The sequence below is a fragment of the Zingiber officinale genome, chromosome 6A, assembly GCF_018446385.1.
Source record: "Zingiber officinale cultivar Zhangliang chromosome 6A, Zo_v1.1, whole genome shotgun sequence".
Taxonomy (NCBI): Eukaryota; Viridiplantae; Streptophyta; class Magnoliopsida; order Zingiberales; family Zingiberaceae; genus Zingiber; species Zingiber officinale.
In genome coordinates, this window is record NC_055997.1 from 116,034,327 (window position 1) to 116,106,415 (window position 72,089).

The 72,089-nt window shown below is 34.4% G+C and overlaps 2 protein-coding genes and 1 long non-coding RNA gene across 7 annotated transcripts; 1 reads left to right on the plus strand and 2 right to left on the minus strand.

Moving 5' to 3' along the window:
* Nucleotides 1–20,162: 20,162 nt before the first annotated feature.
* LOC121997616 (translation factor GUF1 homolog, chloroplastic-like) lies at nt 20,163–37,173 on the minus strand. 4 transcript variants are annotated; one of them, XM_042552123.1, is made up of 22 exons: nt 36,842–37,173; nt 35,559–35,651; nt 34,814–34,900; nt 34,465–34,521; nt 34,166–34,231; nt 32,896–32,958; nt 32,712–32,756; nt 32,478–32,578; nt 30,020–30,116; nt 28,761–28,832; nt 26,806–26,960; nt 26,666–26,723; nt 26,413–26,493; nt 26,207–26,293; nt 24,318–24,389; nt 24,077–24,211; nt 23,654–23,727; nt 22,990–23,077; nt 22,252–22,329; nt 21,487–21,562; nt 21,269–21,309; nt 20,163–20,623 (listed from the first exon to the last, which is right to left on the minus strand). In XM_042552123.1, the coding sequence occupies exons 1-22, from the start codon at nt 37,112–37,114 to the stop codon at nt 20,528–20,530; spliced, it is 1,995 nt and encodes a 664-aa protein (XP_042408057.1). In that variant the 5' UTR covers nt 37,115–37,173; the 3' UTR covers nt 20,163–20,527. The 4 variants fall into 4 exon arrangements, with proteins under 4 accessions (XP_042408057.1, XP_042408056.1, XP_042408059.1 ...); XM_042552122.1 differs by having other exon boundaries at nt 35,559–35,735; XM_042552125.1 differs by lacking the exon at nt 30,020–30,116 and having other exon boundaries at nt 28,766–28,832; nt 35,559–35,735.
* Nucleotides 37,174–39,173: 2,000 nt separating this feature from the next.
* Nucleotides 39,174–49,930, minus strand: LOC121997618. The gene is made up of 3 exons (XR_006116313.1): nt 49,821–49,930; nt 44,436–44,497; nt 39,174–40,824 (listed from the first exon to the last, which is right to left on the minus strand). It is a non-coding gene; the product is annotated as an uncharacterized LOC121997618 (long non-coding RNA).
* On the plus strand, nt 39,571–43,072 carry LOC121997617 (MADS-box transcription factor 27-like). Of its 2 annotated transcripts, XM_042552127.1 has the most exons (8): nt 39,571–39,752; nt 39,958–40,036; nt 40,754–40,815; nt 42,124–42,223; nt 42,298–42,339; nt 42,417–42,458; nt 42,585–42,736; nt 42,808–43,072. In XM_042552127.1, exons 1-8 carry the CDS (start codon nt 39,571–39,573, stop codon nt 42,857–42,859), a joined length of 711 nt encoding a protein of 236 aa, XP_042408061.1. In that variant the 3' UTR covers nt 42,860–43,072. The 2 variants fall into 2 exon arrangements, with proteins under 2 accessions (XP_042408061.1, XP_042408062.1); XM_042552128.1 differs by lacking the exon at nt 42,808–43,072 and having other exon boundaries at nt 42,298–42,334; nt 42,585–42,656.
* Nucleotides 49,931–72,089: the final 22,159 nt, after the last annotated feature.

Here is a 72,089-nt window from a genome sequence, read left to right on the forward strand (position 1 = left end):
GGAAAAGCCCAAGGAGACAGCTACCACAACAAAGAAGAGCAAGGAGCACATTGTGTACTTTTCGTGCAATAAAAAGGGCATTACCGAAGTCAATGTCCTAAGGAGAAGAAAGCGGTCAAAACTAAAGGAGGAAACACAAGTCAAGGGGGAGCTTCCGAGGTAAAACCCAAGGTATCATTTATTGAGTCTATCCCTTTTAATTATGGTAAAAAGCATGCTAATTCTAATTTATTTCATTTTAATGCTATTTACCATAAAAATAGAAAGCATGATAGCATTAAGGAAAAACATGTAGCTCTTCATGCTAAAACTACCACACCTAAGGTTAGGAAGGTAGATAAAAATTTAGGCAAAACTCTAAGGATTTTAGTTATAAGCCTAAAAATAAAAATGCTCAAGGACACAATGAAAGACCAAAATCTAGGGATTTATGAGAAAAAAAATCAAGTCTTGAGGTCAAGGCTTGATATAATGGAAAAGACCCTCAAAAGGATGGAAAATATCCTAAAAGGGCAAAATGAGTATAAACTAGGTCTAGGAAAACAACAAGGGTCATCCAATGGTCATAGAGGTTTGGGATACAAACCTAAAATCAAAAAGGATGTGCCTTCTTACCATAGGATTCCATATAGCTATGGAACCAAGTCTAGTTCTAGTGGTCAAGTCAAAAATACTATGGAAGTTATCCCTAAGAGTATTTTTGCGACAAATGTGACTAAGACTTCAAAGAAGTCTAAGAAAGGCACTAAGAATGTCACAAGGGAAGATATCCCTAGAGTTAACCTAGAAAAGGTGACCAAGACTTCTAAGAAGCCTAACAAGGTCATTAGGAAGGTATCTAGGGAAGTTATCCCTAATGAGTACCTAGAGCATCCAAGGAGCACCAATAGGTGTTGAGTTCCTAGGAGCATCTTCTCTACCCCTTAGATGGGTTAGAGAGTGTCAACTCTAATTGGAAAGGTAGTTAACCCAACTTTGATGAAGTTGACACTCGAAGAGCATTTTCAAGGTTATTATTAACCTTTGAAAATGAAGTGGATTTTCATTTACTCTTTAAAAGAGTAAAATGTGCCTTAATTTGGAAATATTGATTTTATTTTTAAATTGTCACAAATTGGAAAAATGTAAGAAATACCAAGTTAGGGTTTTGGTATTTTCTTAGGGATTTAAAGGCAAATCTAAGCCTAAATTTAAAGTTATTACTCTTTGAAAGAGTAAAATGTGCCAAAGATTTGAGGAATGCACGTAATTTTAAATTGGCACAATTTAATCACGGGATAAAGAAATACCAATTTGGATTTTGACATTTTCATGAGTAGATAAGGGGCAATCTAGATTAATTTTAGGTTTAGCTAAGGATTTAAGGACACTTAGATAGATAATCTAGATACTTTATTTAAGCTAAACTACCATGCTTTGTTTGCCCATCACATGCCATGACATAATTTTTACATTCATGTTTTATTATGAAAAATATAAAAATATCATGTCATGTCATGCATACATCATGTAGTTATAGGAAATTTTCTTTTGAAAATTATGTATTTTGGTGTATGCCATAGCATATCATGCATTATTTTTAATTCCTTGCAATTAAGGACAAATGTCATTTATTAACAAGTAACATCCTTGGTGGATGTTCAAAATTCTTAAAATGCTTAGATAGAAATGCATAATCCCTAGTTTAGGGCAAAACCAAACTTACATCTCACAAAAACTTATAAGGTGACTTGTATATGTTTTAGTGTACATTAGATACAAGTGAGATGTTAGGATGATGAACGAAATTCAAGATGTTGATTTAGTGCATCTAGTTGAGTTTTAGGTTCATCAAAACACATAGTTATGTGTTTTCCAATCATTAGAAAAGCTAATGTACAAGTCATGTGTATTGAGCCCAAAGAACATGGTTGGATATTGGTTTTGAAAATGATTTCAAATACACTTTGGAAAACCTTGGTGAACACTATCTTTTGATAGTAATAATCATTGAAAAGTTAGACACAAACTTGAAGAAAATACTAAAGTTTTTACAAGTTTTCAAGTTTGTGTCAATTTTTGAAAATAGGAAGTATTTTCATAGAAAAATATTTTTCCTTGATAGTGTATACCCTAAGAAATGTCCACGAATTTTCATGATTTTTAGAATTTTATAGAATTTTTGGAAAGTTTCTAAAATTCATTGAAATGGAATTTCAGAATTTCAGTACTTCAATTGATCACCTGATCGATTAAAGTGCCTCAATCGATCGGGCGATCGATTGAGAGGGGTTTTCTCGCGAGCAAAAACTAGCTGGATCGATCCACCGATCGATCCACACCGTATGAATCGATCCATTGATCGATTGACATGGTAGTTTTGGCAAGGAAAGTCTATTTTCAGCTGTTTAAACCCTTTTCGTCCATGTAACCATTCCTAACCCCTCAAAACATATTTGTTTACATTTAGGGGGAGTTTTCATGATGAAAACAAGATTGGATTAGTTAAGAAAGACTAAGTAGAAGTTTATGTTTGGTTTCATTATTAAAATTTTTTGAACCTCAAAACTTCTAAATTTTAGGTTTTCTAAGGATTTAGGGATTTCAAGTCATTGTTGGTGCAATGACAGAAGTTTGAAGCATGTCGTTAGGGGGAATTACTCTTTAAGGACATATAACTAATTTTCCGACACCATTGAAGGTGGTTAAACCTTCGTTTAGAAAAGCATTGCTCAAGGTTGAGTATTGAAAAATAATAGAGAGTGGATATTTTCATTGAGGGGTTATGAATGCTCTAGGATGAGCATCATAACGTAGAGTATTGTTCCAGGGTGAGCAGTTAATACAGTGAAGGGTATGAGACCTTCATTGTTGGATTGGTTAACACTCAAGGATGAGCGTTGAAGATAATGAAGGGTATGAGACTTTCATTATAGTGTTGTGAACAACGAGTGAAGTTGTGAACAACGGTGAGTAACTCTTCAGGGGGAGAGTTCTTTTTTATGTGTGTCAATAGAGGGAGAATGTAGGGTTTAAGTTAGACCTTCATTACCTAAAGAGGAAGTTTACCCTCTAGGAAAGGGGGAGAATGAAGTAAACCCTCATTCATGTCTTGGCATGAAGGAAGTTGAGGCTATGGGATTAGCTTAATTTAAAGATATTGTCAAACATCAAAAAGGGAGAGATTGTTGGTGTAATATTCTCTAGGTTAAGGTTGACCTGGTTAACTAAGCTTAAGATGGCTCAAGCTTGAGTCTTGATGTTTGAGTTTCGATGTTTGACAATACAGTGAAAACTGATAATACATGAAGATTGCATGTGCAATCGTTCATTTGGAGAGATTGTTGGTATAATTCTCCTCTGGTCAAGGTTGGTCAGTTAGATGTGAAGAAGAGTCAAGTAGGTTGAGACTGACTAGATACTTGACTGAGAAGTCTTGATGAATGAAGCCAGGCAGTTGGAAAATCCTGGTGAGTGAAGCCACGTGAAAGACCTAGTGAGTGAAGCTAGGCAGAGGAGAAGTCTTAGTGAGTGAAGCCAGGCAGTTGGGAAATCCTGGTGAGTGAAGCCAAGTGAAAGACCTAGTGAGTGAAGCTAGGCAGTATGAAATCCTAGTGAGTGAAGCTAGGCGAAAGTCCTGGTGAGTGAAGCCAGGCAGATGGGAAACCCTAGTGAGTGAAGCTAGGTGAAAGTCCTGGTGAGTGAAGCTAGGCAGATGGGAAGTCCTAGTGGCTGAAGCTAAGCAGAAGGAAAGTCCTGGTGAGTGAAATCAGGCTCGTGGAAATCAAGGTAGGTCAAGGTTGACCGGACACCTAGTATTGAGAAGTCCAAGTAGGTCAAAGGTCTGACTGGATACTTGGCACGAGGAGAAAAAGTTCAAGTGGGTCAAAGGGATTGACCAGATACTTGGTAAGGAAGTCCTAGCAGGTCGAGGGTGACCGGATGCTAGGCATGATGTCCCAACAGGTCATGGTTGACCATATGTTGGGTTTTAGGGGCTTGGGACTTGATTAGGGCAATTCAAGCCGATTCAATCGATCAACCGATTGATTGGCTCATGCCCAATCGATCGATTGATCGATTGGGTGTGTCCCGCGACAAACTCTCCTCCCAATCGATCAGGTGATCGATTGGGAAGCTGGGTTGTCGCACAGAAGCCCTCCTAATCGATCACCCGATCGATTGGGAGCCTCCAATCGATCGAGCGATCGATTAGGAACCTCCAATCGATCGGGCGATCGATTGGAGCGCAGGAAATCGCACGAGAACCTTGAATCGATCGAGCGATCGATTCAGGCGATTTCCAGAGAGCATAGAGGCGCTCTAGATCGATCGACCGATCGATCCAAAGCCTCCCCAATCGATTGGGAGATCCGACCATTGGCGTAGATTATATCCATTGGCGAGCGTTCTTCTTCTTAGAGCTTACACGGCTACAACCCGATTCTTCTCCGACGCATAGTGATCTCTCCACAGAGCTCACTGCTAGTTCTTGAAGCGTCTTGGAGCAAGGTGTTCTTGCACTTCCAAGGTCAAGAGGCATTCCAAACAAGAAGGGAAAAGAAAGCTAGGGTTTTATGCTGTAAAATCTTGTAAGATTTACTTGTATTTGCTTCTTCTTTTCTTCTTGTTGTGTGTGAGTCTTGTACAGGCTTCTCCACCTTCGGTAGTTACCGTAGATGAGTGTTTTCATAGTGGAGAGTGTGTGTCATGTGCGGATTCTTGGATTAGTCACCTCTTCTTGAGTTGAATACCAAGTAAATTCTTATGTTAGCGTTGTAATTGTGTTTCTTATATTTTCTGCTACATATCATCACCAAGAAGCAAGCAACGACAAGTACGATGAGCTATTCATCCCCCTCCCCCTCTAGCACATTTCAACCCTAACATAAATTTTGTAGTGATTATCAATAAATCGAGTAATGTACTCAATGTATGTAGAATTGTACTTTAGGATATGAATGGGTAAATTGTTATAATTATTGATGCTATCCATTCCACTGCTTGAATAAAATTAGTTTTAATGTTTGAATTGCATTTTATGGGTATATTTGTGTTTTATTTTCTTCAATTAAAGAATTGAAAGATATATATGTTAGTTTTGGGTATTGATTATCAATAAACTGAATAATATACTTAATTTAAGCGCTTTAATGCTCAAAATATTTAGGGTTTGTATTTTAGGGTATGAATCGATAAATAGTTCAAATTTTTTATGTTGTCCAATCTCCTAGTTAGAATAAAATTAGTTTTGATGTTTGAATTGTAATTTTATGACTGTGTTTGTGTTTTATCTTCTTCAATTGAAGAATTAAAAGATATATGTTACTTTTATATATTGATTAGCAAAAAGATGAATAATATACTTAATTTAAATGCTTTAATGCCCATATTTTTCATGACTTGTACCTTATGATATGAATCATAAATTGTTCTTGTTGTTTGAGTATGGTTGATTTGGGTAGTTTGAATAAAAAATGGGTTATGGATTATTCTAATTGCAACCTGTTTTATTAATGTATTCGTGTTTTATCTTCTTCAATTAAATGATTGAATAAAATATGTGGTTGTTGTGTAGTGATTATCAATAAATTGAATAATATACTCAATTTAAGTGCTTTGATGCATATATTTTCTATGGATTATAGTTTATGGTATGAATTGTTAAATCATTTATTTTTATGCAGCAATGGGAAAGAAAACTAGAGCTATTAAAATAAAGGAGGTTAAGGGAAAATATATGGAGAAGACCAAGAGCAAAAGCAACAAAAATCATGTTCGCATTGTTCACCAACATATTTCAAAGCTGTGTTGGATGAAGTGCTACCCAATTTGGGTAATAAGCAAAAAGAGAGGATCAAAGCACTCGACTTGTTCCATGGCTCAAGATTCCTGAGATGTCAATTACTAATACTAGAATACTTTTAGTATTAAATAGATTCCAATTGTCTTCACGTTTTTGCTTGTTTGGTGATAACATTGTAGTTCCATTCACATCGATCGAATTTTGCATCATTCTTGGTTTGGCCCATGTGGGGCAACCTACTGATTTAGATGTCATCATGGAGTCCAAATTTGTGACTTAGTTATTTAGAGGGAAAGTCGGCAACGTAAATAGGGCTACAATTCATGATAAAATGCTTGTATTGGCTGGATTATAGAAGGATTTTGAAATGGATGATTTTGTTAGGCTATTTATTTGTCTTCTATTTAACAGTGTTATTTTCTTGTTGGTAACTATTCTACTCCTCGATTTATTATGTCTTACATAGATAACCTGACAAGATTCTTTGATTACTCACACGGAGATGTAGCATATAGATTTTTGTGTCACCAACTTATTTTACATACTGTTGGTAATGACAATAGGTTGGAAGGAAACAAAAAGTATTTAGATGGTTGTGTTGTTGGCCTAATAGTGAGTTTTTAATTTTTGAAGTGTGATTGTGATATATTTCATATTATTTTAATAATATCTTTGTGTATTCAGGCCTAGGTATATGAAAGAATACCTTCAATTGGGCATGCACGGTCTTTATGGTGTTTACCCTTGTTGTTTCATTGGGAAAGGAGTAAGATTTCCATCCAACATGATGCTGTCGAGAGATTATTTATTAGCATTAACTTCAGCAGAGTAAGTTGCTACGTTTTTAGTATGTTTTTTTTTTCTAAATATGATTATAGAATTGATGTTTTATTTATAATTATGAAAATGTATTAGATATAGTATCATTTATGGATGAGGAGATTCTATTAAGCGGCAAACAAGGAAGTTCTTTGGTAAATATAGAAATAATGAAATTATTTATATTAAATAATGATGATAAGACATTTTTTGACTACATTACTCTTATTTTGATAATAAAAGCATTGTGTGAGATGTCATGGTAAGTTGCTATATTTTTAGTATGTTTTTTTTTTTCTAAATATGATTGTAGAATTGATGTTTTATTTATAATTATGAAAATGTATTAGATATAGTATCATTTCTAGATGAGGAGAATCTGTTAAGCGGCAAACAAGGAAGTTCTTTGGTAAATATAGAAATAATGACATTATTTATTTAAATGATGATGATAAAACATTTTTTGACTACATTACTCTTATTTTGATAATAAAAGTATTGTGTGAAATGTCATATATTAGCTAATAAGAGGATGATAACTGAACCAAGCAGTGAAGAAAAGAGTAATGATGATATGGAGGCAGACCAATTAGTGAAAAAATAGGTAGTGAGAAAGAAAATTTTAATTTTGAAGAGAAAAATAATGTTGAAGTTGAAGTCGGTGGTGTGACTGAACTTGCTGGGTTATTTGAGTTGAATGTGAAATTGAATGAAGATCTAACTCCTAACTTAGATGATAATATTGATTTGATTATGAAAGATGTTATTTCACAATTGAATAAAGAAAACACTGGATTGATAGGATCTGATGGTGATGGATTGGAAGTAGAAAAAAATAGTAGTTCAAGTGAAGAACGTGTTTCAGGTAGTGACGTTGCTACTTCAAAAACAAAGCAGATCAGTCTTTTTCAATCTTCTATTGTGAATACTGTATAGGAATAGGGTTGATCGTGTGGCAAAAAGAAAGGTGCCAATGTTTGTGACTCCCCCTAGCTCAACACCAAAATGCAGGAGAAAGGGCATAAAACAGATAGATGGAGCATAACCTAGAATGATTATTTTGAAGTCTAATAATTTTTGTGTGTTATTATATATTATCGCTAAACATATATGGATTTTAACTTATATTATTAAATATGTTACCACATATATAAAATTCATCGTAGATGTTGAGAAGAATGGCAAGAGTCCTACCTGTAGGATCGAAAAGAATTTATATATCTCCACAATGGTATGATATTATCCACTTTGGGCCTAAGCCCTCATGGTTTTGCTCTTGGATAGAGAACTTTACCCAAAAGGGTTCATGCCAATGGAGATATCTTTTCTCTTATAAACCCATGATCTTTCCCATGTGTTTTCAATGTAGGACTATTTTTGTAACCTTGCAACCCCAACAATCCCCCCTTAAACAAAGGACCACAGGCTTCCCACGTCCGATCCTCAACCCATCAGGTCTTCCTGCCCCTCGGTCCACCCAACCTACTAGGACTTCCTTGTCTAACCGCTACTAGGACTTCCTGCCTGGTGTCTAGTCCTCTTGATTCAAACATAGGAGCCCCCACTTTCTTTGTTCGAGGGTAATATTATACTCACATGGCTCAATCAGACCATAGCTCTTGTGTACAGTCAACGGTTAAACTTTCTAGCAGTTCGGTCTTTGATACCAATTGTTGGATCGAAAAAAATTTAGATATCTCTATAATAGTATGATATTATCCACTTTGGGTCTAAGCCCTCATGGTTTTGCACTTGGGTTCTACCCAAAGGCCTCATGCCAATGGAGATACCTTTTCTCTTATAAACTCATGATCTTTCCCATATGTATTTCAATGTGGGACTATTTTTGCAACCTTGCAACCCCAACATTGCCAAGAGTAAAATGGATGCTTATAAAGGGAGAGGTGATTTATGTAGCCATGAAGAAGGATCGGAAGAAGAGAGAATTGGAGTAAGTTTAATTTGAATATGTTAAATTTTGTCTTAACACTTCTTTCTCAATATTTGTAATGGAAATAATTTTTCTCTCCATGTAGTGTTGGCATTTGGCAAGATGACTTTCTGAGCCTGATTGGACCTATATTCTGTCCTTTTTTATTTGGTAAGTCTGTTGATAGTCAAATCATAAACATTTACATAAGGATTATGAAAAAGATAGAGTCCGACTTATGGATTTGAGATATACTATATGAGCACTACTGTACAGGTTCGTAGCATAGTTGATATTTGATTATACTTCTTATTAGATTAAGATAGATTAAGATAACATTTATACTCTTATTTTAAATATCTAGCAAGAAGTGTTACTATATTTGGAGCTATATGGTAAATATAAGCAGTTACAGAACATGGAATATGAACCTTTTCTTACCAGGTTGATATCGACCACCAGGGGAAGACTACAGGATCTAAATGAAGATATATTTACAAGATGCAGATATATAATTTTCCCTATTAATGACAGGTGACATTGGTATCTGTTGGTTTTTGAAGTATCTGAAGGAAAATTTAAACTATAGAATTCAAACATGATTCTTTTCAGCTGGGACATCTAGAGTATATGTGAGTTTGACAATATTCTACTTTAATAAGTCTTAAGATCGAGTATTAAAACACTCCCTATTTTGTAGGCACAGTTTTTCGCTGATTGCATTACTCATCTTCCAAGTTTCACCATAGGCAGTCAGGAGGTGATCAGAGTAGATTGTTGTCATCAAGGTGCCACTCTTGATTGTGGTATCTATTCCTGCATGTGGGTCGAGTGTTTTTCCTGTGACACTGATGATCTCTAGAGGTTTGCCAATAACGTGAAGATAAACAATTATCAGGTATGTGTTGTATTAACGATATTATCATATGATAATGGATTGTTGAAAAAAATATTTGACTAATTTTTCTCGTCCTCTGGGTTGTTTATGGAAAAATAGATGTGATGGCTAATTTTTATCGTACTATTGGTTGTTATACTTAATGATGATAGACATATGATTTTTATTTTGTAGAAATTATGTTGAGCGATAACAACCTGAGTACACAATTTATAGGTACAAAAGATCAAAAATTACGTATACCTCATCTAAAATTCAAGATAAATTATACTTCAATCTACTATATTTTGTAGCTAATTTAGCACTAACTACAATAGGTCGATCAATAACTTGGGGCACTATTTCTCGAAATATTTTTAAGAGACATCATTGATCATAATGGTTGATAATGGTCAATGATAACGTTATTACTTAGGTACGAAAACATAGGTATAAAAGTCTAAAATCATGTATACTTCACTCTAATTTAGCACAATGGTTACTAAATCTAGTATAATTCATATTAAAATGAACACTATCTATAATAGGACTATTAAAACTTGTTAGAGCCATGTGACAAAATATAGGTACAAAAAGTACCAAATCAGGTATACTTCTCTCTAAATCCAGCACAATGTTTACTAAATCTAGTATAATTTCTATCAAAATAAACACTATCTATAATAGGTAAAATCAAATCTTGTTAGAACCGTGTGATAAAATATAGGTATAAAAGTCTAAAAGTGTGTATACTTCCCTTTAAATTCAACACAATGTTTACTAAATCTTATATAATTCTTATCAAAATGAGCATTATCTATAATAGTATTATGAAAATTTGTTATAGCCGTGTGAAAAAATATAGGTACAAAAGTCTAAAATCATGTATACTTCCCTCTAAAGTCAACACAATATTTATTAAATCTAGTATAATTCCTATCAAAATGAGCACTATCTACAATAGTACTATCAAAACTTATTAGAGTCAATTTATATCAAAATGAGCACTATATACTACTTAATTCTGGTAGAAATTTATGTATAAATCCACTTTATTAGTATAAAGTATGTATAAATTTATAAAATATCTAAATTCATGTATACATATAGTATTATATACATAATCCACTTTATTAGGTACAATTTAACCAAAATAAGGTATATATGTACACAATTGTAGTACAATTTGTAAAATATCGATTACAATTGGATGCGACATAGGCATTAATAAGATCTTATGGAACCTATTACTTCGCATTTAGTGTGGTAAATAACATCGCTAGGGATGATTATTTCCATCAGTAGGGCAAAAGTCATATTAATATAAATATGGACGAACCAATATGAGAGTCAATACTTCATAAGTAGAAGAGGAAAATATATGTGATATTCACATGATGAAATGTACACTCATAACCAAATTCTAGAAAAGGATAATGTTTGTGAGTTGTCTTGGTCATATTACCTTGTATACATACTTGATCATATAATATGGATTCAACTTATTTCTTATAGAAATTCATGTATAAATCCACTTTATTAGCATAATGTGTGTATAAATCCACAAAATATCTAAATTTATGTATAAATGTAGTATAAAGTACATAATCCACTTTATTAGATACAATTTAACCATAATAAAGTATATATGTACACAATTGTAGTGCAATTTGTAAAATATCGGTTACAATTGGATGCAATATAGACATTAATTAAGATGTTATGGAACCTACTACTTCGCATTTAGTGTGGTCAATAGCATCACTAGGGATGATTATTTCCATCAGTAGGGCAAAAGTCATATTAATATAAATATGGATGAACCAATATGAGAGTCAATACTTCATAAGTAGAAGTGGAAAATGTATGTAATATTCACATGATGTGATATATACCCATTATCAAATTCTAGAGAGATTAATGTTTGTGAGTTGTTTGGGCCATATCACCTTGTGTACATACTTGATTATATAATGTGGATTAGGGTCAACGATACTATTGCTCCGCTTTATTAGGTACAAAATTTTTAAAATTAAGTATAATTGTATGTTAATTTGGTATAATTAAATGTCCAAATTTATATGTCATTGGTCATATAAATTTAGTTTAATTAGGTATATAATAGGTTGATCAATCATCAATATGTAAAAATTAGGTACAGTTAATTAGGTACAAATTATCCTAAATAAAGTATAAATATAGTTTAATTGTGTATAAATATAGTTTAATCGAGTATAATTATATAAGATTTGACTATCCAGGTACAAAGCCCCCTCATCTGAAATATGTCCCTACCACGTTGTTAAAACAAAATACTTAACAAATATTGTGCATGTGATCCTCAGGTGCGTGGGTAAAAAATCTTAAAAGTCGAAGCAGAGGCAGTAAAATCCTACCAAACCCTAATCATCTCTCATCTCCACCCAACTCCCTAAAATTGATCCTCTCCCTCCCAACTCCATCTTGCAAACTTCGATGTATATCCTAGAATCGGAGATGACGCCAAGAGAGTCGGCGACAGCAAGATAGGTGACAAAAAGAGAGATTTGAGTGCTAAAATGGTGAGCCCTAAGATTTTATTTCAACATATTGTTTTAGAAAAGATTTATAGTTGAAATGTTTGTTTATTGTAAATATAGGGAAAAACATATGTTGTTTTTGTTGGAAGGAATCCTAGTGTTTATGATAGTTGGGAAGAAAGTCATGCTCAAGTTAACAAATATAGCGACACGTTGCACAAATCATATTTGAATAAAGAGGAAGCATTGACATCTTTTAATTCATACAAGGAGAGATAATGTGCTTCCTTCACCCCTAATTCCAAAAAAGGTTCAAGCTCAACTTCGGCATCAACTTCAACTGCCTCTTTAATTTCTAGTAAAAAAAAAAGCAAAATGAAGAATTATCAAAGTTAATCAATATTCAGCTAGAGTTAGTTGATGAGTATCGTAAAAATGCATCTAAGATCACTAACATGCATGAAGAGTTAATAAACAAATTGGATTCTCTGCATGTTAGTGATTAATTAATATACTTGTTTAAGTTGGATGAATGTATCTCTTATAAAAAATAATTGGATGAATGTACCCATTGTTAGGATGTATACTAAAAGCCTAGCTTTTGGTATAAACATTTATCTAGAAATAAAAATCACATTGGTCAAATGTCTACATTTACGATAAATGTAGTTGCTCAATTAATTTATATTGTAGATAACATGGTGTGTGGTGTCACACACAGAAGATTATGTTATCGGTTCCTTATAAATTATAAACAGTAGCTCACGACCAAGATGGAAAGGAACAAACCATTGGAAGGTCGTAGTGTAATTAGATATTAGTTTATCTTAACTATATAATTACACTAGTACACTTAGAGTGTATTGAGTAGGACCATTTGAGGTCGTTCCTTTTATACTGACTTTATGAAGGAACAAAGACCTAAGTTATTATGGAAGTGTGTGCTCTTAATCCTAATATAATAACAAGCACATATATTTTATATTTTTTTCTTTAATTTATCAATGGGTGAGATTTAGTTCGATAAATCAATAAGCCCGATAAGTTGGGAAATAATATCACTTATAGTGTGTGTTGTTGATTATAGAAGGAAACTGTGTCCTAGTGATCTAGGTTGAGAATGTCCCTAAGAGGAGCTCATAAGGATTGTCATGTTAAACCCTGCAGGTGGACTTAGTCCGACATGACGATGAAGTTGAGTGGTACTACTCTTGGAGCTAGATATTAATTAAGTGAGTTGTCAGTAACTTACTTAATTAGTGGACATTTGTTATCTTAAACACAGGGAGACTAACACACTTATAATAAGAAGGAGCCCAAAATATAATTTGGGATTGGTGCGGTAGTTCAATAATAGTTCTCTAGTGGAATGAATTATTATTGATAAAATTAAGTTGTGTGTTCGGGGCGAACACGGGATGCTTAATTTTATCGGGAGATCAAAACCAATTCCTCCTCTCGGTCCCTATCGTAGCCTCTTAATTATAGAGTACTATACCCACCTATACCCACCTTCTTACCCATCTCATAGGGGCCGGCCAAGCTAGCTTGGAGACCAAGCTAGGGTCGGCCAAAGTTTGGTTTATGGGTGCTTCAAGGTGGCCGGCCCTAGCTTGGGTTTAAGCTTGGTGTGGCCGGCCCAAATTAAAATAAAAGGATTTTTATTTTTTAAAATTTTCTTATGTGGATAACATGATTTAAAAGAGAGTTTAAAAATTTAAATCTTTCCTTTTATAAGATTCTACAAAAGATTAAGAGAAGGGCTAAATCTCTTTCCTTATTTGTAGATTAAAAGGTTGATTTTAATTTTGGTAAAAACTTTTCTTTTAACCATGTTCATGATTTAAAAGTTTAAAAAATTAATAATTCTCTTTTATTAGTTTCTACAAAAGATTAAGAAAAGATTTGATATATTTCCTTATTTGTAGATTGAAAGGATATTTTAATTTTTAGAGATAACTTTCCGGAAATTATCCACATGTTTAAAGAAAGATTTAATTTATAAAATTTCCTTTTAACCAATCATGAAGGGATAAAAATTATTATAGAAATTTTTTATAAAATTTCCGGAAGCAAATAAGGAAATTTTAATTTGTGTTTAAAATTTTTATTTGCTTGGAGTTTTGGTTTGGCCGGCCATTATAATAATGAGAAGAAAAATTATTTTTAATTAAATAAATTTTTCCTTTTCATGGCAAAAGAATTAAGGAAGTTTTTATTAAAATTTCTTTATTTGCCAAGACCAAGGATTATAAAAGAGGTGGAGGAGCCTTCATGGGTGAACAACCTCTATTCTTTTCCTCCCTCTCTTCCTTGGTTTTGGTGGCCGGCCCTATTTCTCTCCTCTCCTCTTGTTGGCTGAAACCTATCTTCTTGGTGGAGCTCTTGTTTGTGGCCGGATCAAGAAAGGAGAAGAAGAAGAGAAAGCAAGCCTCGTCTCTAGCATCCCTTAGAGCATTGGTGGTGGCCGAAATTCTTCATCCTTGAAGAAATTTATTGTGGCCGAAATCTAGAAGAAAGAAGGAAGGTGGAAAGGTGGTTCTTATCTCGGAAGATCGTTGCCCACACAACGTCCGAGGTTAGAAGAGGAATACGGTAGAAGATCAAGAGGTCTTTGTCTTCAAAAAAAAGGTATAACTAGTAATGTTTTTCCGCATCATGCTAGTTTTATTTCTTTGTAAAAATACCAAATACAAGAGGTATGCGATTCTAGTATTTCGAATTTATTTTCGATATTGTGTTCTTTTATTTTTCTTTTTCCTTGTGATTTGATTGTTTTTTTTTGTTGACCTAAAGTTATTTAAGGAAATTAAATATTAGCTTTCCTTAAAAGGCTTTGTCTAGTCGGTGGTAGTTGCTCCCATATCCAAGAAGGTCATGTGCCTCGCCACGTCAGTACTGGAAGTCAATTTTGGAAATTAATATTTAATAGAATTAATAACCTATGTGATTTGGATCAAACGTGTTAAGTTCCGCAGGAGATCCAAGTTTAAACCTAAAAGAACAAATAAATTAAACTTTGGATCAAACGTGTTAAGTTCCGCAGGCGATCCAAGTTTAATTTAAAAGAACACATGGTAGCTAGGAAAAGGTTCAGACCTTTGTACAAAATTTTTGTACAGTGGAACCATTAGGCTTTCCGAGTAGCAACCAACACCCGTAACTGTTTTCTACATGAACTTGCTTCTTGTTCCTTTCTTGCTTGTGGAAGCTAAATATGACCATCTCATTTGCGTATGAAGATTTGTCATACTTAATAAGCTCATTTAAAATTCATTATACAAAAAAATTCTAGTGCAATTGACTCTAATTTAGGTATATATTTACACGATGTCAGTACAATTTGTAAACTATCGAGTATATTTGGACGAAGTTTAGGCACTCTTGTGGCACCCCACTAAAAATACTATTTGATTCGGTATAATATATCCAAATTCAAGTTGATTGAGAGATTGTGCATTGTATACCACACATTCCTGGATGTTTACTGAGGAAACATCATTACATATCATATATCCAACTTGTCAATACCAAACATGCCTATGGTACCATTAGTTAATTGGTCATTATCATCATATACCTAATTTCTCAATATTTGTACTCATCCTTGGACATCATATATCCAATTTATCAACATTTGTACTCAAGTTTCTATCGAAATTAGGCATGGTCATTTCATAATCCCACCACTTGAACCAAAGTATACAAAATAGCACATATCAAATATCAAAACACAAACACATATTATTCATGCTCCTCACATCGTCTACAAACACAATAATAATTATTACATGATACAAAGTCAACATAAACTGCAAGCACAACTCATACATATTTACATATAAAATCATCATAGATCATAGTATACTACATAAACAGACAAAGCAAGTCTTGCACAAGGTTTTCAAAAACAGAACCATCATACAATGCATAAATCACCAATGCTATTACTTGGTGTAGGCCTTATAGTATGTAAGACCATGCTCAATTCCCCTTCTAGCAATCTCTTTTTCCTATGGAAGTGTAAAAAAAATATTAGTCAAGTTACCCACAAATAAGCTAAGTGTCATATATTTACTAACAAATGACAAATCAAATACTTAAACATCATTTTAATGAAACAATAACTAGTTTATAGCTTCTTTGCAGCTGCATCTGTTGTGGCCTTTCTGATGACAACAACTACACTTTGACACACGTATTTCAACTTGAGATGGTATCCTCTTAGTCCTCTTACGACCTGGCTGACTACGCACATCAAGAGCGTTGATTACATTTCATTCATCAAGATTTGACTCGTTAATGTCAAAAGTCGGGATTTGATTAATAATTCCTTTGTATGCTTAATGATACATTTCAGTCTTGAAATACGTACTTGTCGCAAAAATCATACAACGACAATTACCTCGACCCAATAGTAGCACAAGTGTGCTTGCATGGAAGCTTATTGATATGCTAAGCTCTGAATGAACAATTCTTATCCATTAAATTAACAGCAAAGGATTTTTCACCATCAACTACCTCAAACCTCCAATTACATGACCAATGCACTCTCAAAGTTCGGGATTCAAGATATACTCTAGCAATAGCCTTCTCCTTTCTCAGACTTAATTCCTTTACGATCGCCAATATTGATTCACGTCGTCGGTGCATTATGTTCATGATCTGCATCGTATGTGGTCCACCATAGTCACAATAGGGAGATAACGAGATGGTTTAACCCAATTATTCCAACACTCGGCTATATTATTATTCATAACACTTCATCTATCACCAAGAAATAAAGCATTTGCCTAACTTTGAAAATGAGATTGTACAATAAACCCTTTGGCAAGTGGCATGGAGTCAATGATATTATTTATATGTTGTTCATGCTCTTGCAAAGATAGAGCATATGCAGCTTTCTTGAATACCGAAAACCAATATTTTTTGTTATGTTTGGGATAACTTTGCAGCACCTAGAATGAGGCAAATAAATCATTTTGAATTCAAAACATATATTTGGGAAAAGTAAGTAACTATTTACATGCTTCACAAAATTATCCACTAAATACCTCAAACAATAAGAATAGTGACTACCCACAAATATTGCTCAACTGCTTTTATAATCTCAGGATGTTTGTTGGAGAAAAAAGAGAACTCGTTGAATGAAATGCTTTGACATGAAATTAGGACACTTCTCAAATGATAACAAAATCATTCCCAATTAGCATCATTCTCTACATCAACTACAGAATAACCAATTATGAAAAGATCATCGTTGGCATCCTTCGACACAGTAACCAGGATACAACCTTTATACTTATTCTTTATGGTAGCACAACAATACCATCTTAGCAAGATGGTAGTCTAACTCTACCCTATAATCTCTTTGCAAGTCTTTTTAAATTATACGACAATGCCATCTTGCTAATATGGTGAAAGATAAATTGAGAGGAGAGCCCTTTTATCGCCCTTGTACAATCTCAAAAAGACTTGCAACAAAATGTTTCTCGAATAGCACGACAATACCATCTTAGCCTATCCCTTCTCTATGCCACAAATATCATACATCGTTAACTCTTTGCCTTTCCATACTTTGTGGTAGTCTAACTTTACCCTATAATCTCTTTGCGAATCTTTTTGAATTGTACAAGGGTGATAAAAGGGCTCTCCTCTCAATTTATCTTTCACCATATTAGCAATCCAAGTTGCATCGGCTTTAGGATGTCCTCTACTGCGCAGATTGTTTTCACCACATGTATATCGCAGGTTGCATTTTCGGATCACAATATACTATCTGATTTACATTTTGAAGCATAAATTCTCCATCCACAACTCCTTTCATTACAAATAGCAATTACCTTCTCGCGATTATTTTTTCTAAGGGTGTAAATGAACCAAGTCGCTCATGATATATTTGAAGCTTGATTCGAGAAAAGCTCATTTGAGCTCGTTTAATGAAACTTGTTAAGATAAACAAACCAAGCTTAAGCTTCACAATACTTGGCTCGTTAGCTCGTAAACATGTTCGTTAGTAAGCTCATGAATCAACTTTTAAATGAAAAAAATAATAGTTTTGATATTAAATTTATAGATTTTACACTCTACTTATGAAAAATATAGACAAATATATTAAATTTATTTATTATAATAAAATTATAAATTTTAATAAGAATATTATCATTTTTTCTAAATATATAATTTAGTTTTTAATTAATATTTAAATTTATAATTTATATTTATTAAGCTCGTTTAGGCTCGATAAAAGCTCAATTAAACTCGTAAACCATGAATATATTCATTAAATAAAGCTCGAGCTCGGTTAGATTATAAACGAGTCAAACTCAAATATCCAAGAATTTGACTCGGCTCGGTTCGATTACACCCCTAATTTTTTCTATAAACAAATGAACGTCTTATTGCAACAACATAATTTTTAACACATCTTCTAAAATCAGTAGCATCCTTGAAATTTTGTCCTTCGCCATGGATGCAGTTAATCCAAGCATCTATAGTATTCAGCAATAGGGCCTATTCAATCTCCTCATCACTCCTTAACAATGTCTGTTCCTCCTCAACCCTTACCAGTATAATACAATTAATATTGTCAATTTAACTATATCATATGCACTTGTGCTAGATGTAACATATAATATTATCAAAACTACAACATGAAGAGAGATATAATATATGTTACCTCTTCAAATTTAGGCTGCCATTGACATGTTCATTTATGCTCTCTACCCTCAAATCAATTATGCTCAGTTTCATACACATAAAAATATATCATATTGAGCACATCATCATTGTCGTTCAAAGTCACATACATCTTATGTTCCGAATCATACATTCGGAAGTAATCTTCACACATTTTTTTGCCAAGACTTGTATATATATCCATCAAACTACAACCACTAAAAATTGAATTCACAAACAACTAGTTCTTGTACTTACAACTACCCAAAAATACAAGGTTGCAAGGCCCACTTCCAGAATCCATTTGAACCTAATCCACAAAAACATAACATTTGATTCAATTATATAAAAACTAGATCAAAGCTTCATTCATATACAATTCAAGAAATTTTTTTCCAAATATTTTCTAATGATTTAAGAATTTTTATATTCATGAACTAAACAATAAAAAATTACCATCAATTCGTCTCTAAATAACACAAACCCAATCAGAAAATTAAATCTCAAATCTTATCTTGTTCACAAACTCAATTTTATTCAACCTCATAAATTTTGAGTATTATACTGTTTAAATTGGGTATAATACTCTGTTTATTGATAATCACTACAAAATATCTACATATCTCATTTTTTTTCCTTCAATTAAAGAAGATGTAATACAAACGCATTCATAAATTTGCAATTCCAAGACAAAAACTGAATTTTATTCAATCTCAACCTCACATAATCGAAAACACCATGAACTAAAACACTCATGACCTAAAGCTTCGACTTTTCGCATAAGAATAGCAAATTAGTCAAAATCTATGGCAGAAAATTATAACTTACCAATAATTTTTAAATTAAAGGTAAAAGTAGGATTCCACTGGTTCTCCGATTTCTACCTTCAACGTCGTTGTAGATGCTTTAAGGCCGAAGTAAGAAAAGGTCAAGTCGTTACCGATGGTTTGGGGGGGGGAAGTTAGGGACTGCGCCGTTGATAGCTTGGAATCACAGAAGGAAGGGAGTGCACCGACAGTTGGAAGATAAATAAGCAATACTTGAAGGTTTTAATTTAATACAAAGGTAAGTTAATAATTTCACATGGATTAGGGAATTGAAATAAATAAACTAGTTTGGTCTGTTATTAGGAAAAAAGAAAAATCTGACCCAAGAACTAAAGGTAAATGTTTAGGTTTGCATAGAATTTTTAGAGCAATTCTCCCAATCTAATTTGGGTAGTGTAAATAAAACAATAAATTTTAAAATTTAAAAGACAATAAAATTTATCATAAATTCACTTAAAACAATAATACTACCAACACCACCAATGAATTCTTAGAATTCTCTTGATTGAAAAAATATCAAACTTTTAATGACTTTGAAATCACGAATTCAAGTCTCCTGATTCAAAAAAACTATCAAACTTTTAAAGACTTTGAGACGAGTTCAAGGCGCGAACAGCAAAAAAGACTATGATAGACCCAATATAATTTGATCCTTATTTTGATTGGAGCTTCTTCTATCCCTTTATTTAGATATAGTTTATGAACATAGATTAACTAAATTACAAAAGTAAAAGAACATCATGTTCATTATGAGGCGGGTTTACTATAAAACCAAATTGCATGAGGAGCCATTACAATTTTTTGCTTCTTGAAAGCTGAAGTTAACAGCAAAAAAGACAACAATCTAAACATGGATTGCTTTACAGCAACTCTACTCAATTGGCATAAACCGAAGTTGCATTCAGCCAAACGACCTTCACCTTTAAGCTCTACTCGGTGCTTAGACGAAATTGTGCTGAAGGAGAAAGACACTAAACGAGAGTTCTACACGGGTTCCATGGTCATTCGATGATTCTGTGCTCTTGGATAGAAGTTGCCAAACATGTAGGGAAGTTGTGATTTGAATCTCCGAAAATGGAATGATGAGACGTGTTACAACACCTCTTTTTCTAATCTCAGAACTGCCATGAAGGCCTCTTGCGGCACATCAACCTTCCCAACTGCTTTCATTCTTTTCTTCCCCTCGGCCTGAAATATAAATAAAAAAGAAACAGTTCGTTAGCTATAAAACTGACTCATTAAAGGTAACTAATATGGGTGAAGTTCACCACAAGCTAAAAGGACTCAGGATCACAGTCACTCGTACAACCCTCGACTGGCGCAACATAAAATAGACAGAACCAACCAGAGTCTATCTTTTCCAACAACATTTCACAGTTCGCAGATCCCATTAAGAGCTTTGTGCCAACTTTTGTAAAATAGGGCAACTTTAGCAACTTCTAGAGAACGAGAGAGACAAAAGAACCCACGAGCCCTTGACTCTCCTACTCGAACTGAAGTAAGCATCTTGGTCAAGCTATGCCCACTTCAAGCGAGCTCATCTTCAGTCAAGTCATACTTCAGCCAAAACTGTGGTGACTTCAAGCGAACTTCAACTGGTACTCACATAGCTATGTTCTTGTGGTTTGAGCCGAATCAATATATTTGGTAATTACTTTTAATTTGTTATAAAAACAACCATGACAATACCCAAAGTCCTAAATTTAGTAAGTTTTAGTAAAGGATTAAGGTCTATCAAAGCATGGGAATAGTGATAAAATCACTCCTGCAGTACCACAACTGATACATATTTAAGAATGCTTAAACGTAAACAAAAGAAGAAAAAATGATCACCTGCTTCTTAAGCAATTTCTTTTTTCTTGATATATCACCACCTAAAACAAAAATTGAAATTAGTTTTGAAGCAAATACATAGTGAAATCGAGTTTGATTATTCAACAAGAAGATGGATGTTAGATTGTCAGATAGTTATGAAACTGAGATGGTCAAGTTCAAGAATGATAATCAAAGGGATGAAGCTTACAAATTAAGTTCACTGTTTCTTTACATACCATAACATTTTGAAAGTACATCCTTCCGAATGGCAGATAAAGATTCACTGGCGATCACTTTCGTCCCAATGCATGCCTAGCCATAAAGGATATTTTTTTGTGCAAGTTAGCAGCAGCAGAAAACAAGATGAAAGTGAAATGTCCAAAGGTAGTCCATGTTAAAAGCTTGTAGAATATATCTGCAGCTGTCATGTTAGATCATACGTTGTACTAGGATTTTTTTTCTAATCGAAAAGAATATTTTTCTTAAGTTAAAAATATTCATCAAAGAGTAACTCAAAACAACTCATTTTAGATTTTTTTTTTAAAAAAAAAAAAGGCAACAGGAGCATCCTAGAATCTCAAAAAGAATATTTTTTTAAAGTTAAAATAACAAAAAAAAATTGTTAAAAGAGACAATTTGAGTTTCTTTAAAACAACCATCTTTCATCAACCCAGTTCAACTCAAATAATAATACAGGAGTAATAAATCTTTGTATAGAATTGGTTCTTAGGAATCTGTTGATAGTTCTTTTTATAAAAATGATTTAAGTTTTAGCCACCACAAGAATTTTAAAAGAAAAAAAAAGGTAGATTTCACCAAAGAGAAGATACTTTGAAAATAAAAATTAAAAAAAAAAAAAACTACATGATCCGAAAAAAAGGTGCGCCCATTCAGAAATTTGCCAAATTAAATCACAATCAGCAACATTGGGAACCAAGACAGCCAAACACTTCAATTTAAACATGAAGTAGCGATGGCATGCAGAGTTTGGTATATAATACCTGAATCGGAATTTTGAACATTTGTCTTGGTATCAGTTCCTTCAATTTCTGAGTTAGAGCCCTCCCAACAGCATAAGCCTGGAGATTTAGAACTTACTCTAGATTGGTAAGAGATGATGCAAAGTTAAAAAACAAAAAAATAATATTGATGAAAATAAAAATGAATAATTTTTAACAGGGCGAATTCAGAAGTGCAGAAATGTCTACAGCAAATTCAAGCTTTACTTAATTGTACACATTACAAAATAATAAATTGTAATCTCAAAAATTTTAATGTAGGTTAATGAAGTATCTATGATTAGACAAAATTATGATTACAGTGAAATGCCAATTATACAAAAAAAACATGTTTTAAATGACCAATAATTCTCTCATTATAAATCAAAGCTCATAACAGATTTCATGAATGCATTGCTTGAGTGGATGCAGCTATATTGGATTCTCAAAACCAGTTAATCAGATAAACGTGATCCAGAGTGTCATTTAAATTTATAATTGATGAAATTAACATAAAAGTTGAGGTTATGTGGTTGACTTCCCTTACTTGATTCCAATACAAAGAAACTTATAAATATGATTTTTGACAAACAAGCCTTCTGTTTAATGAACATATTATTGTATAAATAATTTGCCTGAAGATTGATTAGCCTAAATTCCAAAAGAGAAAATTGAGAACATGTAAGAAACGAAAGTGAGCATTTACCAACAATAAGTGGAAACATAAAAACCTCATATCACCTTATCTTTATGCACAATCGTTGATAATGGTTCCACAGGCTCACCATTAATCTGGACATCAAGCTTTACTAAGTCACTTTCCCTGTACCTGCAAATTGAATGTTTACCATGCAGAAATATTTTCCTTTAGTCGGCTGAAATGCCGTGAGTATATGTACATAATAGAATTTGATATGTGGACAAAACTTCAAGATTTGTGCTCCTTATATGCTCTTCTCACACAACTTTCGCCATCAAACAATGATCTATGCAACCAATTGGGTTGTGCAGGTTTCCCAATCTGGGATTTCTAGGGAATGAGTGGACAATTTCAATCAAGAACAGTGTCAACAGAGCATTAAGACCCAACTATTTGTATTAAATGAGATACTTTCCCATCAACACTAATTGAAAATCATAGTTTTAACTATAAAGAACACAGATTTAAGAATGTCAATTAATTATGTGAACATGATGTTACTCATCAAACTGAGTATGTCATTAATAAATATTTCTAAAGTATTCCAAGAGCTTGACCATAACAAACTTTGTTCTTTGATTTTAGCTATATAATTCCTCTTTCTTATGGCAATGAAAGAAGATATGGACTAGACATATCTGCTTTTAGTCACAGCAAAAAGATATCCTGAAAGGATAAATAAATCAGCACCATAGAGATGCATACCCTACAAAAGAGTATTCCATGCTAGCATATCCCTTGGTTCTCGACTTCAGTTGATCAAAGAAATCACCAACCATCTGTAAATGAAACAAAAATGGTGAATTTAGCAAAATCAGCCAACAATATGATACGTCAAAGTACAAAATTTAGATACTAGTGCAGGACATCAAAAAATGCAGCGCCAAAGCAAATTAGAATCTTCTACAATATTAAATACATGTTACATCACAAAGTTTACACCCTATTGATAAAAAAGCTTCTATTAACTATTGATAAACTATTTTAATGGTCTATGTGAAAAGGCACAGGTCGGTTCCAGATCCAGAAAAGGTAAACAAATAGTAAACAACTTAAAGTACATAGAAAAAAACAGAAATATTACTATGAAGAGAGCATGTTAGAGTGGTAAACTTATAAATCAAATACCTCAGCAAGTGGTAAATGATAAACGAGTGAGGCTCTATTCTGTGTGATATAGTTCATTTCTTTGAATTCACCCCTTCTTTCTTGACCAAGTTCCATAAGAGACCCAATATATTCCTTTGGAGTAAGCATTTCAATCTAGAAACACAACCTTGGATTGATGACATGATTTGGTATATAAAATGAATTATTTTGTTCAAAAGATTGAGTAGAAAATAATGAAAGCAATGGGTAAAGGAAGAACCTTAACAAATGGTTCTTCAATGGATTTTCTCTTTCCAGGTTCTGGAAGTAAAGAAGGATTCGAGCACTCAATCTATACCCAAAAATAATAATAATAAAAAACATTAAATTTTGCTTACTCATGATATGAAGAATTTATAAGAGAACAAGCCATAATAGCACAACAAATTCAGAATGAAGATACACAAAATCAAGACATCTTGTGGACAAGTAGAAAAACATAGCCTTGTTCTTCCTTTATAGGGAGTTGACTAAAAGAAAAACTTCACCAGAACCCATTTATTCTTCCCTCATTGAGTTTGGCTACAAATTATTTAGATCAAATTAACATTCTAACCAAAATGATGTAGATAAGTCAATTGTGTCATATTTGGCGAATATTTGTATTATCTAACCAGTAACCTCACGGTTCCATAGTTGCAGTTCCACTGTACCATGAAAATAAGATCTCATTGTTCCACTACCAATCATCAGATTCTAGATGTTCAAAACATAGGTTTGAAACAAATATTTCATTCTGTATTTTCAAATATGAGAATAATAGTGCATTTCTAGCCTCAGGCTCCTACAATTTATAGTTGAAGGACCAGAAAGCTTTGTCCAAGAAGTCTTCAAAACACTAATTATGATAAGATCTGAAATTAACAGCACATTCCTTTTCTAGAAGAAAGCCAAAACGGCTGTAATGACAAGATCATTACTTACCGTCCCTTGAAGCTTCCAGAGAAGCTAAAATGTATTATATATAACCATCCTGAATCCACTAATTTTCTAAAAAGGCAAAGATACACCAAAAATTACAAAATCAACCCCCCATTCTGAAACCCACTTTCTACCATCATATGCCAGTAGTAAAGTAAAAAAGTTTTAGCAAGACCGCTTATATGAAGGACCAAGCATTAACTTTTATAATATGCTGGTAGTAAAGTAAAAAAGTTTTAGCAAGACCAATTATGAAGAGGACCAAGAATGAACTTTTATAATATAAGGTCATTCCCTATTCTTCTCCTGACATCAACAATTTGGTTACTAGTACTGCAAGGTATATAAATGTGGACTAGAACTGGACTATGGGGTTTATGGAAGATAGCCAATCATTTTCAGAGTATTTGGTTCTCTACCATTTGCCAGCATAGATGTTTATAAATGAAGCATCATCCTAGGAAAAACAAATTTTAGAGTCTCCAACATGTGACAACATTAGTCTAGATACAAATTTTGACAGGTTCATGCCAAATAATACAACCAATACTCCATTCGATATCACAGAAAGAAAAAAAAAAAAAAAAAAAAGCAATATTATCACTATCACAAAGGATTGACAGATATCTTAAACCATGGATAGAAGACTAAGAATTTTGCCACCCCTGTCCAATGGCCCAAGCAAACTCTCTACATATTTTTTTTCACATTAAGTAATTTGTGTATGTCCTTCATGTTCACTATGGGTACCTTTTTCAGCATTTGTTCTTGGTTGAATTTCCTTTTAAGCTAATCTATAGTCAAGAAACTGAATAACACATACAATTAAGTTGTTTACTAATATGAAAGGTTATCTTATAATTTGACTATTTCAGAGGATTTGAATTATTTTTCTCATAGACAAGAAGTTCAAGCTTAAAACCGTAGAAAATGTTATCATGAAACCACATGTTTATATTAAACAACCTTGAAGATTATAGTCTAAACTTTTTTGAAGTTTTTATATTCAACTAAATATCTGATGGCAAAAAAAGTAGGTTAAAAATTTTGAAAAAAAAAAACAAGTTCAGGGAAGAGAATGGAAGACAGTTCTAGACAAAAAAATGTACAAAAGAAATTTAAATAGAAAAAAAAACTAAATGTGTCAGAATATTTTCTATGACATAGAGAAAGGATCAGGAAACGTACAGTTTTTCCATCCATACAATTGACTCTGTAAACAACACTAGGGGCAGTTGTTATCAAGGTAAGGTTATACTCCCTCTCAAGTCTTTCCTACAATATGTAATATATTTCATCCTATAAGTGATGACAATTTGCATAGGGAGAAAAGTCATACTGTTAAATACTCATGGAATTAGAAAAGGATGTAATGACAAGAAGTTTGGCCGAACCTGAACAATTTCCATGTGGAGTAAACCGAGAAAACCACAACGAAAACCAAAGCCCATAGCACTTGAAGTTTCAGGTTCAAACTACAGTGATGCAAGTATAAACAGGCAATAAACTGAAAGGTCTGATGATAAATTTTACCACAATGCATATTGAACAACTAGGGAAGAAAGGGGACATATTTAATAGGAGCTAGAAATCTAAAAGAAGATTCAAAGTAATATCATAAACTTCTGCCAACAGGAAGCTATGCACCTTCAGTGCTGCATCATTTAGTTGAAGTTTTTCCAATGCATCACGCAACTCAGGGAACCTATTGAAAAATCATTGAAGCCAAGACTAACTCAAAATTTGAAGTCAAGAAAGGAAGCTTGAACGGTAGTAAAGGGTCATACTGATCAGCATCAACAGGAAACAGACCACAGAACACCATTGGTGTAGCTTCCTCGTAACCTGGCAAAGAACTTTCAGCTCTTCTTCCAAATTGAGTGATTGTATCACCAACCCTGGCATCTGCAACTGATCTTATTGAAGCAGAAAGGTATCCCACCTATGAAAGCATAATCATTAAATAGAATCTTTCAGTGTGCACACATTTAGCTGCTAGTCAAGAAACATTCAGGAAAAGTGACTGCCAAGATAATTCAGTTAGCAATCAGAGGGCAAATATAATCAAAGAAATCTACTGCAAGCTCAAAAAATCCTTGAAGGCCAAACCCACACTGTTGAATGAGAGACCTAAGCCTACCCTAGATAATGAAAATTGAAGCCACAGAGATGAGAATATCTGTGGGGCCGCAAACATGACACCAATATGGAAGCAGAGACCATATTTGATAGAGACACAACAGAAACTCCAGAAGTATCAGAGGAGCATCAGTAAGACATGCAAACCAGCCTTCAAGAAGCACTTGCAAGGCGAGGCTGAGGCATGACGATAGAAACAAGGATGACAACATTAAAGAAGCAGCAGAGAACATAAAGTGTCAAAATGGCAGATGAAAGATGAACATGATGGTTGTGAGTAAACACAAAATGCAGAGTCCAGAACTGAGAAAAAAACACATGAGAGAAGCAGGCATGGGGCAGATGGTTCAAGTTGCAGCTGGCCCAAAACTATCCACAGGGTTAAATTCAAAGAGGTACACAGTACAGACAAATAAAAAGGTCAGTCACTGGGTTCTCCGAAGTCCAACCTAGAATATCTCCTGTTGCAACATCTGAAGAGACAATATAACATGAAGGAAAGTTTCCAAGGGAACATAATCAAGTAATTTAAACCAAAAGGTGTAGTATTGTCACAGAATTATTGTTTCCAATTGTCAATGCAACTCCTTGTGCAGGTATATTTGCTGACAACAATCATTTTCCTGGTCATGCATGTCATAGCAAAATCACAGTGGAAAACAATAAAAAGGCAACTCCCTGTATTATTCTTACGAGTCGTACTCACATGCAATGTGAAAGGGAAGGGGTTTCCAAGTGATAGATGAAATTTTCATACAACTTGCTGTTCACGAGATGGGTATGAATTTCATTAGTTGTGACAGTGGAATGTATGCATCTCTGCCGGAAACTATTTGCAATTCCATAACTGGCCAATGACTCAAGTGGTAAAACTAGGCACCAAAAACTTGTAAAATGCATTGAGGGTCAGACCAATTGCTTTCAATTGAAAAATGTCTTCTCATGCAAGAAAGGATGATATATGAAAATAAATGAGGATATTTCTGATATGTACACTTAGAAGGATCATACTTGACATGTTTCACTCCTTACAAAATTGATGATTGACTAGCTACTTCCCCACTTGATTGTGTCAAAGTCCTTGTCGATGTAAGCAACTACTTTCTTTATTCAAGAGGAACCCTATATTTGCATGTAAAGTCTCCACCAATCATTACTATGACAGAGTGGCTATAGTTCACAACCCGATATTTGTAGTTCCATTGAGATCACACACGAGACAATTTTTCCTTGCCACTGCCACATTGAGTTCACCCTCACTAAATCTTTCCTTCAACTGCAACATCTGCATTGCACTTTCTGTTGCCCCTCTACATCTTTCTAGCCTCCAATGTTTCAGTCTCACATATCTTTTATCATCTTTACAAAGTCAGTTATCATTTCCTAAAATTCACTGCCATAAATTCAATAAAGATACTAAGATACTATATAAGGTTGTCTTCAAAAGTTCAAATCACCTATTCATGGAACTTAAAGTCAAATTGAATCAGCACCATCTATGATGTTATAAACACTTAAGGGAAATGCTTAGTGCATAAACAGAAACTTTGATGGATACAAAAGCAGATACTATCTTGAAACACATTCCATAAGTGAAAATTACCTCACCGGCATATAGTTCATTGACTTGCATTTGATTGGGTGAGAGGACACCAATTTCATCAGCATAATAATCCTGAAATTTCATGGAAAACGGACTACAAAAAGTTCCAAAAGTAAAAAACTAGTAGCCTAATAGCATGCACAGAAAAGAATTGCATACATCTGAGTAGGTAATAATCCAGCAAATAGTCTTTTGAAAGATAACAAGGCAGATAATTCAATACCTGCAACTTTCTAATTTCTCCATCTTACAAACAAGAAATAACTGGCAATGAGAATTATGTTTCGGAAGTATAAGGAATTTTCTAATTCCTTTCTAGAAATTCTTTTTCTTTGATATTTTTAATATTAGAATTCTGTCAACTTGTAAGTCGATGATAGAAACAGACCTCACCATGGTTTAAAATCTCAAGTTGTGCCGAGATTTTGGTACCATATTGTGTCGTGTAAATATAATTTCGATATTTTTTTAATATAAAATATATTAACTAAATATTTTAAAATATAAGATATAAAATAAAATATTATATATATATATATATATATATATATATTAAATTAATGGGATAATTTTATTAAGTTTTAATTAAGCCTATTTAAATTATTTCAATCAGAGATAGGAGTTGATTAAAATTATTAACCTAAGTTAACTAATTAAAGCCTAAGTTAAAAATCACTTGTTCACCTGTTTCACAACGACCGCTGGCGTGCCGGTGTTGTGCAAGTGGGTGAAACGAGATGTTTTACCCGTATTGGTTGAAATGACTTGAGTTTTTAATCCAACACTATGAGTCTATGACTTCTGATTTTTTTTTTTCAAGTCAAACTTGAATACATACTTGACTATCCTTTTTTTGAATATGAAACACCCCAAAGACAAGTGAAAATAAAACCTTGTGAACAACTTGCTACAATGTTCAGTACAACTTTGCTATACTGATCTGAATCCAGACAGATACTAATGGATGTTAAACCACGAGAACATGAAAAGAACATAACAAGTAAAATTAGATCATAAAGGCTTTCTTTTTTTACAATTTACTACTTAAAATCAAGTAAAATCTAGGAATTCAATTAGTTTAGTAGGAAGTAACCTCTTTAATATTCATCTTCACACCAAAAAGAAAGTCTAATGTTTACGCATGAACAATATCCCACTATAACTTGCAATTGATGGCAATGTGTCCATTTATTGAGGCCAACTAATATATCCCTACATAAGCCATTTCAGTAATAGAAGAATGCAACATTGAATTTTACCTTCCCACTGGCAATGAAATATATTCTGTCACCTTTCTTTATATTTCCATCAACAACACGAAAATATACAATCACTCCTCTGTAGGGATCGTAATAACTGGAAAGGAACAAGGGAATGGTATTGGAATTAGCCATGTGAATTTGTAAATGACAAAAATTATACATCTTGCCACTTTATCAATAGTCAAGACCATTACCCAATAGAATGACTTAATGGCATCAGCAACTCAAGGAAGACAAGGTATTTTAAAATCATTTTTCACTGAATGAGGAATATGCAGCCTCCATATGCAGTTTAATTATTAAAAAACATTTAATTCATTTGAGCAAGGGGAGCCTTGATGCAACGGTAAAATTGCTGCCATGTGACGTAGAGGTCACGGGTTCGAGTCTTGTAAACAGCCTCTTACAAAGTAGTGTAAACCCCACATTGGCGGGAGCTTCGTGCACCTGACTGCCCTTTATTTAATTCATTTGAGCCTATTTAAATTGAACTAAATTGACTTTGAATTCTGAGCTATGCTACTTGGTAGCTTTCAACTTGTATGTGATAATTTGAACACTTGTTTGCAAGTGATAAACACTTCAGAAGTTAAATATTTTTTAAATTCATACATGATCTATTAATATCAAGTTCCAAAGGCATCATACGTGCAAAGATCAATGCAGGTCGATGTATCTAGATATGTTTTTCTGGTACACTATGGTATGTTTACCTTTGTTGGGGCAAGCTGCTCAAACCATATGAAGTTAAACAAATGAGGCAAGGACCGCAAGGTACAAGGTTGTCAAGGAATATTTAGTAGCCTCGGATGAGAAATCATCCTCCTCGCTCCAATAACATTCACATGTTATTGCATGTGGCAAATAATCTCATAGAATTTTAGCATTTGGTGGATTTGACTAGAAATTAACTCTTAGGCCAAAATTAACGACTATGAGATCAAAGTTGAACAATCATAATGCTCTATTTCTGAGATGTTTTGAAGTGATTGCCAAAGCTATCAAGTATACAATCCACTAGTCTTCGCTTAATCAAACTCAATCTTGTTACTAGCATCCATCTTCACATTAGTTTAAGTACCATCCCTTGTGTGGTAGAAAGCTCACCATGAATGTATTTAGGTGCAAGGTGCAGCATCCAACTAATTATTATGGATGAATTTGGGTATTGCATAGAAATGTGCTGAAGACAGCACTGAGAAGAAGGGCAAGAAGGAACTGGAAATGTAAGAGGAGAGCAGCATGAATGCACAAAACAAAGGTTGGGTAAGTAGAAGGTAGACAAACCTGAGGAAGTACAACTCAAGGTACTATAGTACAACAACAAATCATACAGAGTTGAAGCCCCTAAACAGAGATAGCAAGTGTAAGTAGGAAAAGACATCGATTCAATTAATGAAGGGGGAGTGTTTATGACAGAAGGTATGGAGTAGGTAGATGAGTTGGAGGATGGATTAAGATGATGGGGAAGAAGAGGAGGGTGAGAAGAGGAACAAAATGATGTTGAGAGAGGTGCACACTGGAACCACCTCCTACTTCCAAGCTTCCCTGGATTGGAAAAGGGCAACCTTCCACAACAGAAATGTTATCTAGTTTTAATATTCAATCAAAATATTTTCAAGAAGTAAGTTTTTTTCTAGGGTTCTAATACTGATCCTGTTGGTATTGTCATTTTGTCAGATAGTGAAACAAGACATATTACCTGGCATTAAATGACAGAGTAATGGAATATGAATATAAGTTCACACCTGATTATTTCGTCCAATAATGGTTCCTATTTGAACCAGTACCTTAAACCATGATTTATTCTCCTTATTGAAGTAGAACTAAACAACTTGATTTAGACATTTAGCTCATCCATCACTAAGATTAACAAAATGGAAGTACATAGATACATTTATGTAATTTTATTTTGATACTAAATCATAAGTTGGAGGAATGGTTCATTCACAATGTAAATGAGGTCAGTAATGAAATTCCAAGCTCAAATGGCCATTAACTTGGTGCGAGCACCAGAGTAGAGAAATAGCTTTTATCTACAAAAAAAATGTTTTATTAACTAGAAAAGGAAAAGGTATAGGGTTATGTCATTTGCAAGTTCCCCTAGAGCAAGCAGCAATCTCTCTGTTGCTCAGAAGACAAGCAAAAGAAAATAGAAGCATATTACATAATCTCTAACAATTGGACTCTTCAACCATGTCCGACATGGACACTCCAAGTCCAAACTCAACATTCCTCTTGATAATGTGTAACAAACTATAGAAATACCATGTCAAACACTCAAATCGACACCCATATTGAATAATCATACTCGAGTCCTAGTAACATAGTTACATTTTATATCTTAATAGCAAGGAAACAAAGGGGTCAACCACAAACAACAAAAATATCGGAAAAAGTTAACAAACATAAATTAAAAAAATAAAAAGTAATTATGTTCAAAATCTGTAGTCACCTATCAAATATAAGAGCTCTCATAGGGCTTTCTGAGGTATCCTTTGGAGGAGGAATCCTTGTTATAATAGCATTTAAAATTTCAGTTATACCAATACCCTCCTATAAACAGATCAACACGAGGTTAAGTGATCTACATTTCTCATTGAAGAAAACATGGGACATCCTACTATGTCCAACAAATAATTATGACTTTTTATGATCAAATAATCAGTTCAGACACAAACAAACAAACCTTTGCTGAACAGTGAATCGCATTACTGCAGTCTAGCCCAATAATCTGCAAAAGGAGAATATCAGAGATCATAGGTAAAGGGTAGAGAAGGTTGTATTAGAGTAGTATCTGGAAAGTTCATTACAGGTAACAAACTTACTGAGGACAAGATTTAAGTATGAGAAACAAGCATTCCTTCACAAACCTCTTCAATCTCCTGTGCAATGCGATCAGGTTCAGCACCTGGTAGATCTATTTTATTCAAAACCTACATCAAGACAAATACATTTTTTTCTGATTATGAATCTCAAATCAAGTGCATGTAAAACGATAATCAACAGAAAATTCAATTAAAACTGAAAATTAATTATCTCTAAGGATAACTTCTTTTTTAAAGGAAAAAGAAAAATCAATCTTGAAGGATAATTTGTTGTTGCCTGATCTTAGAGATTTGACAAGCATCCAAGAAAGTCACAATTTCAAACATTTGTTGATCATTCTTGAATAGATGCTGAATACAGAAGTTTGAAGGAGTCCACTTGCCCAAGAACTTAGTTCTTATCATCAGAGGCACAGCTAATCGCTTTAACTAGTTAGTACCTCTTTTATCTATTATATGAAGTCAAAATAATATAAGCAGAGTTGTCTACTGGGAAACGAGAATAACAAGAAGGGAAATTATAAGAAAAAATTTTCGAGAGAAACCATGTTCTTTTTTAGAGCTTATTGATGATATGAAACACTTAAAAAGATAGCCTAAGTGTCTACATGGGATGACAGTTGGAAACTGGTCTAAAAGATGTGTTAGAAAGTTGAGAGGACCAATGACGAACTAAGTTGCTTAAGCCAGATTAAGATGTTCCTAAGATGGCCTTCACAAGATTGGTGTTACACTACTACGTAGCAGTACAGGATCCCAAATTACAAGTTCTCGTATCCTGCATGAAAGAATACCTCAGAAGGTTCTCAAAATTCCTCCTCCAATGCGGAAGTCAATCTAACTTAGTGGGGAGAAGTCAACCTAATTAAAACAAGTATAAAAAAGAATGAAAGTTATAAGCTTAGGGAGTATGTTCTTGCAAGGGCATATATGGAAAACTCCTCATCGATTTGATTGATGGATTGACAATCAAAGAGCTTCCAGTTGCAAGCTAGAAAAAAACAGCAATGTAGTGAATGGGTTTAATGAGAAATTACAGTTGGAAGATTTAAGAGATTTAGTAATGCTGACTTCCAATCTATGTAGTAATGCCAAACTATGACCGTATAGAATTATTCTACTGCCTGAAAAATACACCACTTTGGCAACGTTTAGCTTCGGTGGTCCTCCAAAAGATGAGGGTGATATTCGAGAAGTTATGCATTCACTTATTTTTCAAATTGGTGATTCAAGATCAATGGTGACTTCCCTAGCAAACAGCTAATAGATGATCAATGGTGAAGCAAACATAAAGAGCTGAATGAGGTGATCTTACAGGAATTATCTCAAGATTGTTCTCCAAAGCCAGATAAACATTTGCTAAAGTCTGAGCTTCCACTCCCTAAAATGGAAATTATAAATTAGAAATCAAGTTCATAAACAAAAACTTTTACCTGATACAGAAACTGTTAAGCTTTTGTGGAATTGATTAATGATAAATTGACAACAGCATAGAGAAGGAATTTTTAGGTCTAATTAAAAGCTTAGTCCAACTCTTATCGTCATTCAAGAAATTCAATTCTTGTCGGTTGACTATGTACTCTGAAATCTATAATCTGAAAAAGGAAAATGAACCTGTGAAGCATCTACAACCAAAAGGGCTCCTTCACAAGCTGCAAGGGAGCGAGAAACCTAGACACCAGAAAAGAAAACTGTATTAGTGAACCTTGCTACATGAATAGAATCAACATACTTTTCCTGCATAGAAGTCAACTCTCTCTGAAGAAAAAAAATTGTCAAGAATCATGAACAAGTTGAAAGACTGATCCATTTTGTTTCAATAGTCAGAAGTAGATGCATGATTTACAGATGCAGCTCTAAATAGCGAAACTTCAAAGTAAAATTGCATGCTGTTATGAGCATAAATGAATCAAAACATAAATGTTAAACAAAAAATAATGAAAGGTATTTGACTTCAACATACCTCATAAGAGAAGTCAACATGCCCTGGGGTATCAATCAGATTAAGGCAGTAGGGCTCATTGTCTAATACATAACGCATTCGAGCTGCCTACAAAATGAATCATAGAATTTCGTAACAATATGAAGATTATTAGTTTTGTTTGAAAGGAAAAAAAAGGCTGAGATTTTTTGGTTCTTGCAATTTTCATTGAACTTTTCAAAAGAATATTTACATATCAGTAGATGGCTACTAGTGGAGCATCACAATTTGAAGTTGTCATAGAATTTCTTTTTTGATTGTAACAAGATAAGAAAAGATTAACAGATCCAAAGCAGTGACAAGCCATGTCGTGGCAATAGTTGTATTGTATGTGCTGACAAATGCAACCCCTCGTGGTTAACTCTAAGAAACATTTTACACAAAGAGGGAGAATAAGGAAATTTCAGATATCTCACAATTTATACCAATATAAGAATTGGCACAACATTACTGTTCATAGACATCAATTATGTGAAGCAATAGTGGAGGCTTATAAGAAGAAAACATTCAGATATTGAATTGATAATTCACATTAGCAACAAGAAAGCGACAATGCAAAATAATATCAGTAATTCTTCAAAACATTTCAAAATCAAACATCTGAAATTTAACAATTCAAGGATTTGATTTAAGTATCAGCCACGAATAAAAAGTACAATGAATTAACATCATGTTTTTCTTTGTTTGGTTCATTTATGTCTAATCAAGATGATCATACAAAGTGTACCTGTAATTTGATAGTAATTCCTCTTTCTCTTTCTAAATCCATATTATCTAAGAATTGTTCTTTCATCTCCCTCATTTGTACTGTACCAGTCAACTGCAATAGTTTATCCGCCAAGGTTGATTTTCCATGGTCAATGTGTGCAATTATACAAAAGTTTCTAATATTTGATATAGGAACCTGACCACATTGAAAAGAATAAAACTGGCATCAAATAGAAATTTCACAATTCTTTTTTTTTTAAATGAAAAAAGTATAATCCAGTAAAGTAGTTCTGAAGATTAAAACTGGTCAAGTAGGCAATCATTATCTCAGAAGTAAAGCAAACATCAACAACTGCATGGTAAGTTTTGCAATAAGGGAATAGAAAGCATAGATAAAAGCTTCTGGTTGCAGCTTATACGCAGAAAGCATGATAGTCTCAGTTAATATGTTAATTTGGAAGGATAGTTTATGGGTTAGCAAAATTCTAGAATGTACAGAACCATAGGTTAGCAAAATTCTGCAGTAAAACTATGCAATACTAGAATGTTTTCAGCCTTTATGTTATAAAAGATGAGCAATTAGAATAAATTAAAAAAATTAAACTGTGGATGTAAGTATTAGAATTACAAGGGATTTAAACTAAATAAAATAAAAATTTATATTTGAAATGCAATTTCACCAATATTAAAGGAAAAAAGTAAGGACTAAAAAAAATTCAAAAACTAGTCTGTCAATTTGTTTCCATGCAACGCATGCCCAATTGATATGGGAGAATTAGCATGTAGAAACTGTTCTGATTTTGGAAGTGCAAAATGATGTATTCTGCCAAGAATTGACAGAGGGTTCCTTCTCCTTAGTAAGGCTTCAGTCTTTGTCATGTGGAAGTCGGCATTTACGTTTTGCCAATGCATAAGAAAATTAAGTTTACCGGTTGAATATAATCCCTTCTAACCTTGCAAGTAGCATATTCAGAAAATTTGGGTTTTTTCTAATAGTCATTGGGGGGTTATCTTGTGGTCGTTTTGTTTTATTCAAATGTAATTTAATGGAGAAGCACATATAATCACCTTTGCAGTCAGTCTTCAGTGAAATTTGTTATAAGAAGAAAAATGAATTCATCAAGAGCCGTAATTACATCCTTGTTGCTCCTAAGGAATCCAAATTATTATCGTCCAAAAAACACATCTAAACGTAAAAAAAAATGTCAGGGCAAAGACTTAACAAATCAAGGTCATGTCGAATTAGGCGTCCAGCAGAGAATCCCAACAATACAAATGCAAAACCACTCGTCGGAACCGTACCTTCAGCAGACGGTCTCGGCCAGGGTCGTCGACGTTGGGACTAGGAGCATCGGCGGATGTCTTCGATTCCGTTCCAGCGGCACGGCAAAGGACGCGGAGCCTCGGCCGAGGGCCCGAAGAGCCGGCGGAGGGCGAGAAGCTGAGTGAGCAGGAGCAAGAAACGAGGCCAACGGGTAGAAGGGAATCGGAGGCCAGAGAGCGCCTCCTGCGCTGCCGAGGAGCGGAAGAACGGGGGACGAGGGCGACCGGGCGGCAAAGGGTAGCGGCGGACATGGATTCGTAGAAAAGGAAGCGTTATCCACCGCTGCAGTGAAATTGAAGGGATGTTGTTGTATAAATACTCGTTTTTCTTTAGGCCGCACGAAATGGAGATGAGCCGAAGTGGTTATTACTGATATTACATTGTTAATTTTTTCTTCGACTCAAAAACATATGTTTTTATTATTGTTTTTTAATTATAATTATTTCGACCAAAAAAACATGTTATTATTATTATTAGTCTAATTTAAATAATAATAATAAGCTAGAAAAAAGTGGGGAAAACTAAATATATATTAAAAATAATATTTAATTACAATTCTTTGAATGGTGAGTTTTGACACAACGGCAAACAAAATTTCCTAATTTAGTTTGTGCCAACATATGTTTGGCGTACATGCAACAAAGTAGGCTCTTCGATCTGCAGTCTCCGAAAGCCCAGTTGTTTGAGTATAGAATGACGAATGAGTGCTCTTATGAACATACGTGAGTTGATATTCATATTCGGAGGGTAGAATTATAACAGACACAAGATTTGAATCCTCTAAGATTCATTTCCTTAGGAAATAAGTTCCTCCTATCTAGAACGCCGTTTAATACCGTAATTTATCACACTTACATAAACCATGGGGCTGACAATGGAGGGCCGTCTGAGGTGAACATTATTAACTTTTTGCAACACATAATGAGGAATGAGCCTTCTTTATAACCTAGATAAGCACATTAAATTGATACTGAACAATCAGATATCATGGATGAGTTTGTAAAACTCTTACTGGTCCGTCTAGCGTCAACCCTAGCCAAATCTTGGTCTCCACTGACTCGGCCACAGCTACCTACGTCTCTTCTCAGAACTCCGTGTTTGTATACAGCCGCCTCGAGTTATAACCAGAGCTGTATCATCATCCTGATCCGTTGCAAAAACATTGGCATTATCACTGTTTGGAGGATGATCGTCTCTTTGAAGTTCATGAAACTTGCACTCTCGCAAGAAAAAGTACAGGATGCTCCTACTAATTCCCCGATTTTTTTTTCCAGAATCAAAAGAAGAGTTTTTAGGAAAGAAGAACAGAATTATAATTTGTTCAGTAGGGTTAAGTAAGCACAGAATGAAAACCCAACTAATCACTGGAATCCTTGGCGCTCGGATCAGCGAACAGAGGTTCACCGGATCTCCCAGTACCCTAAAAGCTTAGATCAAGATCGCCTAGCACTTTCGATCCTAGCAGCAAAACCATAAAATGAATCAGATAAGAGGGGTGAGGAGTCACCGGCTGCATATGGCACAGCAGCAATGCAGCCGAGAGAGGGCAAATGCTGATCAGCAGAACTGTCTGCGGTGGAGAAGAACAGGAAGAAGTCTGATCAGCAGAACTGTCTGCGGTGGAGAAGAACAGGAAGAAGTGAGAGATGTAAATGATCCAAACAGTTCAAACTTGATTCAATAAAAATTAACCCATTTAATAAGACTCGTTAAGATATATAAATTAAACTCAAATTTTATAATACTCGACTTATTAATTCGTGAACATGTTCATTAGTAAATTTATGAATTAATTTTTAAATAAAAAAATAATTATAATATTAAATTTATATATTTTATATTCTATTATATAAAAATATAGATAAATTTATTTATTAAAAGAAATTATAAATTTTAATAAAAATATTATAATTTTTTAAAAATATATAATTTAATTTTTAATAAATATTTAAATTTATAATTTATATTTATTAAATTTGTAAGTCATAAATACATTCATTAATTAAAGCTCGTATTTGATTCAATTATTGACAAATCAAATTTAAATATTCAAAAATTTGACTCGATTATACCCCTATCTGTGGTGAATGAAAAAGAAGATATCGAGAGAAGAGCAAGAAAAGAAGCGCTGAATGAGAAAAAAAAAAAGCATAATTTAAAAGCAATTAATACAAAATACACTAAAACTTTCGTAGAGTGCCGGTCACCATAGATCGTAAAATTATGCATATATAAGGCAGCAGGCGTGGGAAGGAGCCGTTATTTTTTGTTTTTGTTTTTTAGGTCACAACTATAACTTTTGTGGTGGAATTTCATTGAACTCCAGGGTTTATTCGCTGTTTTCAAAATGCTCCTTAAACTCTTAAAATTAGCAAAAATAAAAAGTTCACGAATAAACAAATTCCCCAAGCGGTCGAACATTTAGCTCGAGAGGTGGAAGAGCAGAAGCCCCCGCCTCCACTTTTCCATGCCCCTCGTCGATTGATCAAGCCCATTGACCGCATAGCCAGGGCTCGCTGAGTGTTAACCGATCGATAAACATCAGGTACGCGATCGAGTCGCCGACGCTTCTGACTTCTACTACTAGGGTTTCGATCACCTCAATCTCTCGTTGCCCTTCTCCCCAGATCTGAACGATCGAGGAGTCTGCTTTTTTCCATCGGCTTTTCCGTAGTTTCATTGCCGGATCAGGTGTGTTCTGCAGATCATGGGAAGAGGGAAGATAGTGATCCGAAGGATCGACGACGCGACGAGCCGACAGGTGACCTTCTCGAAGAGGAGGAACGGATTGCTGAAGAAGGCTAAGGAGCTCGCCATCCTCTGCGACGCCCAGGTTGGTGTCGCTGTCTTCTCCAGCACCGGCCGGCTCTATGAGTTCTCAAACACCAGGTTCTTCCCCATCTTCTCCTCACTCTTTTTCTCCTTACCAGTTAGAGCAGCTCTTTTATGCAAGTAATCATGTGGCTAATGAATCATGATCTATGACATCCCTAACGTAGTAACTCACTGAAAAATTTTATCTTGCAGATCTTGGTCAGTAAATAAATTATGTTCATTCTAATTTTTTATTTTGGGTTACTTCTGAATATATCAGCATGAAATCTGTGATCGACCGATACACCGCATCAAAAGAGGAACAACATTTGATTACGTCTTCGTCTGCGGAAGTGAAGGTATTTTTGTTTTGGATGAATAAATGGTCTGATCCTGCAAGCTGATTTGTAAGTCATTTTACGGGATGAAAATCACAATATTTACTATCAACGCGCGAGCAAAACTTTTGTTTCAGGAAAATTCAGTTTTTCTGTCTTAGAAAATGTTTTATAGAAAAATAAGAAAATTTATGTCAAATTATTCAATTATTCCTCATAATTGTTGTGAGAAAACTTAGTAAAATTAACCATAGTAGATTGATAGTGTATTCAATTATTGGTGTATCTCATGAATATATAGCACCACATAAGATATATAGCTGCTTAATTGTATCAAGCGCAAAGGTTGAGTTCTGATAGAATTGCATGCACATAAATACATGCAATTTACCAAAGCGCGAAAACAAAATTCATTCAGTTTGAAGTGAGATTCATAAAAACAAAAAAAAAACAAAAATTAAGCAATTCTTTAGCATGTATTATCCTTTTTGGCATTCCAATTCATGGACATTTCCTTTTTTTAACATTGATCCAAGTCAAGTAGTAAATAAATGGAGTTATATTGTTTCATGTAATATGATTCTTTAACTTTTTCTAGAGAAACCCACTAAAGAAGAATGATTCTTTTCGGGCTGCAACATGTAGTATTCAACTGAAATATATATTCTTCTGCTAATTAATGTATTCGTCAAAAAGAAATCATACCGTGGCATTTAAGTTTAATTTACTGATCTACAGGCCTGGCAAAGGGAAACGACGAGCTTGAGGCAGCAATTGCATAACTTGCAAGAAAATCATAGGTATATCACCTATAAATTGAATAAAGTATTGATCAGAAAATTTTGTCAATAAACATAAAACAGTAGTCTTACAACACCTCTAGAATATTTCACTTTCATATGGAGATTTTTTTTTTCAAGTGTACATGTTCTTGCACAGACACAGCTACAGCATGACTTAGATATAGCATGGACACAATTAACACAGATCATCAAATGAGCCCCATCTAAAAAGTTGCATTATGAAGGTTTACACATGGCTGATAAGACACTAATTTCCTTTCTTTACATGACCTAAGTTGTAAATTCATTATAAAAAGGTAAAGGTTAGAATAAAATGCAATTACATATGCGTATGCAGGAATAATAAATGAAGTATACGCATAAAAAATTAAAGATTAGAATAACTAGCATTTGCATATCCATATGCAGGAATAAAAAAAATGAAGTAAATACAGCAAATGGATTGCAACCGCTTAGATCTCACTTTCCATACCAATGAAACCCTAGAATAAAACAAAAAAAAAAATCTATAAGATAGCTATAGAATAAATGTTCATTTCTCCAAACTGAAACTCAAATATTCTTCCACAGCCAGTTTTGAGGCACAATAATCTACTTATTGTAGTCTTCTATCCAAACATTAATGGTATGTTCGGTTTGCAGAACTATCCAAACATTTGGTATGCTTGGTTTACGAAATGAAATAGATAAGGAATGGAATAGATATTTCTAGAAAATGAATTAGACGAGGAATAAAATAAAATTATTCATTAGGTTACTTCAGGTGGAATATGAAAGAATTCATCCTAATATAAGTATTTTGTTAGACAGATGTAGCTCGCACAATCTACACAATCTAGTCTGACCAATCTACCCAGCCCAACTAGCTTAGCTTTGCCCGACAAGCTCGATTAGTTTGTTGCTCTGCTCTCATGCGCCATCTGAGGCCCTTAGTCAGATTGTTTCAAATCACCCACTCACTCCACTTGGTCTGACCTGGCTCATCCACCCACTCTGACCCTCAACTGCTCAATTTGCAGCTAGATATGGATCAATTAAGCAGCTAAATTAATAACGATACAAACATTAGAGAGATCTGCTTTTAGTTCCACTGAGACGCTTTTAGTTCTACAGGTTTCAAAATTGACCTACATGGTGCTGCTTGTTGGCACTAAATTGACTTTGCCAGTTTGCATTGTGGATTAAGCAGGACAATGCATATAAACACCCACCTACTTGTGTGAACTAAAAACTTGTTATTGGAACAAATCAACTTTATTAATGTTTTAAATCAACGAGTCATTCCATCATTATTGATAATTGCAGGCAGTTGATTGGGCAGGATCTCTCTGGGCTAAGCGTCAAAGATCTACAAAATATTGAGTCCCAATTAGAAATAAGCCTGTGTAGTGTCAGAATGAAAAAGGTCTTCTTTGATATCCTTTGAGCTATCTTTTGTCCTTTCGGTATCAGCTATTTTAAATGTGCTAATAATTGCAGGATCAACTTTTGATAGAAGAAATTCAAGAATTGCATCGTAAGGTTGTTGTATATTTCACTATACATCAGTAGGGCTTACAATTCTATATCTGATTCACCCAAATACTGGTTTGTCACAGGGAAAGCTTATTCAGCAGGATAATATTGAACTATACAAGAAGGTAAACCTTTTTCGTGAAGAAACTATTGAAATACAAAAGAAGTTATCAATCACAAAGTAGAGCATTATAAATACTCTTGGTTGTGAATTATTAAATTTAACATAAATATGCAATGACCAATGTCAGGTTCATGATACAAAGGGAATGAATGATATTGACAGAAGTTCTATTCCATATAATTTCAATATAGCAAGTGAAGCAACTGTGCCCAGGCAAATACTATGCCAGCCACAACAAGATGCAGATGAACCTCAAAGTAGGGGACCTCCAAAGCTAGGGTAATTTTATTTCGTTAGTTCACCTGTGGCATCCTTGGAACATTAAATAAGAAGGCAGTTCACTGTAGCAGCGTTGGAACACTAAATAAGATGGCAGTCACTGTAGCAGCGTTGGAACACTAAATAAGATGGCGGTTCACGGTGGCATCGTTGGAAAACTAAATAAGAAGGCATTTCAGTAGCCAGTGATTTCAATACAAGAATAGATGATACGCTTTGTTGTCTGTCCTCTTTGATATATATATATATATATATATATATATATATGCTTGTGATCATGTCTCGATGGAAGTGAGGCTAGAGGATAGCAAATTTACTACAATGGAGTATCATTTCCTGATAGACACATGTCCTTAGAAAAAAAACTTCTTCCATCTCCTAAACATTTGGCAATCAGCTATAAGTTGATCTCATGATTTATCTTCCTTCACATCACTTGGGACAGATTGTGAGGAGTGCAAGGATAAGTGTAATCATTTTTTACTACAATGTATATGTTTGTGATCCTTATTTGTAAATATGGAGCACAAACATATGGAAAAGAGCCGGCATGCGATCAAAAAAAGGGTTTGCTACAATGCTACTAGGAACTTCCTTAGGTTTTCTTTTCTTTCAAATCTTTGTTGATTGTCAATATAAGTATAGTTGCAACATCTTCCTCTCAGTTGCCGACAGTATTCCATTAAAGAAAAATCTAGCTAGTTGAGGCTAGAAAAATTCAATGGGAATGCTCACTTGGCCAACAACCCATGAAGGGTTATATTGGATTATAAGTGGTACCAAAGCATTTAAATCCTCGTTCATAGCTCGAAATACCAAATGCCACATGGAATGTATCGACTAACATGTATATTAATGGTATGGATTAAGGCAACATCATGTAGCTAGTTATTTAAGGAAAAGGCCTTTTACTTCCATTGGGAAGGAAGTTGCAATGGATAGGATGCAAACAGAAACAAGACAGGCAATGAGGAAGACTAACACTTCGACCATTTTCTTGAGTGAGGGTGATTGAAGATGATCTAATTGATTGAACTGGTGAAGTTTAGATTGTAGATGGCAAGCTCATGGGACAAGTTAAAACAACTGGGATCTAATATTATCTTTTGTCGTCTACTGAAAAAGAACCCATCTCAAAGCAAAATAATAATAATAAAAAAATTCACCCAGTACCAGTGCAATAACATTTATTTAAATCAAAATTCAATTAAAAGTATGCTTTCTCATATTAAAATTCACCCTGTACGATTCAGACGCGACACGTTCCATGTGGCAGAGATAATACAAACTGAATCATCGACACCATCAAATACGCTCTATCATCGTAATAATCCTAATTATTTATTATTATTAAAAAAATGTCTGAAAGGTACATGGTTGAATTGAAACAGTTCGCATGAACGTAAAAGTTAAATAGTCTGAAGTTAAAATTTATGAACCTTCAAAGAAATGACTCGACAGAAACTGATTGATTACCAAAATTCTCTTCTATAGACTTATCATGCAAGTTAACTAAACTGCCTCAGTTAAAAACAAAGAAAGGAGAATTGAACGTTATTATTCTTATACAGAAAAGACCTCGCAGCTGGTAACCGTCAATTGGAGAATAGAACAAATGGTCAAAGTTTATTTGTGCAAACTAAGTTTTTTTCTAAATCAAATAAATATTCATCTAAAAATCTTCAAGATAATAACTTACCTTAGATCTTCTTGCAAATTATACAGTTGCTGCCTCCAACTAATTCCTCTACATTGGAAAACCTAATGAGACAAATCAAGACAATCAGTTGAGCAGAATTACAAAATCTAGAATAGTAACAGAAGTATATTTGCATAGCACACTACAATGAATCTTCAAGTTAATTCATATGCCAAAAATTTGTTAGTGCGCAAGTCATGAATCATGATATTAACATTGAGTCTGAATGATGACGGCAATCACATTGATGTGAACGACTATGAAATTTCAAAATTTCCCAAAATTCCAATGTACAAAGAGGAGACTAGTAGTAGTGTTTCAAACATGCATAATAAACTTGTACATGTCACTTAAAAGAGGTGGTGTGGGCTGGATCCGCTCAACAGTCAGCACCAATACAACTCAAGGGATTCTGGTCATATTTGAAATAATTTAACCTCAAACCAGATCATGCAAATAATAGAAGCCTATTGTAATTTTAGAATTTAGATTTTTGATGCATCAGTACTAACTAAATAAAATTTTATAAGAAACAAAAACAAAAATTCACTCATGGGGTTGAAATTATCTGCCCATTGTTGGGTCCATCAATCAATGTAAAACCAGATCCTGGTCATTTAAGTCCAAAATGCACAAAATATTTTACTCAATTGCGATGCATTTTCCAAACCTAGTATGCTTCAGCAATATATAAGCATCCAGGTGCCCATAAAAACCTCATCAAGATTGTGAATACAAGATCAAAGTCAATGAAAGCTTGTGTAAAAAGATATTAGCATACATATAGTCTTGTGTGATTGTCATGTGCTCCTTAGAGTAAAATGTAACTTTTTAAAAAAGTGTGACACGACCAACATATATTTATGGATTGGTGCAATGGTATGCTAGGAAGTAACGTTTTGAGAGATGTTCAAAGTACATAGATGGATAAAATATACTTATACTAAAGAAATTAATTGTAACTCTGACAAATGAGAAAATGCAAAAATAATAATAATAATAATAATAATTTGTGGTCATGTTTAAGGCAAACAATAGATTCAATAATTTAAATTGGTGAATCGATTAAATTAAAATGTTTAAATTGTCAAGGAAGACCAAAGAAACTTTTTTGTTAACAAAATATAAGGAATGATAGTCTTCTGTAGACCTCAAAGCAAGTATCAAATATGCAAACAAAAAATTATTGTGTCAAATACAATTCGACAATGATGAATCTTATATAAAGGCTTGTGTGTTGATTGTAATTTAAAATCTCTGATCCAGAATGGTTCTTATTGTTCTTTTCTATGTTGACAAGTGATACAGGTTCACATATACTAAGCATATCGACATTGTGAAAGCAGCAGCAATGGACGATGAGAAAAAGAACCAATGGTGCACCACTGATGTTGCTTGCCTACCACATCATCCATCTCAACCACCAAGAATGAATCAGCAACCCCTCCCACTTCTATGGTCACCTCCATGCAATGGTAAGCTATTGAAATAGCATATTAAAAGTAGTGCAATCTTTTAGATAATCTTCCCCTCTCAATGTGACCTCAAAATTATGTCTTTCACTAACATAGGCCATTTGAATAAAGAAATATGTTCTTCATGGAATACCTTGCCCACCCCACAGTGGGATAAAAATTTGGTTGTTGTTGTTCTTTATGAAATACCTTACAAATAGGTCTAGATGAATTGCTTGAATGGTGCTAGAAATTTGAGACGAGACTTTGGTGTGAAATGCCAAGTTGGAGAGAAGGAATGTGTGACAAAGCATTCAAAAGGCTCCTATAGACAGGCTTCTGAAAAAAGTGCAATGAAGTTGCAAAGCAAAGGTGATTAATAAAAAGCAAAACTTTCTGCAAAATCATACAAGTGTGTCTAGATAAGGATTGGCTCTTTTCAGAAAATCTCTAGCAGCAAGCAACAGTCTTAGCATGTCAAAGTAGCATGGCTGACTTATCTTTATTGCATAAGTGAACCATTGCTTTGTATGGTAAAATTACACATTATGATTGAGCATTTTCATCAAATTTTAACATGATTATCTATAGTTAATACAAATACATTTAAATTTACCACATTATTATTGTAAATTTTTAAGTTCACATATTCAATTCACTAAATTAGATTGCTTTTGTATATTTACATCTTGCTAATTTAGGAGTTCGCAAAGTAATATATTGCAATTGAACACTTAATTGATAATCATTGCCAAGTTGCAAAGAATATTCAATTGAGAAAAACTTTCATTTGAACAAGATTTGTATTAGCACACAACTCACTTTTGTCAATCCTAGTCTCAAGATAAACTCTAAGAAAATAATTTTTTTTTGTTTTGATCTCTAAAAGGAATTTTGTAAAATAAAGGATAAAATCTCAAGTGTATCTCATGAGTAACAAAAACTCAGAACAGAATTTTAGAAGAAAGGAGTAAATTAAAGAGGTGAAATGAATTTCACTCTTATAAAAGAAAATTAATCAATAAATTAGGAAAGAACATTGCTACAAATGCATACTGAACATTGAGATATAGAAATCCTATGACTCAGAACTAGTAGTGTAGTAGTGGTCAGGATCGCAACTTCACTTAATTAAGACTAGGATCACAATAGGGGTGTAAATGGGCCACATCAAAATCGTAAAATGCCATGAGTTGGATCTTAGTTGGTTCAATGGAAGGTAACACAGTTCTAGAAAAGTTGTACTGAGCAAAACCTACAGCAAAGGGCCACAGGCCTGACAAATATGTGGGTACAATAGGCCCATGTTGTGCGCATCCAAGGCCATGAATTTAATAACAAAAGATTATAAATTAATAGTGAACAAAATACCAAAAATGGAATGGTAGAAAAATGCTTTTAAAAATTAAGAATTTAATGATATTTGACATTTAATAAACTATTCTAGGTAGTATATAAAATTGTATAAACAAGAAGAATTAAATAGCATATGAGCCATGTTATAAGTGAAGAGAAGTTCATTTAACCAAAGGAAAGTATCCATTGAGATATAGAAATCCTATGACTCAGAACTAGTAGTGTAGTAGTGGTCAGGATCGCAACTTCACTTAATTAAGACTAGGATCACAATAGGGGTGTAAATGGGCCACATCAAAATCGTAAAATGCCATGAGTTGGATCTTAGTTGGTTCAATGAAAGGTAACACAGTTCTAGACAAGTTGTACTGAGCAAAACCTACAGCAAAGAGCCACAGGCCTGACAAATATGTGGGTACAATAGGCCCATGTTGTGCGCATCCAAGGCCATGAATTTAATAACAAAAGATTATAAATTAATAGTGAACAAAATACCAAAAATGGAATGGTAGAAAAATGCATTTAAAAATTAAGAATTTAATGATATTTGACATTTAATAAACTATTCTAGGTAGTATATAAAATTGTATAAACAAGAAGAATTAAATAGCATATGAGCCATGTTATAAGTGAAGAGAAGTTCATTTAACCAAAGGAAAGTATCCAAATAAAAAACAATGTTTATGTTCCTAGGTGGAATGATAATCTTATATTCCTTTAAAGAAATATTTTTTATAATATCACAAACTTCTGATTCTAACCCACAACAAAGTTGAGTCCAAAACTTTCATAGATTGTCACTTATATTTGATGTCCCATATCCTTATTCATCAACCAGCAAAAAAGAAATTTGACTCCAGTAGTATAAATTGAGAGGTTCGAACGATAGGCCAATGTTTAGGACATGGTTGAACATCAAAGAAGTTTAAGGTATAAGGTGAGGTTCAAGAGATTGAAGCATTGGAAGTTCTTAGCTTCATGGTGCTAAGAGCATATTCTTATTCATCATCTAGAGCAAGAGCATATTCTTACCATTTTATACTTCTTTTATTTAGTGAATTCCACACTTCTCCATCGTGGAATAGATTGGTAGTGACCTAATCGTGTTAAATAAGTGAAGTGATTGTGCAATTGTTTCTCTTTATTAACTATGCATGTATTGTTTCCGAGATCCTATGAGGTATATGCCTTTGAACCCAAAACATGGTACTGGTTAGCGTGTGATCTAATAGTTTCCTATGTTAAATTTTATAAAATTATAACAACTTGTACTTGTCTAATTAAAATTGGAAGAAAAAAAATGGTGTCTTAATAAATTCCTTCAAAGGCAATATTAAACTAAATGGTAACATCAAAATCAATAAATTCCTTGAAAGGCAATAGTAAACTGAAGGGTATTGTAAAAAACAATGAATTCCTTCAAAGACATCATTCAGCTGAAGGGTATTATATAAATTAAAAAAACATGTGCACTTAACCAAAGGGAAAAATAATTATAATAATATCCTAGAGTAATTAGATGTCTCTCCGAGAGATGCTACAATGAGGTTACGATGACATGAATACGTTGAAAAGCAATTAATAGATTCTATAACTAAAATGGATTTAATTGATTCTGAGTAGAAAGTGAAAGTAATACAGGGAGATCAAAGTAAAATAATTTGTAAGAACATTAACTCAAGTGATTGAGATATTATGACAGAGTTGCAGCACAATGGATATATAAGATCCAACCTCAAATATTTAAGATAAACAGTTAAACACCGTGAAGATGAACTTGCCGCAAAGGCAAGAGTGAGACCGGATGATACATATGTATAAGCCAGTTAGTTAAGTGAAGCAGACACAAATCAAATGCGGAAAAAAAACATCCTGAAAGGACGTCGAGCTAACACATTATAGAATGTAGCATTCATTTTGTACGAACTCGTCAATATAATTATGCGCCGTGAATATTTAAACACACACACACACACATCTACAGAATTATGTCCATGAAACGTACTCGCCAATGAAAAATGAGGAAGAGATGCTCGACGGTTAATGTCTGAAGAGCAAACTTTCAAAACGATAGTTGAGACAACAAAAGACGAAAGCAAAGAAACCCTAAAATATACAGTAACCACCGGCGAAGAAAAAGTTCCATTCCAATGCAAAACAAATCCACCAGATCTCATCCCAAACGCAGAATGAGAGATTTTCCAGTGCTACAATCGCCCACTATAGTAAATCAAAACGAAATAAGTAAAGATCATACTCTCACGGGTACATCAGAAGCTACCCATGGTGGTAAAAACAATCGCCTAACCTTAACCTTCTAAAAACCCAACAGAATCCCAACTCTTTCAGCGATCTTGTCAAATCCATACTCTCGATTTCATCCCCCAGGCCAAATCAATCATAAACTCTTTTCTTCTCCGTCATTCTAACAGCGATCGACGTTAGAACAAGTACAGATCGAGAGGAACCAAGGACTTGATCGCCCAAAAAGCAATGCAACGACGAGATTGCGAGAAATCGAAGCAAAGACGACCAGATCTATAAGTTGAGGGAGACAATGAAGGACGAACAGTACCTGGACGCACGCGATAGAGATGAGCGGAGCCGCGGCCGAGCATTGATGGAGTGCGTCGTTCTACCGAGGCGTAAATAAAGAGACCCGAAGTGGTCGAAGAGCGGCTCGCCTCCTGCCACGTCGCCTCCTCGATTTAAATATTGATCGCAATGTATGTTGCTCCGCGGAATCAAACGATGACGATATCCTTTCCGATGAATAAGCCGCGTGTCGACACTCTATTGGATGTACTCTATTCATATCCAGAGGATGAGTGCGTACTAGACCGCGTCTGGCACGTTTTCGTGGCGGGGATCGTTTAAAACGGTTCACGTACCGTTTTGTTTATTGCCTTGCGGAACACGCGTCGGTGAGGCGTAACGATGGCCGTTACTTGAGCCCTTCGACCTTCGTGGCTCGAGCCCTGCTGGGATTGCTAGTCCGCACAACCGTACTCACCTCGTTAAGTGATATGTTACGTGTCGGTTATTCGTCGATATGTTGCGGCGTATCGTAACGTGCTACGACCTGTGGGCCTTCGAGCTGGGCCCATCTCTCCTCATGGGTAACGTGGACGTGTTTAATTCAATTCGATACATATTAATAAATATTATAAGAAAAATGATATACTCAAGGAAAAAAAATCTTAAGGAAAAATTCAAGAATAGATACATAAAGTAATGGAGCCCACAAAAAATGAAATAATAGGTCATGACTTTATATGTCAATCCTTGAACTTTTCCTTAAATTTTTTTTCTTGAGCATATCATTGCTCATATTATAACGTACAGCAAACAGGGAGCATTGCTTCATTGCATCATTGTTTAATTAGATTTGCATCCCAAATTAAGATAAATATTAAATCAGCATTAGTTTAAAAAAAATCGAATAGATGTCTCTTCTTCTATGATTTTATCTTAAAAATCTTACCTCCAATATTTATGGAAGTTAACTCGATAATTACTACAATATATTTAAAATAACTTTAGAATTTAAAATTTATTATAGAAGTTAACTCAGTAACTACTACAATATATTTAAAATGACTTTAGAATTTAAAATTTATTATAGAAGTTAACTCGGTAACTACTACAACATATTTAAAATGATTTTAGAATTTAAAATTTAAGATTTATATTATGTAGAAGCTATCGAGTGCTGTTACAACATATAGAAGCTTCTGACTCCCGAGGAGCTTGTAAAACATATTTAGGATGAATTTAAAGTTTAAGATTTAAAATTATAGTAACCACATAATAACTTTTTACAATTGTTTTAAAGTGATTTAGATGAGGTTAAATAATTTTGACTAAATTGATAAATGATCTTAAATCTTAAATCCTAAACTCATATTAAATACATTTTCTACACATTATATTTTCTACATGGCATAAATCCTTAATTTTAATTCTAAACTCACAATAAACATGCTTTAACAATTATTCGGTAGCTTTTACAACGTATAGAAGCTATAGGCTAACTTCTATACATTGTAAAAGTTACCATGTAGTTTCAAAAAAGTGCTGAATTTAGAAATAATTTTGGAATTAAGGTGATGTTTGATTTATGAGTTTGGGAATGAGGGAATGGATTCATTCCCAAAATTTGTGTTTGGTTGATGGGAATGGAATCAAGATTTTGGAATGAAATCCAAAAACTTGAGTATGGATGAAACTCACCCCCTCCCTTGGATTTTGATAGAATAGAAATGTGAATTAAGTTTTAGACAAAAATATTCTTAGTATATTTGTTTAATTTTTTTTTAAATTTCACACTCTATCTCCTTGTTCTCTCTCATAATATTTTCTTTCTCCTTATTTTATCATCACACTTTCTATCTCAACATACTTTCTCTCTCCTTATTCTCTCTCATCACACATTCTCTATCATTTTCTCTCCATATCCTCTCTTATCATACACTCTCTCTCCTCATTTTATCTCTCTCTTCATTCTTTTCCATCACACTCTCTCTCATTATACACTTTCTCCTTATTTTTTCATCACACTTTCTCTCTCATCGTACTTTCTCTCTCCTCAATCTCTCTTAGTATACTCTCTCTCCTCAGTTTCTCTCAACATAATTTATCTCTCTTCATTCTATCTCATCACACACTCTCTCTCTTTATTTTATCTAATCACACTTTCTCTCTCATCATACTTTCTCTCTCCCCAGTCTCTCATTTTCTCTCATCATACTTTCTCTCTCTTCATTTTTTCCCATCACTCTTTCTCTCTCAACCCACTTTCTCTCTCATAATGTTTTCTCTCTCCTCACCTTTTCATTTTCTCTCTTCATTTTTTCCATCACTCTTTCTCTCTCAGCATACTCTCTCTCTCCTCGGTCTCTCATTTTCTTTCATCATACTTTCTCTCTCTTCATTTTTTTCATCACTCTTTCTCTCTCAACATACTTTCTCTCTCCTCAGTCTCTCATTTTCTCTCATCATATCTTCTCTCTTGTCATTTTTTCCCATCACTCTTTCTCTCTCAACCCACTATCTCTCATTGTACTTTCTCTCTCCTCACTCTTCCATTTTCTCTCATAATACTTTCTCTCTCTTCATTTTTTCCCATCACTCATTCTCTCTCATCATACTTTTTCTCTTCTTAATCTCTCCTATCATGCACTCTCTCCTCATTTTCTCTCATCATACTTTCTCTCTCTTCATTTTTTCCCAACACACTTTTTCTCTCATCATACTTTCTCTCTCATTATTTTCTCTCATCATATGTTTCTCTCACATTCAACTTTCTCTTCAATCTAATTTTTTCTCTTATTTTCCTGTAAAGGTAAAAAAGGAAATTTAGGTTCATTTCGATTGAAAATATTTAACTAATCAAACATCATTTTTAAGAATGATATCCAAGCTCATACTCATTCTCATTTCATAATACTATGATACACATTTCCATTCCGATTCCTAGGAGAGAACCAAACGCCCCCTAAATCATGAGAAAAACGCTCATTTAATTTATTTTTTTTTAAAAAAAAACATCCTTGTAATGATTTATAAAATTAGGGCGCCTTTGATTAAAAAATATTTTATTTATCAAAGAAAAGGAAAATACCATGAAAAACTCTGAAAAATTATAACAGGTTTGCAAATAGATTTGGAACCATGATAAAAATATTATCTTTAATTAAAAAATAATTATACTGAATAATAGACTATAAAATTGTAAGAAATAGAATTTATTCACTTGGGTATCAATGATCATTGAACTCCTCCACGATTGAATATTTGATGAATTATAATATAATATATAGGTTAATGCATTATTGATATTGGATATTTAACAATTGTTCTTAATCAATTCTCCATTTACAAAATTGTGGTTGTTGCACTTTCAGAAATAATAATATTGTGATTTTTTTTTTTGATGATTTTATGTTTATTTGTTTGCTTTAAAGTCATGAATATGGCTATATATCAAACTGAAGTTGATCCTTTCCCTTAGTAGGGGCAATAAAAGTTTTTTACTACTTTCTCGCATTCCTTGCCCATAAGAGAATGGGAATTTGAATTTTAAGAAGGACGATCTTTAAAGTCGACCTCTGAACGTAAATATGTTATGCTTCAAATCCATCTAACAAAAATAAATAATAAAATAATTAACCAGTGAGGTAATGTGGAATCTGGAGCGACCAGCTCAGTCCCACGAAAGTCAAATTTATCCAATAAATAAATTAAAGAAGAAGATGATGAATTATCTCAAATTTAAAAGTTTAAGTATTTAAAATTATTTTATCGGACAATTTGTTACCGGAGATTTTAGAAAAAAAATTATTAAATTTATAAACTAAATTCAAACTTATCTGTTGTGATAACCTGATCAGATAATCTTATACTATCAGTCTTGAAAGTCAGATCGACATGCTAGGTTGTTAAAAGATTGTTCTTTCATATCGTCAAGTCCAAGAGCAGAGTCGTCGAGTCAGAAGCCAAGTTAGGAGTCAAAGTCATTGAGTCAGAAAAGGAATTTACCGAAGGAGATTTCGAGGTCTGAGCTCTGTTGGAGCAATCTCGGTACCCTAGGTTTTGATGTTTGGGCAAAAGTTTAAGTTAGATTTATTGTTGTATTTGATATGCATTATAAGTGTACGGGATACAAGTACAACAAGAAAAGTCCAAGTGTGATCTTGGCAAAAGAGGAAAGTCCAAGGGTGAGTCTTGGCAACGTAAGTCCAAGTGTGACTTGGTAATAGATGAAGTCCCAGAGGCACGCTCTTGGTAAAGGAAGACCCGACAACAATGACAAGGCTGATGGAAGCTCCAAAAGGCAAGGCGTGAAGAATGGGGAGGCATCCGAGGGGTGTGAAGCTGATGAAGGAGGCTAGAAGGTTAGGGTTAGGTTTAGGTTGTGCGAGCAAGAACGTGTGCATAAGAAATTTTACTCAGGGTAAAGTCCTACGTTTAGGGTTCCACTGTAGTAGTTACTACAGCAGTACTGTAGAGATTACCGTAGCAGTACTGTTGCAGTTGACTGGTATTTTCATCAGTTAATTGTTAACGAACAGAATGTCTTTGTTCACTCAACCCATGTGAAGCAGTCGACTGGTGTTTTCATCAATCGACTGGTATCAAGTCGTTGGCATATAACAATTGAATTCCATTTAAGACTAGTCGACTGATATTTTTATCAGTCGGCTGATAACAGGAAATACAGGTAGGTGTTTCCTTCCGAACTCTATTTACAAGAGTTCGGGGTGCTTGGCCAAGGTTAACGACATAAGCTTAGTTAAAGTCTATTAAAAGTCTCTCAAGTCCTCCAGGCTCTTCTTATGATTTAAGGGTTTTAGATCAACGTTGTGGGTGAGGTTTCTCCATCAAGAAGGAGGTTTGAGCTAGTCTGGGTTTTTCGAGGATCATCCATCGATTGATTGGGATCGTCCACCTTACAAACAGTCGTGAAGTAGGAGTTTTATCTCCGAACCAAGTTAAATTAACGTGTTAAGTTTGCTTTCTCTTGTTAGAATTTATTTTTGTATTCCGCTGTGTGTACTAACGAGTTTAGGCAGCGAACGATTTGGGTGAGATGCTATTCACCTCCCTTCTAGCGCACGTCAAGGTCACAATAAGTGGTATCAAAGCAAGGTTTGCTCTTGAAGGACTAACCGCCTAAAAGAGCAAACACTAGAGGAAGAAGATGAAGTCTGAAGGACCTCTAGGATGGGATATCCGGATTCCACCTCTATACGAGAAGGAGGACTTCAAGTATTGGAGGATGAGGTTGGAGACGTGGTTCCAAATTGAGTGGAACCATTGAATGGCATTGTAAGAGTCATTCAAGGCTCCAACAGACAAGAAGGGGAAACACCTCCAACCTCAGTATTAGACCGAGGAGCAAAGGGAGCAATCTGAGACGGATAAGGAGGTAATGAAAATTCTATTGAATGTATTACCCCCAATGTTTTATTTAGTGTAGGTGAGTACAAGAGTACTCATGAGCTTTGGAGCAAGGTGATTGTACTCCATGAAGATCTTACACAACTCCAAGGAGTGGAGGAATCCAAGGAGAAGGGTTCATTGGTCAAAGGGAAGGACCAATCGGATGTTGAGGAGTGCTCAACATCGGAGGAGGAGAAGAAAGATAAGAAAGTGTCATCCACATCTTCAAGGGAAGAAGATGTGGATTCGTCCACATCTTCGAAGGAAGAAGAAGAAGAAGAAGAGCAATCTAAGGATGATGAGGTCTTGGAAGCTCAACCCTCACCTCAACTACCAAGAAGAGTGAGAAGAGCCACGTCAAATGCTTTGAGTGTAGTAAGATGGGACACTATAAGAGTAGGTGTCCTTCTCTTGAGAAGGTAAAGTAGGTAAACCCTAAATTCACTAAAGTTAATTTAGAAACTAATGTGAGTTATAGGAAGAAGAATAATAAGAATATTAGATGCTTCACATGTGGTGAGTATGGTCACTATCACACTAAGTGCCAAGGAGAGGAGAGCTTAAGAAATTGGCACACTTGAAGAAATGGGAGAAAAAGAGCTCATGTCAACGGGAAGCTTCAAAGGCAAAAAGGAAGGTAATCCCTAACTTGAAATTTAATCTAGCCTCTAATTCTTATATGCTTGTTAGAAATAATGTAGATTATTTACTCAAGCATAATCATGGATTTAGGTACAATGATAGGACTAAGGTTAATATGTTAGATACCCCTAAGAAATCATGTACTAAGGTTAGACCTAATAAGACCCAAATCACTTTGCCTAAGGGAAGGAAAGTGGGTGAAAATCTAAGCATTAATCCTAAGAAAAGGAGACATATACCTAGGAAGGTAGGTAGGTCGAGGAATGTCCAACATGGACATAGTGATTCTAAGGTTAAAACCCTAGAGTTGAAAAATCTAGTCTTGAAGGCAAGACTTGAGGAAATAGAGAAAGTCTTAGATAGGTTTATTATTGGACCTAGAGGACTTGACATATGTTTAGGTGGCCAAAAATCCAAAAATGTCAATTTAAGTCCCTCCAAGACCAAAAGGAAGTCCAGTGCTAAGGTGACACATGACATTGGTAAGGGAGGAGTGACCAAGGACAAGGGAGAATCATCCAAGGCCAATGAGAAGAAATATGCTAGGGTTACATATGTTTATGGCAAGGATGAAGTGTCCAAGGTTAAGGATAAGAATAAGTTAACCAAGGATAAGATATCCGAGGTTAAGAAGAAAAAGACACCTATTATGCACCATGTGCGTGTAGCTATAGTAGATAAGTCATCTAGGGAGGTGACTAACATTAAGAACCCTAAGATTAGGATCTCAAAGAGCCTTTGAGACTCATGGTAGATGGGCCATCAAATGTGACAAGTGGTTAGGAGACAGACTTAAGTCTCTAACTTAGTTGGTTGGTACAATTGGGATGATATCATACAAGGAAATATGAATTGGGTTCATATTGCATAAAAATTAAGTTTTGATGTATAGATGTCATACAAAACAATGTTAGAGATGCATTATGGTTTGGTATAGGCAGATACATCAAGAAGAAGTCAAAATTAGGACCTTAGGTCAAGGTTCAATTGAACCATTTAGATAATTTTGAGTTTTATGTCAATATTGGGATCTGTAATAAATATATTTTATATATATATATATATTTTTCAAAGTATACATTGATAAAATATACCTCTCCACAAAATTTGAGATTTTTTGGTGGTTTGTGAAATTTTTAGTGCATTTCTGAAGTTGAGTCAGAAATATTATTTTTAGCTGAAATAGTATACCAATCGACTAGTAACACTGTTCATGAGTACAGAATGTCTCTATAAGATCATTTTGAAGAGGCAGTCGACTGATACAGTCTAAAAATATATTTTAGCACTAGAAAATGACCAAAAGAATGGTGAAATGTATATAATCTTATGAGGGATTAATACATAATGTTTATGGTCATTCGAGGTTAAAGAGTCTAATAATTGAGATATTATTGGAGCTCTTTTTTATGTATGGTAAAATGGGAGAAGTGTTGGGTTTAAGTGGAAAATCTACACCTTTGCATGAAATACTAGCTCAAAGGGGGGCTTAGGTGAAGGGGGAGTGATTGCTCATTTATTAGCAAAGGGGGAGAAGTTTACCTTTACGAGAAATCATAGCTGAAGGGGAAGCTTAGGTAAAGGGGGAGCGATTACTCATTTATTAGCAAAGGAGGAGAAGTTTACCTTTACGAAAAATCATAGCTGAAGTGGAAGCTTAGGTAAAGGGGGAGCATAGGGATTTAGGTTCCATTATTTATGCATGAGTTGATTTGCACATTTATTTACATATGTATTTCTATATTGTTTCCCTAACTTAAATGAGTTACCAAACATCAAAAAGAGGGAGATTGTTAGAGTAATCTGGGTACCCTAGGTTTTGATATTTGGGCAAAGGTTTAAGCTAGATTTATTGTTGTATTTGATATGCATTGTGAGTGTGCAGGATAAAAGTACAACAAGAAAAGTTCAAGTGTGATCTTGGCAAAGGAGGAAAGTCCAAGTGTGAGTCTTGGCAGTGTAAGTTCAAGCATATAGTCTTGGCAACGTAAGTTCAAGTGTAACTTGGAAATGGATGAAGTCCCAGAGGTGCGCTCTTAGTAAAGGAAAACCCGACAACAATAACAAGGCCAATGAAAGCTCTAAAAGGCAAGGCGTGAAGGATGGGAAGACATCCGAAGGACGCGAGGCAAATGGAGGAGGCTAGAAGGCTAGGTTAGGATTATGTGGGCAAGGATAAATGAATGAGAGATTGTACTTAGGGTCAAGTCTTAGGTTTAGGATTTTACTGTAGCAGTTACTACAACAGTTCTGTAGCAATTACTATAGCAGTTGTTGTAGTAATCGACTGATGTTTTCATCAGTTGACCGGTAGAGAACAGAATGTCTCTGTTCGCTCAACCCATAAGGAGCAATTGACTGGTATCGAGCCGTTGGCCTGTAACAGTTGAATTCCACTGAGGACCAGTCGACTGATGGCGAGAAACACAGCTAGGTGTTTCCTTCAGAGCTCTATCTAAGAGAGTTTGGGATACTTGACCAAGGTTGATGAAATAGGTTTTATTAAAGTGTATTAGAAGTCTCCTAAGTGTTCTAAGCTCTTCTTGAGCTAGCCAAGGTTTTCTGGGGAATTATCCACCAACAAATTGAGATCATCCACTTTACGGACAGCCGTGAAGTAGGAGTTTAATCTTTGAACTACATTAACTCAATGTGTTAAGTTTACTTTTTCTTGTTAGTATTTATTTTTGTATTCCGCTGTGCGTACTAACGAATGTAAGAAGTGAATAATTTGGGAGATACGCTATTCACCCCCCCCCCCTTAGCGATGTCAAGGTCCCAACAAGCTCAACGCAGTTTCCTTGAAACATATTCGCCCCACCTCCGGTTATACTTCGGGGTTCTCTCGGGTTGTCTATTTCCCAAGATACAATGGTAGAACCACACACACAACTAAGCACTGGTTATTCGTGACGAACTGAGAAAGTACCCAAGTGTTATCATGAGTAGTTATGTCAAGCGGATGCGCGACTAGGAGGAAAGAATAAGGAAACAAAGATGGAGGAATTCTTTTACTTTCGCTTTCGCATTTTCTTCTATGCTCTCTACTCTTGCTCACAACCTTCTTTTATATTAGGGCTCACCCATGGCTACAATGAATGATCGAGCAATGATCATTCAATGTTGGGTTTAATATCGATCATTATTACTGAGAAATCATGGAATTACCATTAATGGGTTTAAGGTCGGTCATTATTGTCGAGACATTATGGAATCGCCATTAATGGAATTAATATCGGCCATTAATTCATGAATACTTTCGTTACACTCTTGAGTCAACATTATTCAGTATAAATCTGGGCTCTAGATTTGTACCCCCTGCACATCCACGCATGAGAGAGTCTCTCCCTATGCATTTGTTTAAACAAAGAAGTTTCCCTCTTCCTTTCCACCTCCTTTTTCATACACATTTCTAACAATCTCCCATATAAATGGAAAATAGGGTATATAATAGTATTCAATAGTTGAGTTCAGTGTAGGACAGGTAGGTTTTACCATTTGAACTTTCCTTTGTAAAGATCTATTTGATTACTGGAAACACTAGATACGATTTCCTTAAACTATTATATCGTCTATATAAGCATTGACATATCTCGCCCAAGACTCTCCCTATATATATGCACTCGTTCGGTGCACATTCTTGGGCAACCCTCACAAGCAAGGGTGGATCCACTAGGGGGGCGGGGTCGGCGATCGCCCCTCCCCCCCCGATGACAGAACAAGGAAAAAAATTGGAGGATGTAAGAAACTCTTCCTAGCTGCCGAAGAAAAAAAAATAAAGATAATTTTATTTTTTTATTTTGAACCAAATTTACAGATATAAATTAAGTTTTTTTTTATTTTTCCTTTTCTCTCTCCTCCTTTTTCCTTTTTGCTTTTTGCTTTTTGCTTTTTGCTGCTCATAAAGAAAAAGTCTTTGCCCTTTTTTTTTTCATCTGCAAACCAAAGGTGAAGCAATGAAGCCACCTTTCTGTCACGGTGCCACCACCCACCTCCTGGCTCTTCCCAACCAGCGGCTCTTGTCGGCTAGCAGGATCTCCAGCTAAACCTCGCCGCCCGACATAAGGGAGTCAACGGACAGAAACTGTCCACCACCACCCAATAGGCTATTGTGTCGCCGTCGTCTCCTAGCTACTGTTGATCCCGAAGCTCCCCTGCCGACCACACATGCCACTGCAGCTTCAGGTAAGTGGATTTTATTTTTTATTTTATTTTTTATTTTTCGATTGTTTCTTATTGTATATAGAATTAACAATTGAAAAGTTTGATGGTTTAAATGTTTAGTTGTTTTTGTATATTTGATTGTTGGATAATTGAAAATTTAGATTTTGTATATTTGATTTTGGATAATTTGTAATTTAATTTTTTATAAATTCTGAATCTATGATGTAATTAGTTTTTTTATTAGTTAACAGTTAATTGTGATTTGTGAATATTGATAAGTTATGCTAAATTCATTTTATTTTTAAAAGAATTGTGTTGATGGATGATGCTAAATAATTTAATTGTGTTATTGTTAAATTGAGCACATTATGTTTAGTAAAATAATACTTTATGTTGATAATTTGTTCCCATATATTATATTTTGTAGAAAATGTTGAAATATTTTGTAAAGAGACCTAGGAGTTCAATTGAATCATTTAGTGTTCCCGATAAAGAGTCTACTCCTTGACCACAACCATCATCTCCTCCTCCTCCACAAATTTTATTTGAAAATATTAGAAATCTGAGTAGTGCAGCAGAAATTATTGCTGATCCTGGTTTACAAAAACTGATTGAAGAGTATGATGTTAGTGCTAGAGATCGTATTTGAAAAGAATACGTTGTTATAGGTCCTTGTCAACCTCGAGGCCATAATTTTCCAAGAAAAAAATGGGTAAAGACAATAGATGTTTCAGGAAAATTTGGTTTAAAGACCGTGATTGGTTGGAGTATAATGTTTTAAAGGATGTAACCTTTTGTTTCTAGTATTATCTTTTTAGACCTAGTAATATAGGGTTTAGAGGAGATGATGTGTTTACGAGATCTAGTTTCATAAATTGGAAAAAAGTAATTAAAAAATTCAATGAGCATGTAGATGGAGTTGGTAGTGTGCACAATGAGATAAGAATACAGTTTGAGGGTTTCAAGAATCAAAGACAAAATGTGGAGTATTCATTTTCATCAGAGAAACATGAGATTGAAGTTGCTTATCACAAACGCCTGACTGCCATTTTAAAAGTAATTCAATTTTTGTTGCTATAAGGATTGCCTTTTAGGGACATGATGAGTCTTCGACATCACCCAATAGAGGTAATTTTTTAGAATTGCTCAAATGGTATAGCTCAGAGTGTCCAGAAGTTGCGGTAGTTGTTGGAATGAATGCACCTAAAAATAATCAAATGATTGCCCCAAAAATTCAAGAACATCTGGTGAATGCTTGTGCAGTTGAGACCACAAATACTATTTTAATTGATCTTGGAGATAGGTGGTTCACTTTACTACTTGATGAGGCTCATGATTGTTCAATAAAAGAGCAAATGCCAGTTGTTATTAGATATGTGAACAAACATGGAGAGGTGATTGAATGATTTATGGTTGTAGTTCATGTTGTAACAACTACAACCGCTTGTTTGAAGGATGCAATCCACTATTTATTTGCAAAGTATGATTTGTCAGTGGCAAGATTGAGGGATCAAGGATATGATGATGCTTCAAATATGTCTGGAGAATTTAATGGCTTAAATATTGGTTGCTATGCAGAATATCATACCGGTTCCCTTGTACAAAAATTTTGTACAAGTCCTGAATCTTTACTAATAACCTATTGTGTTCTTTAGAAATTAAATTAGGAATCACAAACAGAACTTAAGATTATTGATTCCAAATTTAACTTATCTGTTCTTGGTGGTTTAGACTTGGATCGCAAATGATGCTTAACATTATTGATCCAAATCCAACCATGTTATAAATTCAATTAAATATTAATTTCTAAAATTGGCTTCCAGGACTGCATGGCGAGGTACTAGACCTTCTTGGGTATGGGATCATCCACCACCGCCTAGTCAAAGTCTTTTAAAGAAATTTAATATTTAATTTCCTTCTAGTAACCTTAGGTTTAACCAAAAAGAACAATCGAATCACAAATTCAAAAAAATAAAAGAAACACAAAATCGAAAACATAAATTCGATTACCTAGATTCATTAGCCTCTTGTGTTTGGTATTTCAAGATCTAAATAAAAGATGAACTAGTTATGATGCGGAAACTAATAACTAGTTATACCTTATAGACCTCACGATCTTATGTCGTATTCCTCTTCTTATCTCGGACGTCGTGTGAGCGACGATCTTGTTAGAGTGTATACTAAAAGCCTAGCTTTTGTAAACATTTGTTTTGAAATAAAGAATCACATTGGTCAAAAATGTCTACATTTATGCTAAATGTAGTTGTTCAATTAATTTATATTGTAGATAACATGGTGTATGGTGACACACACAGAAGATCATGTTATCGGTTCTTTATAAATTATAAATAGGAGCTCGCAACTAACATGGAAATGAACAAACCATTGGAATAGTCGTAGTGTAATTAGGTATTAATTTATCTTGACTAATAAATTACACTAGTACACTCTAAGTGTATTGAGCAGGACCATTTAAGGTAAGTTCTTTTTATACTGACTTCATAAAAGAACAAAACCTTAGTTATTATGAAAGTATGCACTCTTAATCCTAATATAATAACAAGCACATATATTTAGTATTTATTTCTTTAACTTATCAAAGGGTGAGATTTAGCTCGATAAATCAAAAAGCCCGATAAGTTGGGAAATGATATTACTTATAGTGTGCATTGTTGATTATAGAAGGAAACCGTGTCCTAGTAATCTAGGTTGATAATGTCCCCAAGAGGAGCTCATAAGGATTGTCATGTTAAACTCTGCTGGTGGACTTAGTCTGACATGACGATAAGGTTGAGTGGTACTACTCTTGGACTAAGATATTAATTGAAATGAGTTGTCAGTAACTCATTTAATTAGTGGACATTCGACATCTTAAACACAGGGAGATTAACACACTCATGATAAGAAGGAATGTAATTTGGGATTGGTGCGGTAGTTCAATAATAATTCTTTAGTGGTATGAATTATTATTGATGAAATTAAATTAGGTGTTCGGGGTAAACACGGGAAGCTTAATTTCATCGGGAGACCAAAATCAATTCCTCCTCTCGGCCCCTATCGTAGCCTCTTATTTATAAAGTATTATACCCACCTTTATACCTATCCTAAGGTGGCCGGCCAAGCAAGCTTGGAACCCAAGCTTGGGTCGGCCAAGCAAATAGGATGAGCCAAGTTGTGTGGCCGACCCTAGCTTGAACCCAAGCTTGGTGTGGCCGGCCACATCAAATTAAAAGGATTTTATTTTTTTTTAATTTTTCTTATGTGGATTCCATGGTTTTAAAATAGAGTTTAAAATTATAAATCGTTCCTTTTATAGCTTTCTACAAAAGATTAAGAAAAGATTTGATATCTTTCCTTATTTGTAGATTGAAAAGAATATTTTAATTTTGAGAAAACTTTCCTTTTTTGTAACCATGTTCATAATTTAAAATAGAGTTTTAAAATTATAAATTTTTCCTTTTATAAGTTTCTACAAAAGATTAAGAAAAGATTTGATATCTTTCCTTATTTATAGATTGAGAGGAAGATTTTAATTTTAAAAGATAACTTTCCTTTTTGGAAATCATCCACATGTTTTAATAGAGAGATTTTAATTTATAAAATTTCTTTTAAAGCCAACCATGAAGGGAAAAATTATTAGAGAAATTTTTATTTTAAAATTTCTGGAAATAAATTAGAAAGTTTTAATTTTGTCTTAAAACTTTCCTTGCTTGGAGCAATGAGGTGACCGACCATGATATTTAGGAAAAGGAAATCGGTTTTAATCAATTAAAATTTTCCTTTTTATGACAAAGAAAATAAGGAAGATTTTATTTAATTTTTCCTTATTTGTCAAGACCAAAGAATATAAAAAAGGGGGTAGGGGTGCCTTCGTGAAAAAGAACTCTATTCTATTTTCCTCCCTCTCTTCCTTGATGGTGGTCGGCCCTAGACTTAGCTCTTCTCCTCTTCCCTTCTTCTTTAATGGCCGGTTTCATCCCTCTCTTGGAGCTTTTGTTGGTGGCCGATTTTAGCTAGGAGAAAAAGGAGAGAAAGAAGGTTTTGTTTCTAGCATCCCTTAAAGCTTGGTGGTGGTGGCCGAAACTCTTCATCCCAAAGAGAAGTGGTTGGCCGAAACTTGCAAGAAGGAAGAAGAAGGGTTTGGGTGGTTCTCATCTCGATAGATCGATGCACACACAACGTCCGAGATAAGAAGAGGAATACTATAGAAGATCAAGAGGTCGTTGCATACAAAGAAAGGTATAACCAGTAATTTTTTTCTTTGTATAAATTCCAGACACAAGAGGCTAGAGATTCTAGATTTTTGGATTAGATATTCGAAGTTATGTTTCTTTTGTTTTATTTTTTGAATTTGTGATTCGATTGTTCATTTTGGTTAAACTTAGAGTTATATAAGGAAATTAAATATTAGATTTCTTTAAAAGGTTTGTCTAGGCGGTGGTGGATGATCCCATACCCAAGAAGGACTAGTGTCTCGCCATGCAATCCTGAAAGCCAATTTTAGAAATTAATATTTAATTGAATTTATAACATAGGTGGATTTGGATCAATAATGTTAAGCATCGTTTGCGATCCAAGCCTAAACCATTAAGAACAGATAAGTTAAATTTGGAATCAATAATGTTAAGTTCCGTTTGCGATTCCAAATTAAATTTCTAAAGAACACAATAGGTTGTTAGGAAAGGTTTAGCACTTGTATAATTTTTTGTACAGTGGAACCGGTACGATCTTCTTAGGACCAACCAACAGATCTACCGAGATGAGAATCCACCCAAGCTACCTTCCTCTCCAAGTAAGATTCGGCCACCTCAATGACTCCAAGAAAGGATGAGGTTCGACCACTACCACCAAGCTCCAAGGGATGCTAGAAACAAAGCCTCCTTTCTCTCCTTCTCCAAGCAAAATCTGGCCACTACAAGAGCTCCAAGAGATGATGTGGTTCGGCCACAAGAAGAAGAAAGGAGAAGAGGAATAGGGTCGGTCACACCAAGGAAGAAAAGAGAGAGGAATAATAGAGGATACGTTATAAGGTGAGGCACCTCTACCCTCTCTTGTATATTCCTTGGTCTCGGAAAATAAGGAAAGTTTTATAAATAAAAACTTCTTTATATTCCTTGTCATTGTTTAAGAAGGAAAATTTAATTAAAATCTCCTTATTAAACCTCTAATGGTCGGCCACCTTAATCTCTCCAAAAAAGAAAAGTTTTAAACACAAAATTAAAACTTTCTAATTTGTTTCCGGAAATTTTTAAATAAAAATATCTCTTTTGAAAATTCCCTTCATGGTTGGTCATAAAAGGAAACTTTTATAAATTAAAATCTCTCTATTAAAACATATGGATGATTTCCAAAAAGGAAAGTTTTCTTTAAAATTAAAATCTTCCGCTCAATCTACAAATAAGGAAAGATATCAAATCTTTTCTTAATCTTTTGTAGAAACTATAATAGGAATGATTTAATTTTAAAACTCTTTTTTAAATCATGAAGATGGTTACAAAAAAGAAAAGTTTTATCAAAAATTAAAATCTTCCTTTTAACTACAAATAAGGAAAGATATCAAACATTTCTCTTAATCTTTTGTAAAAAGCTATAAAAGGAAAGATTTAAATTTTAACCTCTCTTTTAAAACCATGGCTTCCACATAAGAAAATTTTAAAAAATAAAATCCCTTTTATTTTATTTTGGCCGACCACCTAAGCTTGGATTCAAGCTAGGGCCGACCACTCAATGGAACCAACTCACCTTGGTTTGGCCGACCCTAGCTTAGGCTCCAAGCTAGGCTTGACCAACCACCTTAAGGTGGGTAAGAAGGTGAGTATGAGTGGGTGTAATACTTTATAAATAAGAGGCTACGACAGGGATTAAGAGGAGGAATTGATTTTGGTCTCCTGATGATCTTGAGCTTCCCGTGTTCGCCCTGAACACACAACTCGAGTTCATCAATAATAACTCATACCACTAAAGAGTTATTATTGAACTACCGCACCAATCCCATATTACTATATGAGCTCCTACTTATCATGATTGTGTTAGTCTCTCTGTGTTTAAGATATAGAATGTCCACTAATTGAATAAGTTACTGACAACTCACTTAATTAATATCTAGCTCCAAGAGTAGTACCACTCAACCTTATCATCATGTCGGACTAAGTCCACCTACATGGTTTAACATGACAATCCTTATGAGCTCCTCTTGGGGGCATTATCAACCTAGATTACTAGGACACAATCTCCTTCTATAATCAACAACACACACTATAAATAATATCATTTCCCAACTTATCGGGCTTTTTGATTTATCGAGCTAAATCTCACCCTTTGATAAGTTAAAGAAATAAATATTAAATATATGTGTTTGTTATTATATTAGGATTAAGAGCACATACTTCCATAATAACTAAGGTCTTGTTCTTTTATTAAATCAGTATAAAAAAAACTTACCTTAAATGGTCCTACTCAATACACTTAAAGTGTACTAGTGTAATTTTATAGTTAAGATAAACTAATACCAAATTACATTATGACTATTCCAATGGTTTGTTCCTTTCCATCTTAGTCGTGAGCTACTATTTATAATTTATAAAGAATTGATAACATGATCTTCTATGTGTGACATCACACATCATGTTATTTACAATATAAATTAATTAAACAACTACACTTAACATATAAATGTAGACATTTGACCAATGTGATTCTTTATTTCAAAATAAAATGTTTATAAAAGGCTAGGCTTTTAGTATACACTCTAACATTAAAGTCACTAATAATGAAAGAAAATCCGTATGCAAGGTATGTTAATTATTTTGCTCATCAACTCCAGCTAGTGGTTGTAGTTGTTCCTCAAGAAAATCAATATATTTGTGATTTCATGTGGATTGTTGGTTCAATTGTGAACACATCTGCATCATCTTGCAAAAGGGCCGACAAACTTCAACAACTTGAATATGACAAAAAAGTTGAACTTCTTGAAAGAGGAGAGATTAGTTCTGGTAGAGGACTAAATCAAGAAACTAGTCTAGCTAGACCTAGAGATTATGATGGGGGTCTCATCATTCAACTTTATGTCATATTGAACAAATATGACCCTCTATTATAGAGGTTCTTCAAAATTTGATTGATGATGGTGATCATTCTTTTAAGGGTTTAAGTAGAACTTTGGTTGAAAGAATGGAGAGGTATGAATTTGTGTTTATTCTACTATTGATGAAACGTATATTAGTAATTACAAATCATTCATCAATAGTTCTACAAGAAAAAGATCAAAATATTGTGAATGCAATGTGTTTGATCAATAATGTGACAGGCAAATTGCAAAAGTTGAGAGATTCTGGATACGATGTTTTACTTGAGGATGTGAAGAAGTTTTATAACACTCATTCCATTGAAATAATATGACAGATACCATCAACACTTGTAGTCGTTTGAACAGTGATGGAAAAAATGTTAATTTTTATCACTACTATCATGTTGAAACCTGTTGGTGCGGGAAGCATCCGACGATCGAACCCAAGTTTTGATAATGGCAAAGGGATTCAAAGTTAAGATCATTTGTTATCTAATGTGCTTGATTGAGCTTGCAGGAAAGTCCTAAGTGTTCTTAGGCAAAAGTCATAGCTGCGATTAGGCAAAGTGAAAACCCTAGGGGGTGGTAACCCTAGGTGGAGGAAAATCCTAGGGGGTGGTAACCCTTGGTCCTAGGGGGTGGTAACCCTAGGTGAAGGAAAATCCTAAGGGGCAACCTTAGGTCCTAGTGTTAGCATGTATACTAAAAGTCTAGCTTTTGGTATAAACATTTATCTAGAAATAAGAATCACATTGGTCAAATGTCTACATTTATGATAAATGTAGTTGTTCAATTAATTTATATTGTAGATAATATGGTGTGTGGTGCCACACACAGAGGATCATGTTATCAGTACCTTATAAATTATAAACAGTAGCTCACGACCAAGGTGGAAAGGAACAAACCATTGGAAGGTCGTAGTGTAATTAGGTATTAGTTTATCTTAACTATATAATTACACTAGTACACTTAGAGTGTATTGAGTAGGACCATTAGAGGTCGTTTTTTTTTATACTGACTTTATAAAGGAACAAAAACCTCAGTTATTATGGAAGTGTGTGCTCTTAATCCTAATATAATAACAAGCACATATATTTGATATTTATTTCTTTAATTTATCAATGGGTGAGATTTAGTTCGATAAATCAATAAGCCCGATAAGTTGGGAAATGATATCACTTATAGTGTGTGTTGTTGATTATAGAAGGAAACTGTGTCCTAGTAATCTAGGTTGAGAATGTCCCCAAGAGGAGCTCATAAGGATTGTCATGTTAAACCCTGCAGGTGGACTTAGTCCGACATAACAATGAAGTTGAGTGGTACTACTCTTGGAGCTAGATATTAATTAAGTGAGTTGTCAGTAACTTACTTAATTAGTGGGCATTTGTTATCTTAAACACAGGGAGACTAATACACTCATAATAAGAAGGAGCCCAAAATGTAATTTGGGATTGGTGCGGTAGTTCAATAATAGTTCTTTAGTGGAATGAATTATTATTGATGAAATTAAGTTGTGTGTTCGGGGCGAACACGGGATGCTTAATTTCATCGGGAGACCAAAACCAATTCCTCCTCTCGGTCCCTATCGTAGCCTCTTGTATATAGAGATTTATACCCACCTTCTTACCCATCCAATGGGGTCGGCCAAGCTAGCTTGGAACCCAAGCTAGGGCCGGCCAAGACCAAGTGGATGAGCCAAGTTGGTGGCCGGCCAAAGCTTGGGTCCCAAGCTTAGGTGGTCGGCCACTAGAATATTAAAAAGGATTTTTATTAAAATTATTTCTTATGTGGATATCATGGTTTTAAAAGAGAGTTTAAAAATTAAAAATTTTCTTTTATAGCTTTCTACAAAAGATTAAGAGAAGAGATTAATCTCTTTCCTTATTTGTAGATTAAAAGGATGGTTTTAATTTTTGGTAAAAACTTTCCTTATTTGTAAATCATCTACATGTTTAAAAGAGAGTTTAAAATTGAAATCTTTCCTTATTTGTTGATTAAAAGGTGGATTTTAAATTTTAAGAAAACTTCCCTTTTTTACCATGTTCATAATTTAAAAGAGAGTTTAAAAATTAAATATTCTCTTTTATAAGTTTCTACAAGAGATTAAGAAAAGATTTGATATCTTTCCTTATTTGTAGATTAAAAGAGATTTTAATTTTTAGAGATAACTTTCTTTTTATCCACATGTTTAAAAGAAAGATTTTAATTTATAAAATTTCTTTTTTACTAACCACGAAGGGATTAAAATTATTGGAGAAATTTTTATAAATTTCTGGAGACAAATTAGGAAGTTTTAATTAATTAAAACTCTCCTTGTTTATAGCTTGTGGTGGTCGACCATATGAATTGAGAAAAGAAAATTGATTTTTAATTAATTAAAATTTCCTTTTCATGGCAAAAGAATTAAGGAAGTTTTTATTAAAATTTCCTTATTTTCCAAGACCAAGGATTATAAAAGAGGGGATAGAGGTGCCTTCATGGGTGAACGACTCTATTCTATTTTCTCCCTCTTTTCTTCCTTGGTGTGGCCGGCCCTTCTCCTTTTCTCTCTTCCTCTTGTGTGGCCAAAATCCTTTATCTCTTGGAGCTTGGAGGAGGTGGCCGGATCTAGCTTGAGGAAGAAGGAGAGAAAGCTTGCATCCCTTGGAGCTTGGTTGGTGAAAAAAGTTTTTCATCCTTTAGAAGATATGCTTGGCCGAAACTTGAAGGAAGGAAGAAGAAGGTGCCTTGGTGGTTCTCGTCTCGGAAGATCGTTGTCCACACAACGTCCGGGATTAGAAGAGGAATACGGTAGAAGATCAAGATGTCATTATCTACTAAGTAAGGTATAACTAATATAGTTTTCCGCATCATGTTAGTTTTATCTCCATGTAAAAATACCAAATACAAGAGGCATGCGATTCTAGTATTTCGAATTAGTTTTCGATGTTGTGTTCTTTTAATTTTCTTTTCCTTGTGATTTGATTGATCCTTTTGGTTGACCTAAAGTTATTTAAGGAAATTAAATATTAGCTTTCCTTAAAATGCTTTGTCTAGGCGGTGGTGGTTGTTCCCATATCCAAGAAGGCCATGTGTCTCGCCATGCAGTCCTGGAAGTCAATTTTGGAAATTAATATTTAATGAAATTAATAACCTAGGTGATTTGGATCGAACGTGTTAAGTTCCGCAGGAGATCCAAGTCTAAACCTAAAAGAACAAATAAATTAAACTTAGGATCAAACGTGTTAAGTTCCGCAGGCTATCCGAGTTTAATTTAAAAGAACACATGGTAACTAGGAAAAGGTTTAGACCTTTGTACAAAATTTTGTACAGTGGAACCATTAGGTTTTCCGAGTAGCAACCAACACATAGGGGGTGGTAACCCTAGGTGGAGGGAAATCCTAAGGGGGGGGGGGGGTAACCTTTGGTCCTAGGGGGTGGTCACCCTAGGTGGAGAAAAAACCTAGGGGGCGGTAACCCTAGGTCCTGGGGGGTGGTAACTCTAGGCAGAAAGTCCAGTCGGTTTGGACTGACACCAGGTAATCTCTCCTGAGGGGAGTAGGTGAGGACGTGTTCCCCGTAGAGGGAACAGTAGGCGTCGGGTCAACCTAGGGTTTCCGGTTGAAAATCCGAAGTCAGACCCGGACAGTCCGATGACTGTCAACCACTTAATTTATCATGTTTATATCTGTTCTAACTTTGTCTTGCAGGGTACGGTGTTGTTTTGAGACTAATATATTTTACAGGTACAAAAGGAACAAGTTAAGCCTCGGATGAATAGTGTCCGAGGAGCCTCTATGGAGCTTGGAGGCGCCTCGGGTGCAAGCCGAAGCCAGCTGTGTAGAGGAGCTAGAGGCGCCTTCATGGGGACTGAAGGCACCTTGGACCGCGGCTTGGAGGCGCCTTGGAGTGGCTGGAAGGCGCCTTCAAGTGGATGAGGTGCGACCGGATCAGTGCTGATCCACGCGGCTGACTCAGCGGGTTGGAGGCGCCTCGGATGGGCTTTAAGGCGCCATCAGCAGTGAATAAAAAGGAGGTCTCGAGTAGCAGTCTAGAATATCTTCAAAAAAGCAATCCTTCTGCATCCAGCTGCTAACGAGTCCATCCCGAAGTGCTGCAACAACATCCCGATAACCCGGAGCTCTGAATCTGCTATTTTCCACTGTCGTTAGTATATTTAATTTCTGTTTATTGTACTTAAATTGTAACATCTTTTCGATATTATAAGTGTTGCCCACCGTAAACGCTCAACGAGCGTGGGCCTTGGAGTAGGAGTTGCCACAGGCTCCGAACCAAGTAAACAACCTGTGTTTGCGTGTGTGTTTGCTTTTATTTTTCCGCTGTGTATTCCGACTCTGTTCCTAAATTGTACCAAATAGCCACGAGCGTTATTCACCCTCCCCCCCCTTTCTCTAGCACTTCTCGATCCAACAAAATCTTTTGTGAGGTAACTTCATAATTCTTTTTTTATTTACAGTCAATTAAATTCTTTTAAATAGTAATATATTTATTAATTTTAATTTTGTTGTTTGGTTTTTAAATTGTAGGTTATCAATATTATTTTATAGGAGATGGATAGTCATTTATCTGAAACAACTACAGATTTGCTGATTTATATGTCATGTCTTGACCCTAGGAACTCATTCTCTAGATTTAATGTATAGAAGTTAGTGCATCTGGCTCATTTTTATGAAGATGATTTTTCATGGAATAAGCATATGTTGGTTGAACAAAAGCTTGAAACATATATTGACGACGTTAAATCAGATGAACGGTTTGATGACATTTCAGATTTGGGAGCTCTTGCAAAGAAAATGATTGAAACAATGAAGACCCGAGTGTTTCCTTTGGTTTATCGGATGATTGAGCTAACCTTACTTCCAGTTGCTACTGCAACCGTTGAAAAGGTGTTTTCGGCAATGAATATTGTCAAAATAGATTTACAAAATAGGATTGTAGATGAATGGATGAATGACAGTTTAGTAGTCTATATCGAGAAAGATATTTTTAATATTGTCGATAATGAGCCAATTTTATAGCGTTTTCAAA

Excerpts from the sequence above, each read along its gene's own strand:
- LOC121997616 (XM_042552122.1), bottom strand. The coding sequence starts at position 37,114 with ATGTCCGCCGCTACCCTTTGCCGCCCGGTCGCCCTCGTCCCCCGTTCT. Across the intron at positions 32,959-34,165 it reads ACAATCTTGAGATAATTCCT|GTTTTGAATAAAATAGATCT; the intron begins GTAAGATCACCT and ends GTCTTGATGTAG. Across the intron at positions 32,757-32,895 it reads TTGCACAGGAGATTGAAGAG|ATTATTGGGCTAGACTGCAG; the intron begins GTTTGTGAAGGA and ends CTCCTTTTGCAG.
- LOC121997617 (XM_042552127.1), top strand. The coding sequence starts at position 39,571 with ATGGGAAGAGGGAAGATAGTGATCCGAAGGATCGACGACGCGACGAGC. Across the intron at positions 42,224-42,297 it reads GTAGTGTCAGAATGAAAAAG|GATCAACTTTTGATAGAAGA; the intron begins GTCTTCTTTGAT and ends TAATAATTGCAG. Across the intron at positions 42,737-42,807 it reads AGGGGACCTCCAAAGCTAGG|CGTTGGAACACTAAATAAGA; the intron begins GTAATTTTATTT and ends TCACTGTAGCAG.